At 41.3% G+C, this 72,089-nt stretch overlaps 1 protein-coding gene across 4 annotated transcripts; it reads right to left on the bottom strand.

Annotated features, from left to right (window-relative positions):
* Nucleotides 1-39,014: 39,014 nt before the first annotated feature.
* On the bottom strand, nt 39,015-60,114 carry Cnr1 (cannabinoid receptor 1). 4 transcript variants are annotated; one of them, XM_015994204.3, is made up of 2 exons: nt 59,975-60,114; nt 39,015-40,577 (listed from the first exon to the last, which is right to left on the bottom strand). In XM_015994204.3, the coding sequence occupies exon 2, from the start codon at nt 40,513-40,515 to the stop codon at nt 39,094-39,096; it is 1,422 nt and encodes a 473-aa protein (XP_015849690.1). In that variant the 5' UTR covers nt 40,516-40,577; nt 59,975-60,114; the 3' UTR covers nt 39,015-39,093. The 4 variants fall into 4 exon arrangements, with proteins under 4 accessions (XP_015849690.1, XP_006975366.1, XP_015849688.1 ...); XM_006975304.4 differs by lacking the exon at nt 59,975-60,114 and adding an exon at nt 58,957-59,369; XM_015994202.3 differs by lacking the exon at nt 59,975-60,114 and adding an exon at nt 57,453-58,224.
* Between the last annotated feature and the right edge of the window lie 11,975 nt (nt 60,115-72,089).

Below are 72,089 nucleotides of genomic sequence, written 5' to 3'. Positions count from 1 at the left end.
CTGTCTTTGATTTTCAGCTCCTAGAGCCTATGTCCAATCTCAAACACATGTGTGCAGAGGCTTACCCTCCTAACTACCACCTTGGCTTTGGTTATCTCCTTTCACAATGTAGGATTCTTCTTTCTTGTGTCTTGATCTCAGGTGTCATAGCTCATGCTGCTGACCACTGTCTTCTTGGCATTTAATCTGCTTGCTGACCTGTTACCCTCACTGCCAGGCCTTTAACTAAGACATTTACCTCAGTCAGCAATGGAGCCCTCAGGCAAGCTAGGAAAGCCAGAGAATTGATACCTTCCTTCCCCACCCCCACAATTTGGGGTGAACCAAGGCACTCCCCAAGAAATTTCAGAAGAGGGTTTGGTAGAAAATACCAAAATTCACCCATGATTAGATAACTTGGACGTAATCTATTAAGCTCCAGTTACCCACAGTGACAATTTGTTTGATACCACACGGTCTAAAGCCTCATTACATTTGCTCGTCTCTGTCTTCATGGCTACCACTTCCTGGGATCACTGCCTAAATAAATACTAGATGCATATTTGACTCAAGGGCTGCTTCTGATGCATAGGTGTCATCGACTAAAGCAAATCATGATTATAACTATGACCTAGAAATGTATCCCCTGAGTATGCATACAGCAAAAAATGCAAACAAATATATGTGAAACAGCATATATACAAATAATGCTTAATGCTAGAAATAACTAAATGTCTATCAGCCAGGAAAATGAATAATGATATATTCAGACAATGGGTGCTAACATCAAACTAAATGAACTGCCATTAAACAGCACAATATGAGTAAACCTTGCAAACACTATCTTGAGGGGAAAAACAATATTCAGGGGTCCACACAATTTTTAACACAGTGATTATTTTTAGCAGTGTTAGTGCTATATTTTAGAAAGGACACTAAAATGTAACTCAGAGTATAAAGTATATAATAAGTGGGAAATTGAATATATTGTTCTATAATTTGAGTAAAATAAAGAAATGGTTATGTGGAGTTTCTGTCTCATGTATATTATTAAATAGCTAGATGACTATGTTTGTGAACACATCTATTATTTTATAATATTAAATGAAGCTTAAAATGCACAATATTCTCTTACTGTTGATATGCTTTATATTAATATTAGTGGCTTTTTTCTAGACATTTGCTTAATTAGAAACATACAGTGCTATTCATGTTAAGTATGTGACTCTCATTTTAATTCATACAATTAAAAATGATATGGCATAATTTTTTCAGATTTAACAAGCGGAAATTAATAAATGAATGGTTCGCATTTTAAGTCATCAACATATCAAAAAGCAACCAGGGCAATTGCAGGTAGCTTTGGGTTGAGATAATTGTTTTGCTGCTCCAAATTGAATGCTTTGGGGTCAACAATTTCTTCAGTAGCCACATTAACATATTTTAATACCTGTTGAACCTAGAGACTCACTAATATGCTTAGTAAATGGAATTTCTATTTACAGTCATTAGCATATTCATCCTTCATAATAAGCTTCAGACTCTGAAAGCATTAACTAAAATCCCTTTGCAGTAGCAAAACCCAAGAGTATCTAAGATTATGTTCAATAACGCAAGGAAGAACATATACTTCCCTTTTCAAGAGAATGTTCTCCCTTTACTCTTGGCCTTCTACTGGGCCTAGGTAAGAGAGAATGCAATATGGAATCAAAAAACAAAGATTTGCACTCTGGATCCACTCCTTGGTAGTGAGCCTATCTTGATCTGTTATGTTAACCTCTGCCTCAACTACAATGGGAAAATCAGAATAATAGTACAGGTTGTTGGCTGTTGGGACATTTATATCAATGCCATGTTCTTGGATCTACGCCTGACACAAAGTTAGGTACTTTGATTTATCCAGGTAGTACTCACTGAGCACCTATTACATGACACAGACTACGTAGGTACTGGATATGTCATTCAATAAAAGAGACGTCTGCTCTAGTGGAGTTCACAAAGAGACAACCAACAAAGATAACAAGCAATTAACTTACACAGCCAATTAGATGATAGCTATGGGGAAAAGGTGAACTCAGAGGGGATGAGGGTTACTACAAGTGTCTGCAGAGGCCAAGCAGTTTGTAGCAAATTTTATTTGCTACAGGTTGACATGAAAAGGTGAAGTCTGAACATATTGAAGGAGGCCAGGCAAAGAGCATTCCAGGCAGGAAAGTTCAGAGTCAGGCATGCCATCAGGCATGCCATGTCTTCATGGAACAGAAAGATGTCAGAGTGACGGCGCAGATTGTGTGAACTTTGAGATAGCAAGGGCAAGGAATTCTGATCTTGCAGGGCTCTGTGGTAGTTTGAAAGAAAATGGCCCCCATAGGGAGTGGCACCATTAGGAGGTATGGCTTTGTTGGAGCGGGTGTGGCCTTGTTGGAGAAAATGTTTCTGTTGTGGAATATTAGTTTAAGATGTATTGCCGGGCAGTGGTGGCACATGTCTTTAATCCCAGCACTCGGGAGGCAGAGCCAGGTGGATCTCTGTGAGCTCGAGGCCAGCCGGGTCTACAGAGCAAGGTCCAGGATAGGCATCAAAACTACACAGAGAAACCCTGTCTTGAAAAAACAAAAACAAAAAACAAAACAAAAACAAGATGTGCTACATTCATTTATGCTGCGGAATATTTGTTTAGTGATGCAAAGATGTGTTGCATTCTTTTATGTTGCATTTGTTTAACTCTTTAAAGCTGTGTTACTTTGCCTGCCTAATATACATGATAGGTCTAATAAAGAGCTGAACAGCCAATAGCTAGGCAGCCAATAGCTAGGGACAGGTAGGGCTGCCAGCCAGAGAGACTAACAAGGAGAAAAAGAGGGAGGAGTGAGGAGCAAGAAAAGGAGGAAAGGAGGAAGCCAGGGGCCAGCAACACAGCCACACAACTAGCCACAGAGTAAGAAGGAAAGAAAGATATATAGAATAAAGAAAGGTAAAAAGCCCAGAGGTAAAACATAGAAGAGAAACAGAATATTTTAAGTTAAGTTAGAAATGCTGCCTAGAAACAAGCCAAGCTAAGGCTGGGCATTCATAAATAAGACTAAGTCTCCATGTGTTTATTTGGAAGCTGGGTGTTGGGCCCCCTAAGAGTAAGAAAAAAACAATTACATGTGTCCCTGGGGATGGGCTTTGAGGTCTCCTATGCTCAAGCTATGCTTGGTGTGGCACACATTTCTGCTGCCTATGGATCAAGATGTAGAACTCTCAGCTACCTCTCCAGCACCATGTCTGCTTGCAAGCTGCCATGTTTCCCACCATGAGGATAATGGACCAAATCTCTGAAACTGTAAGCCTTCCCCAATTAAATGTGTTCCTTCATAAGAGTTGCCTTGGTCATAGTGTCTCTTCACAGCAATAAAAACCCTAAGACAGGTACTGTAGGCTGTTATAAGAATATTAGCTATTACTGAGTGAAATAATAATTAATTGCTATTATTAATTATTATTACTATGCTATGTATATTAACTGAAATAATTTTATCCCAGGGCTTTAGTACACAAATGGCACTAAAAATATTATAAGATTGATATAAGTCCCATTATGCTCAAGGTGCCAAGACTTGCTGGGAACCAACAGCATGAATTTGTTATTCCTGAGTAGGCATTCTGCCCCCAGTGGAGGCAGTGTTGAAGAAAGCCTAAATGTATGTCCCAGTGCAGAATCAGCACTGTTACTTAGGGGTGGAAACAATGATGGTTGATGTTAGCTGAATTTTTCTCTCCAGAATTTCAATTTCAGAGTATGAAGACCAGTCACCAAGATCAGCACCACCCTTATCCCAAGCAATAAGCCAAGGAGGAAGACTTCCATGTCTCACTGAGCTACTGCCCCAAGCTAACTGAGGGTAGGCATAAGAAGACAACTCTAATGGCAAAGAAGTAGCATCGTGTGGGAAAAGGAAAAAGAATTTCCTTTTGCTTTATCTCTGTGTGCTCTGCATGCCTTTCCAGTCTTGCAAAGTCAGAGTCCCGGTATATCTATGGCGTGCAGCATGCATGGGCTGTGTGTGCATATGCAGTCTGGTGCATGTCTGTGTGCCAGTGCATATGTGTGAATTTTAAGCAATGCTATCTCTTGGAAGATATGATGTATATAGTCAGTTATAAATGAAACATATTAACAATGGTCTGAGCAAATTATAGGAATACATTAACCAAAGATTTCACTGGGTTCTCCAGAGGGCATGGAAAAATTTAATTGCCTTTCTCCTTGCCTGCACCTGGCTTCTAGAGAATAACATCAGCTGCCATTTGAATACGAAACAGTTCTCATTTCACCATTCTCCAGGTAACCGGCCAGTCTCCACTGCTGAATTGATTTTGTTCCAAGTTTTCTGTGCATACTAAATAGGATGTGGTGACTCATTGTCTCCCAAGCTTTTTAAGGTTCACAGACAAACTAGATGCTTCAGTGCCAGTCACTGCAATGTGATCCAGTTCCTTGCCTCACTGTGCAGGAGGCTGCATTCCCTCTCTGTGCCTTAGAGGCCAAGCATCTAGAAGCTACCCTTCCTGTTTAGATTTGCCTGGCTACATCCTGTCCTTCTTCAGGAAGTGGAGGAAATGCCAAATGTGTATGGATGCAAGCACCAAGGTGATCTTGTTTTAGTCACTTGGAAATAATTTACAACCTATAAATTATTTAAAAGCAATCTAGCCAGAGTTCTCAGCCTCTCCAATCAAATTTTAGTAATTGCTGCTATAAGAAGCTTGGGTGTTGTTTTTCGACTTCTCTGTCAACTCTGTAGTGTTCCTCAATGCTTTCTGCTTCAAGCTCCTGCTTGAGTCCCTGCCATGGCTTTCCTCGGCGATACCTATACCTAGTACTTACACCTGGAAGTATAAGCTAAATAAATCCTCTCCTCTCATATTTGCTTTGGTCATGGAATTTGTCATAGTAACCTACTGAAATTGGAACAGTGATATGTAAGAGTCAAAGCACCATACTTTCTATATGAAATTAATGTCTGCCCTTCCAGCAGCGCTCCACTGAGGACCACCTATCATTATTTCACCCTCTTCATCATTTACTGAGCTGATTTCTCCCGAGCTGTGATTACTGAGTCCCAACTGTGTGTTAGGGGTTCTTCCTTTTAGTTCTAAGAACAACTTCCTCTGGGTAGACACAATAGAACGAGGAAACTATTGGCTGAAAGAAATGTAAGTATCAGGTTGAAGGTCCAAGATTTGAACCTATATTTTCTGTCTAGAGCCTCACTGTACTCTTTCCCTTGGCATTCATGCCAGAGTTCCTTATTTTCAGAATAACCTATATCTACACTGTCTCTAATTGCTTTTTCAAGATCTTTAGGCTTCATTTAAAGACATTATCATAGCCATAAGTGTCTCCAGTCCCACCTGGTCCCATGGTCCCACAGCAGCTTAGTTCCAAGTAAACACACAGAGGCTTATATTACTTACAAACTGTATGGTCTATGGGTCAGGCTTCTTCCTAGCTAGCTCTTAAAATTTAACCCATTTCTATTAATCTACATGTTGCCATGTGGCCGTGGTGTTACCAGTCTGCTGGCATCTTGTGGCTTTTTGGGTAGCGGCTGGTGTCTCCTCTCATTCTCTTTTCTTTTCCTGAATCCTCAGTTAGAATGTTGCACCTAACCTTATTCTTCCTCACCATTGGCCAAACAGCTTTATTTATCAACCAATCAGAGCAACACATATTCATAGCATACAGAAAAATATCCCACAGCATGTTATCCTATCTCAAACACACACACACACACACACACACCACACGAGGGGGTCTCTGCAGGTGTCGGGCAGGGTAATGTACTGTGGAGAGTTGAGAATGAAAATTGGTTCAGATTGAGTTTGTCAACCTGGATCAAACCTTCTAGAGAGTCTGATGCCAGGTGGCTTATTCCCAACAAATTTAAACATAGTATAATTTAGAAAAGCTTCCTGGTGTAATACATTCCCTGGTGTACAAGGAAGCATAATTATATTGAAACTCAACTCAGAGTATATGTCATTTCTTCCAAGAGGTGGGTTCTAGAGACAGGCTGCCTGTACTAGCTTAAGGGCCTAGGGAAGGATCTGGTATAGTCTTGGGTCATACTGATCATATAGAGGTCATTTGGGCTATTAGCCACCTCTGGTCCTGGTTGTGAGAGTTTGGAGGAACCTCTGGCTATACAGATAATGCAAATGTTACTTGGACTATAAGGTACCTCCAGCCCTGGTTGTGGGAGCTTGGGGGAGCCTCTGACTGTATAAATAATGTAAGGTCATTAGATTACTAGCCATTCCCAGTCCAGGTTGTAGGAGCTTGATATGGCCTGGCTGAACAGATAGATCACCAGGCTATTAATTACCTCTAATTCCTAGATTTCTTGACGAAAGAACAAGTTTTACATCAATTCTTTTGAAAGAACAATCCTGTGTGCTCAACTGTTTTTCCTAGAGATCTGTGGGGACAAGGACCTTTGTGCTGTGTTCTGGACAGTTGTATAGATTACAGTGTTTATGAGAGAGGCCATTTGATCCAATTAGATCTTAAAGAATGGATCTTTTCCTTCACATCATTTCATGACTAAATGTACCCCATGGCAGGAGGCAAGAGAAATACTTCCTCTGTTTCATAAGCCAGAGTTTTGGAGCTTTAGCAATGTTGAAGAACAAAAGCCAAGCTGGAGGCATTTATGCCTGTGGGAAGTTGACACCAAAGAGGGAGCCCAGAGAAGCCAAAATAGAGTTTTTCACCGACTGTAACAGTTTTGCAAAGCTCTCTTCATATTGAAATTATTTACTTATTAAATGATAGTAAGGTCTGTATGTGACTGTGTTTATAACGTGTATTTGTGTGTTAGCCAGCTTTCCTATAGCTATTACAAATACCAGGTATGGCTGGGTGGTGGTAGCTCACACCTTTAATCCCAGCACTTGGGAAGCAGAGATATAGACGGATCTCTGTGAGTTCAAGGCCAGCCTGGTCTACAGAGCAAGATCCAGGACAGGCACCAAAACTACACGGAGAAACTCTGTCTCAAAACAACAACAACAAAACAAAACAAAAACAAACAAACAAACAAATACCAGGTGTGATAAACTTATAAAAACAAAGTTTGTTTTGGTTCATGGTTTCAAAGTTTTCAGTCCATGACCTAAGTTCCACTCATTCTGGGCCCATGTAATACTACACACCATGTTGTAGGTATGTGTAGAACTAAACTCCTCATCCAATGGCTGGAATAGAGAAGTGAAGGAAGAAGAGAGGGCTGGAAACTTCCTCCATGACCAGAAACCCTCCCATTTGGCTCTTAAACTTTCCCTCATCTTCTAAAAGCACCAAGAGAGAAACCAAGCCTTAATGCAGAGGCCTTTGAGGGGTGACCTGTGAGAGAGGGGAGAGAGGGAAGAGAGAGAGAGGGAGAGAGAGAGAACATGCCCCTCCCAGAAAGTGAAATTTATGCAAGTCCAGTAAATTTGGGCAAAATCTAGTTAGGTCTTTATTTCTAATATTTTCTTAATTTACCTACTACACTTGATGGCTAGAGCAAGAGAAATTTATTTCTCACTGTTCTAAGGGCTACAAAGTCCAATGTTATTTGAATCTTAAGTGGTCTTTTAATAATAATAAAAAAAACCCCAGAGCCAGATATCAGGGTGAAAGCTGAAAGATTATTGAAGCAGAGCAAGCCACAGCCCACCTCACCTCACCAACTCCTCAGCTGATCCTGTTTCCACCAATCCTCAGACTGAAAGCCTCTGAGTCTTCACCCGAAAGGATCTCAGCTGAACTGCTTTAGTTCCTGTTTCCTCATGCCTTATATACCTTTCTCCACCCTGCAATCATTTCCTGGGATTAAAGACTTGTTTGTTTCCCAGTACTGGGATTAAAGGTATGTGCCACCACCGCCTGGCTCTGTTTCCAGTGTGATCTTGATCTCACAGAGATCCAGATGGATCTCTGCCTCCCAAGTGATAGGATTAAAGGTGTGTGGCACCACTGTTTGGCCTCTATGTCTAATCTAATGGCTGGCTCTGTCCTCTGATCCTCAGGCAAGCTTCATTAGGGTACACAATATATCACCATAGCCCAAGATTATAGCACTGGTATGGTCAGGTTCTGATAAGGACCTTCTTGGTTTATAGATGGGTATCTTCCTGTTGTATCCTCATATGGTAGGAAGAGAGAAAGAGAGCCAGATACAGATCTCTTATGTTTTTAAAAGCACAAATTCAATCATGAGGGCTCCATATTCATTGTCAAATTACCTCCCAAATTTGGAGATTTGAATCTTTTCTTTATTAAGAAAATGTTTTTCATTCATTTTACACACTAATCAAAGATCCCCCTCTTCCCTCCTTCCACCCCCTCCAGCCTCCCCCTACCCACCTACCCTCCACCCACCCACCCCCCACACACAAAGGCAAGGGCCTCAAGGAGGCACAACCAGTAGAGGCAAGTCCAATCCCTCCCCACTACCTCAAGGCTGTGTGAGGTGTCCCATCATAGGTAGTGGACTCCAAAAAGCTGGCTCATGCACCAGGGATGGATTCTGATCCTACCACCAGGGGGCTTCCCAAGAAGATCAAGCTACACAACTGTCTTTCCATGAAGAGGGCCTAGCACAGTCCCATGCAGGCTCCAGAGCCATTGATCCAACTTTCATGAGTTCCCACTAGTTTGGTTTGGTCATCTCTGCAGGTTTCCCCATCATGATCCTGATGCACTTGCTCACAGAATCCCTCTTGTCTCTCTTTGACTGGACTTTCTGGAGCTCGGCCTGGTGTTTGGCTGTTAATCTCTGCAGGAGAATTGAATCTTGGAGGAGAACAAGCATTGACCCCGTGACTCTTTCTCCCCAGCTGTGTGCTTTCCATCTTCTGCTGGCTCAGAAAAATGAGACCCTCCTCCCTCAGGCTTTGGCTGATCTTGATTCCTGTGTGGGAGACACGCTCCCTTTCCTCCCCAGCACTGTTTTCTAACTTTGTGTTAACGTGACTTTCCTATCTTTCTGATGCCTTTGATTTAGTATCAAAAAGTCTGTGGATCCCCAGTGAGGCAGCTCATTTGATAAAGGTGCCTGCCACCAAGCCTGATGACCTGAGCTCCATCTTTGTGGAGGAGAGAGCTGTTTCCAAGTCATCCTATTACTCCCACATTTATGTCATGGAATGCTCTTGCCTCTCCCCCACATGAACACCAAAATAAACAATACAATAAAGTTATAAAGGACAAGTTTTAATTTTTTTAAAAAAGCTCTTGGGTATCTGTGGATCCAAGGAACGACTGAAGAAAACAAGGGCATTCTTTAAGGGCTTGTTCTTCAGACACTACAAGCTCTTTTCATGCTCTTCTCTTCTACTTCAAAGCAGAAAATACCAGGAGTAAAGAGTGATCAGCACCATTCATACATGATTCTTTCTGTCAGGAAAACAGACTATGCACAGAATTTAGTTTTCTGAAGATGGAGTTGTATGATTCTTGTGGGGATGGGGACAGGTAGGAATGAGGAGACTGTAACCATTTCTATCAGTAGCAACTTACTGACTTCCCTCCAGGGTTTGCTCTCATTCATCAAAGCTCATTAGTTCTATAATGAAGGAGGAGGGATATTGAGCCAGAGTTTGCTTTGCACTGTTGTAGGATTCTTGCTTGTAAGTTAACATCAAACTTCATCTTGTCTGCAGTTTCTGAACATCCTGAGACTATGGTGGTTTGAATGAGAATGGCCTCTAGATGCTTGAATGCCTGGTCCCCAACTGGTGGAACTATTTGGGAAGGATTAGAAGGTGTGGCTTGTTGGGGGAAGTATGTCACTTGAGGTGGGCTTTGAGGTTTTTAAAGCCCACACCACTCCCAGTTAATTCTTTATCTATCTCTCTTTCTCTGTGTGTCTCCTGATTGTGGATAAGGGTGTGAGCATTCAGCAACTACTCCAGTGCCATGCCTGCCTGCCTGATGCCATGCTCTCTACCATGATGGTCATAGACTCTAACCCTCTGAAACTGTAAGCAAGTCCCCAATAAACTCTTCTATAAGTTGTCTTAGCTATGGTGTCTTTTCACAGCAATTGAAAAATAACTAAGACAGAGATTAGAAGCATTCACCTTCTAACTCTTTAGTTCTCTTCCCATAATGTGGCTTTTCAGTTCCCTTTCCAGGCACTATTTAAAGAAGACAGTACCACCTCCTTTGGCAGTAGAGACTAGAGTGACACAGGTTCGGACTTTTTCTTCCAACTCCATCACTGGGCATGGCTAGAATGTAGAAGGGAAATAAGATTATTGCCATCTTGGGAACACCTTATCACTGGAGACCAATTTTCATGTGGTTGTGGCTAGAATTATAGAATAAAGCTTCTGTAAGGGAACGAGGCATGGGTGCTGAATGTCCATAAGCCCAGTACTCAGCAGCTGATGCAAGAGGAGTGTTGTGGGCTCCGTGCTAGCCTGAATGACACCATTAGCTCCAGACTAATCTTCGTTTCATAGAAACGAATCTATTTTCTAATGAATCAATCAATCAATCGATCGATCGATCACCCAGTCATATAAGGCTTACTGAATCTTGGAAGAAAATAGTCACCCAATGGCTCTGTCTCCCCAGCTGTGTGCTTGCCATGGCTGTAGAGAGTGCAAATTGAATGTTAGCCATTTTGGAATTTCTGATTTCTCTTTTGTTCTTTGCTGTTCTCACCTCTGTTGTATTTTTTCTTCCTGGTCCTCTGGAGGATATGAAAGCTGAAGTCTCAAGGCAGAGGGCTGTGGAAGGCCGCCAAGTTGTGCTGCCCATCTGCACTATTCGCTGTCTTGCCAGGGCCTTTCGGAGTCTGTTACCTGATTTCTCTACAGACTCCATTTTTTATAGTCCCCGCCTACATTTTCAGTTTGAAGATCAGCCTGCAGCCAGGATAAATTTCTAATGCTTATTTTTATTCATTATTTATCCCAGAGAGCTTCTACAAGCCAGCCCACCGTAAGGAGGTACCAAACCCCAGAACAGTCCCCTGCAGTGGTCTACCTGCCCCTGCTACCTGCCACATGTGGTGGATTGAGTTTCCATCAGTGTTAGCTGCTGAGCTCAGAGGCCTGCCAGGGTGAACGCAAAGTGAAGCCGTTCTCCATCACTCCAGCCATGTGTCCTGATGCAGAAACCAGCAGGGCTTAGCCATAAAAGAGCTTTTCCCTCAAATGTGAAGGTTAGGGTACAACATGTGAGCCAGTGTATGTTACCACAACCTGCAGCAATTGGTGTAATCCTTTCAGAAGTCCAGATTATCTGTTTCTATCTGAGCTGCTGATACTTGTGAGACTCCTTGCTCTACAAACCACAACTTGTTTTCTTATCCACATTCAATGTTAGGTTTTTATTTCTTTGATTCTATTTTTTATGACATATATATGCCAAATTTTGTTGTTCTTGGGCCAAGGAAGAGTAGTTCCTATCCAAATCCTACTGCTCATATTAAACACGCTCTCTCTGTCTCTCTGTCTTTCTCTCTCTCTCTCTCTCTCTCTCTCTCTCTCTCTCTCTCTCTCTCTCTCTCTCTCTCTCACACACACACACACACACACACACTCATACACACACACACACACACACACACACACACACACACACACACGCACACGCACGCACGCGCGCGCGCGCATATTCATACACAGGTTGGGAGAAGGGGGTAGAATATTATGCAATCATCCAATTCTTAAGAGGCAAATTTGCCTTGTGCATGTGGCCCCTTCTGGGATGACTATGGATTCTTTCCAGGGTCTTTCAAAATCCAGATTGCAGGAGTCTATAGATGTTTTCCTTTGGAGCCTTCCCAAGTGACCAGCAGCCCAGGGACATTAACCAGATTTCCTGTCCTTCTGGTAAATTGATCAGAATTCCTACCACTTCCGCTCAGGTTGCAGACAGGAGGCAGACAACATTCCACATGAAGAACAGCTGTTAGCCAGTTCTCTGACCTTCATTGGCCCTGACTGGTCCCATAGCAATAGCCATAAAAATGCATTATACAGAACTCATGTGTCCATTTGTTATTCTCCCAGAGGCAACCTGCAGACTCTTTGAACCAAGAAGCAATCATTTTTCTCATATTAATAAATTTACACAGTGACTTTCTTATGCACACATTACTATATAGAATTTATGTCTTCTTAATTTGTGATCATTTGACCTGCAATCAGAATTTCAATAAGGGGTGGTTCTGTAGTATTCTTTGTCCAGGAATCTCTCTGTTCTTCATAATAGCAATCGACAGAGGGACACTGCTGTGTTTAATAATACAGTTGTATCCTCTGTTGTAACAAAATGTTCAGTTCTTTACTATTTATTGTCAATATAATTTGCTTCATATAATACAAATTAATGAGGAAGAAAATTCATTTTTTATAAGTCACTAATTTAGGGACCTCCAAGCTTATTAATCATGGTTCTTACGGCCCAGCTCTCCAGCTCCCACGCACTCCACTGACCCACCATTTTCCTCCTGACTGCACCATTAGAATTTCAGGATTTGTTTTGATTCCTTAGCCTACCGTAAGTTGTAGCTGGCTTATCCATTTCCTCACTTTCACAGTTTTCTACACGCTGCTCTCCCATATGACCCACATCATGTGAGACCCACACATGCTGCCTCTTATTGCTCATTTCTCAAGCAGCTCCCTCTCACTTTTCATCCAATCTCTCAAAAATTATACCGGTCTTTTTCTTTCTTTCCTACCTTTGAATTTAGCTCAATGACCTCAAGGGAGATCCCTTTTCAAGCTGAAGTTATCTGTAAGCATACACACAGACAAAAATGATAGCTTCTGCTACTGCAAGATTATTAACTGCTCGTACAACTTCATTATATGATTTTTGATATGTTTTGACAGTTGCTTGTAAAATTCATATTTTTCCTCAAGTTCTCCAGCAGAATTTCTAACGCATCACAGGTCTTCTCCTTTATTGACCCGCAGGCAAAACCCAATTATCAACTGTGAAATAGCCAGTTCGCCAGCAGAAGCAGACTTTGTCTTTCATGGGGACTTCCGACAGGGTGGTGCTCACAGGCATGTGACCTGTGCAGGCTCTGTTTATGAAGGCTGGAAGCTTGATTTAATACTCTGTGGTTATGATTCCATTTTAACAAAATAGTTATTTCTTTTTATGTGCATGAATTTTTGTCTTTAGAGATGCGTGTACACCCTATACATGCCTAGTGCCATCAGATCCCCAGGAACTGGACTTTCAGACAGTTGGGAGCCACCATGTGGGTGCTGGGAACTAACCCAGGGTCCTCTGGAAGAGTAGCAGGTGCTCTTAACCACTGAGCCATTGCTCCAGCCACTGGTGTTATGGTTCTTGATAAATTTCTTTAAATAAAGGGGTCCCACTTTTTCATTTAACAGCAGGTGTTGTACGTGTGACTATCCTCCAAGCGAAGCAGCAATCAGCCTGGGAGTTTAAGTGTGCCTTTGCAAAAGGATTACCCTAGCTGGGTTTGTTGACTGTTTACACCCACTCATGGAGGGGTGGGAGGGTCCTAATGCCCTCACCTGGGTATCCAGCTGCTCCCTACTACCTGTTGTATGCAACTCCACCTTCATGGCACATGGCCTCAGAAAAGGGCTGGAGTATAAACCGAGGAAGATTAGGGGAGGGACTCCACCTATGCAGCTACCTGTGAGTAACCCCTCAACTAAGCCCTATAAGGAAGCCCAATAAACTCACTGGCTCTCCAGGGTGCCTCTGTTTGCCACTGGAACCTTCGGGGGAGGAGTAGAAGTTAATGTGTGTCCTCCTGGGAAGAAATATTAGTAACACTAAACTTCACAAGCTAGGTGCATCAGGTTTTCTACAAAAGGAACATACTCTGAGAGCATTGATATACTTATTTACAATATTTATTAAATTATTAGTAGTAATCTAATGATAAATAATTATTTATTCATTAAAAATATTTATAATATTATTTATATTAAACACAATGGGCCCCAAAGGAGTCACTGGGCCCTGGGTGTGTCTTAACATGTGTTAGTTTCTCTCTCAGTAAGAACTATCTACCACCCTGTCACCCTCTCTCTCTCTCTCTCTCTCTCTCACACACACACACACACACACACACACACACACACACACTCTAAGGAAATCTCCTTGAAGTCTCCCAGGCGTCTTTGTGGCTTTTACCCAAATCCATTGTTCTCGACCATCTTAGATCCCAGTGGTTCTTCTCTAAGGTTCCTCTGTTTGGATCCAGTCTTCCCTATTTCTACCTTCAAAGAATTCACCCTGATCAAGTAAATGGCAGAGACACTGACGCTACTGGCCAAGAACCTCTGGACATGGATCTGAGCTTAAATACTCAGCCCAGCTTAATAGTGACTAAAACAACCTAGAAAGGAGCTCACAGGAGAAAGAAACATGATTCTAAGAAAAGTGTTAAAGGCTGAGAAGACACTCACAAAGGCAAAACACATAAACCAAATTGGCTCTAAGAAAGAGGCACATGGTCATTGCTATGAACAAATATTCAAGAAAGTTATACCTGAGAGAGGAGACAGAAAAGGCCTCCCAGTGAGGATAAGGTGGCTTGACATGTCAACAGTCATCTGCTCCTCATAGGCTCTTTTGTTTTCCTTTTAAACTTTATTATTTTTTTTAATTTGAGGGAAGAAAAAAAACACACGTATACACACACACACACACACACACACACACACACCCCACACCAGACCCAAAGGGAATACAAGACTGAACTACACAGTGAAGGTGGCCATTCAGAATAAAAGCTGTGGTGTTCCCCTCTGGATTTTATACTTTCACTATCAAATATATTTTAGGCACATTTTTAGGTTCACTGCAAAGGAGAAGCTGGAGCTGTAGGAAAACAAATCTGAAACAAGGAACAAACCACCCAGGCTCTATCTTTCTCCTTCATAATATCCATAAACCACCACCACAGCAACAAAGACAGCCCCCTGCCACTCAGGTTGCTCTGATGTGTGTCACTTCTAGATCAAGGTCACTGTCTTTTTCTTTCAGGCATCGCTGTTCGTTACAGAATCGAGGAGTTGGTTTGTGTTTCCAAATAGTAGAACAATTTATGGCCCTCATTTTTAATGCTCCGGTGTTCTGCCTTGATGACATTATCAATGTAGATTCAATACAATTTGGAGAGTAATGAGCTTAGGGCAGACTGCTTGGACCCAAATCCCATTTTACTGCGATTTGGACATGTGCCTAAACTTACTGGTGTCTCAGTTGCTCGTCTATGGAAGGGCTGATGTGGTTGGCAATGCAAAAATCCAGCTCTCACTTCAAAAGCAATAAGAGATACTTCATAATGGAGCCGAATATGAGTGGCCAAGGCCCAGGGACACAGATTTAGGTTACCTCAAACACCGTGTCCCATTGCAGTGAGTTTCATGAGGCTTTTATAGTAACAAAACAAAGAAAGCCATAAACCAAGATGATATAGAAATAATAAGGCTTCCCAGTGAGAAATCACTCCATGCACTAAGAAAGGAAAAGAGAAGTCTCTTTGTTAAAAAAAAAAAAAAAGCATGCTAATGCCCAAAGAAGAGCCAGCCTGGAATAGAAGATTTTTACCAACTTATATACACCTTATGTAAGGCTTATGCATTTTACATACGCTGACATCGTTAAATCTTTTTTTAAGAGGTCCCAGTCCCAGGTTATGGTTTTTTTGTTTGTTTGTTTGTTTTTGTTGTTGTTGTTGTTGTTTAATTTTGGCTTTTTTTTTGTCTGTTTTTTCAAGCAAGGTTTCTCTGTGTAGCTCTGCTAGACTTGAACTCACAGAGATCCGCCTGCCTCTGCCTCCCGAGTGCTGGGATTAAAGGGGTGCACTGCTACCACCTGGCTCCAGGTTATACTTTAAACAATTGAAACAGAGCAAAGATGAAACTGAAAGCCTGGCCACTTAGGCAGATGGAAGATTTACACAGCAAGGAAACAGCCGGAATTCTTTTAAGTACACCAATGTTGCTCTTTTCATATGGTTATTACCCGGGGTCTTCTTACCCATCTCACAGAATGACGTTTTTCTCAAGAAGAGAACTGAGGGCTTTAGGGCAGCCGAGGACTTAACCTTGATTGTGATCTTGTGCTGCCCCTTGAGCATGTTAGACACATGTTCTTTGGGGACGGGCCTAATAGTTGGTGAATCCTGGTAAATAAGTACTTATGTGATAGGACAATAATTTGCCTTATCAATAACAGGTCTGGCTAGGGTACTACTTATTTTGGGGGGTATTTTGGAAGCAGCAATCTCTTAGCTAAATTCTATTTTGTGATTAATGTCTCCTAAGCAAATCCATTAGTAAACCATTTATAACGTCAAATTTATTACTTTGAGGTTGTCTGTATCAAAGACACCTTAAAAATACAGAAGTGGAACCATTAGGTAGGCAAGTTACAGCAAAAAGGGAAGCCTGTGCTATAGACCTCAGATGTTTTCTGACGTCATTCTTAGCCTTTGGAGTGGTAGAAGCCAGGGCTCTGTTTGTATGTTTCAAAAAGATATGAGTACAGGAATGTTAGGTCAAATGCTCAGGTAGGCAATAAGTGAATATTTAAGAAACCCAAGATAATTTGGCTCTCAACCTGTATGTAACATTTCAGCCCTCTCTAGTCCCATTCTATCAGCCCTGTAGAACTTGAATGGTTTCATTTGGGAACTTCAGTACACAGGATTGAATTCATTCAGATACACAAGACACTGAGGTTTACTGAGCATTTGACCTAACATCCCTGTACTTATTTCTTTCTGAAACATACAAACAGAGCCCTGGCTTTCACCACTCCAAAGGCTAAGAATGACGTCAGAAAACATCTGAGGTCTACAGTGCTGAATACCCAGTAAACACTGTGAAAGCTTGCCTTGTGTGGCGAGGCGCTGCTTCGTGAAGCTCTAGCCGCGGTTCCTGCTGCAGACTGTTTTGTGACACCCGGGGCTCCCATGGCAGAAGCAAAGCCTGATCAGAACAGTCCACATAGGACCCAGTCAGTGTCACGTTCCCAGCAAAGCTGGCACATTTGTGCTTATTTCCTGAGGAGATTCATCAGGAAGACTGCAGCTGGCTTCCAGTCCAGAAGAGACGACCGAAAAATGACGTGCCGCAGCCTGTGCCATTTGCACGTGTTGATGAAGCCAGTGGAGTGAGAAATGGGGCAGCTAGACAAGGGTGACACATCCAGTGCACAAGAAAGAATAAAACACATGACATATGGATGAAAACCTTTCCAGGAGGTCAGTGGAAACAAGCAATGAAAATCCCAACATCATTTCTGGGACTACAGAAATTTTTCTCTCCCCATCTTTGAAATACCTACAAAACCACAAAATAAGACTAACCACACTGTGAAATATTTAGAATCATTTTAGTTTAATCTGCTAGCACAATGCTAGACCTTGGCATTTCCCATTGCTTGTAGTTTCTTTGTGGAAGGAATTAATCCCATTAGGTGGCAGCTGTCCTTGATCCAAAATAACATTCACTCTCTCTTCTTTGTTTCAGATGCAAACCAGAAACATTTGTGACTTGCTTTCATAGTACCTAAAGCACTTGAGTTCTTAATTGATTATTTTTTTTAGAACAGCTAAGCTTGCCATTGGAGAATTCTTTGAATTTTCAAACAAAGCCCAATGCCACAGAAATCCTGCAGAGTCCCAGAATATAAGCAATATTATGTCCTGAAGAAAGCACTGATTTCAGGAGCAGCCATGCTAACATTCATCAACAATGTCCTTCACTGCCCCCAATAGACACATATCAACGGCCTCCTGCTAGACAAGATTGTCATGGTCGGTAGCCTGTTTGCTCTCTCCCCACACATCTCACACTCTCCGGCTATACTTATGGAGCAGAACCACAGAGTCTCCAAGGAAGCATCCAAAATGTCAGAAAGGAACGGCTCTGTGTAGGGGAGCTAAAGGAGAAGAAAAACAACCTTTATGCCCCAAGCTGGTATCCGTAACAGCATCTGGAAAGACAGATGAGAAAACGTCATGGAGGTGATGATTCAGTGTCAAGACCTCAGAGTCACCTTTGCTCCTTCAACAATTCATACTGTCTACAGCCAAATTATCAACAGCAGGTTAAAAGGAACAGTTTCTAGTCCTCACATCTCCTCAGACTACAGCTGGGTAGTTCTTTTTACCTTTCTGTTATGGCAGCCTAGAAGGAGGAAGGGACAACAGAAATACAACATACTAGGAGGTTATACTTAACCCAGCTTTCTATGACATTAATGGACTACATCGCAGATATTAAACTATATGCCCAATACTCCCTTGTTTCTAGCAATCAACTGTGACAAATGTCATTGTCAGCCAGGGGATAATTTTAAAAATTCCATTTTGACGCAAACCTCTTCTACTACTGATAGAAATTCCAAAAACAAACAAACAAAAATCCAAATGCTTCTGCACAGATTTCCCTAAGCAAGAAGAGGACAAAGTCTCCCTATGAGCAAGATGTGTGGAAGCTAGTACCAGAGGATATCTATGCCTCTGATGGCCTGTGTATAAATATTTTCATTGTTCTATTATTTAAATCTGAGGCCAGTGATATTCTCAACTGGCTTTGGGGGAGTTCTTTTGGTAGAGTGGGGTGGATTCTTCAATCTCATGTGAAAATGTAACATTTGATGTAGGGTATATGTCTAGCTTTGTAATCTATGCTCTACCTGCACATCCCTGGTACTGAGAGACTGTCTGATCCCCCTCATGTATGGAAGGCTGAAGGCAGGACTCTTCAGGATCTATTAAAAAGCCTGTTTCTTGGTCTCTCTCAAAGCTGCAAGATGATGAAAATTTCCAGAGCTTGTATCCACTGTCAGGTAACATGAAACTGTACCTAATCAAAAAAAGAAGTCGGTTTTTAAAAATGCCAAGATCCAAAGAACCAGGGGGATTCAGTAAGGAGAAAGTTTTAAAGGAAAGGGAGGTAAGCTATGTGAACTGATTTGGGATTCTGTGTTATGTTTTGCGGTTTTCACCCATGGTTCCCAATGCATCACTCCTTCCCAAGGCAGGCCATAGAAACCAGAATTTTTCTCCCTCTAAGCAGGTCACAGAAACCCTGATCTCTCCATGCTACCACCTCAGAGCTACTGATCATAAAGCAATTCTTCCCCTTCCCTTGTCTGAGGGTAGATGACTGACCTCGACTTGGGAAGATCTGACACACATCTGCAAGGCAGGAACTCTGCACAGTAAGGCCAAGGAAAATGTGATAAGGCCTTGGTGAGGTTCCCTACCCAGTCTATTAACACAATAATAAGCATTTTTGGTTCTTTCAAGTTTTATTCTGGTTACCTATACTTAAATTATGTCCATGAAATGACGTTTCTATAAAAAAAAAAACAAAAAAGTACAGGTATAGCAATCTTCAGCTGTCATAAGGGATATGTGGAAGACAGGACACTCATACTGGGCAGGGAAGCTCTGTATCCTTTCCTACATTCCTCATCCTACACATCTTTTCATCTGCATCCTCTGTAACCATCTTTAAAGCCAGTGAATATAAGCAAGCATTTCCCTGAGTTTTGTTCTATGGAAGAAAATTGACCAAACCCCTGGGGAAGACAGTGGGAGCTTCAGTTTATAGATGATGGATCAGAAACACAAGTAAAAAGCAGGTATCTAAAGTGAGTGGAGGCAGTCGTGAGACTGGAGCCTTAAACTGAGGGATCTCACATCATCTCCAAGCACATAATGCCAGAATCCAATTAAAATTAAGGAACATCCAGATGGTTTCCACCACAGGACTGATGGCTTGCTTGCTGTGTGAGGAAAACTACCACCACACATACACACACATTTAGCATTAGATTTTTATGGTGTGTGAGTAGAAGAAAAACAGTTTGCTTTCCAACTCAGATTCTGCTCTTCAGCTTTGCTATTTAGGGTACCTGTCACCTTTGAGGGACTGAGTGTGTTGTAAGCAGTTGATTCAAAGCAGGTAATATAATTCCCTTCTACACGTGGATTATGATAATGGCACACTGATTCCTTTGAGGGACTACTACATTTGAAGACAGCTTTACCCTAAGGTATAAAAACATGGATCATAGACAAAGACATATTTTTAGACAGAAAATAAGCATAATTTTATGAAGGGCCTAGACCTATGAGTTAGACCTTTGGATTATTTCCTTGCAATTTAAATTTAACCTATTGCTGTGAACTAAATATGTCCCCTAACCTGTGTGTTGAAAATTGATCCCAATGTAGCCACGCTGGGAGGTAGGAACTCTGTGGAAGTGTTTAAGTCACAAAGGGGAAGGTTTGCTGTCTTCTGCATTTCTGTCACACGAGGACCAGAAGTGTCTTCTCTTTTGCCCTTCCTTTTTAAGAAGGGTCAAAGTTGATAGCAATACCTTGATCTTGGACCTCTCAGAGCCCACAGCTGTGAGAAAATAGACTTCTGTCTGTCCTTCACAAATGACACAGAGTGGTATTCTGTTCTGGCAGCACAAAGTGGGCCACGGTATCCATCCGTCCTTCTCATCTCATCTAGTGAGCAGGAGGAAGAAGAGCATTGGAAAGGGCGGGAGGGAAGCACCAAGACTGAGTGAAAAAGGAGGTCTCTACTGTCATTAGAGCAAGGGCAATGGTTTGGAGAGAAAGAAGGAAGCTAGGGAAGAAATGACAGTGTTAGTCACCTTGGGAGCTGCAGATAGTCATACAATATGGAGGGTGGACAATGGAGAATGGTGGAGCAAGGTGAGATGCAAGAGAATATTTTAGATCCTGAGCCATAGCACAGCAAGTCAATGGTCTTACCTCGAGAACCTACCTCCCAGTGTTCACCTTAACTCTTTCTGCACAGTAGTGGGCTAAATCAAAAGAGCCATGTTTGTTTGTTTGTTTGTTTGTAACTATGCAAGTAACATGTCAATCAGCACCTGAGCCTTTACCTGCAGTCATCTGTACAACTTCTAGGTGAATCTTTCAAGCAACTATTAAATGGACCAAATGAGAAGGCATATGAAAGTATTCTTAAAATCTTAAGGGAGACTTCCAACAACGCAGCAGATTAAGAGGACGGAGATGTCCCTCACTCCATTACAGACACAGGTACAAGGGGAAATGCTTCTCTACAAGTTGCTTGGTACTAAGCTATGGTTTGGAAGTTCCTCTCCAAAGGTCCGTGTGTTTATTTTTCAGTGTATGGAGCTATTGGTGGATGATGAAACTTTTAACAAAGGTCTGATCACCAGGTGTGGTGGTACACATCTTTAATCTCAGCACTAGGAGGCAGGGGCAAATGAATCTTTGTGAGTTTGACACCATCCACTTCAAATATCAAGTAAGCAATATGAAAAAAATTAAATCATGAAATTTGCATTAGAAGCTGTTTTTGTACTATTAAAGATCTTAAAATCTGTAGTGGAAACACATTTGAAATAACCCTAAAACAATTTTTGTTGTTTGTTTCTTTCTCTTCCCATCCAGGGAAATGAGGATCTCCAGGGGAAAACAGGCTGTGTGGAAGAGGAGTTTGCAAATTACAAAGTTACAAATCACATGAGGAAAGGAGCCACCATAAAGGAGAGTCGAGACATAGGAACAAAGGAAAACTAGCTGCCCAAATCTTGAAAGTAAAGAATTTGAGATAGGGTAGATTTTTAAAAAGAATTAAATAGAACCTCTGGAAACGAAAAGGGCAGCAGCAAGTAACATAAAAAAATACTAAAGAATGTAAGTTTTAGTGTGGTAAGAGTTTACCTGTTTTATTTTGTAGAACGATGATAAATATTCTGAGAATAATGGAGTCCATGCAATATTTACAAATGTCCTCTCTGAGAATCCGCACAAGATTCTGAAGATATCAGAGTCTGTTAAGATCTATTCAGCTCCTGACCTCCTGGAGCTTTCATCCTAGAGAATGAAATTCCAAAAGTCTTAGTAATGAAGGGTCTCAGGTGAATCAGGGTGTGAAGAGAGTTCACATGGGGGAGTGGTTAAGCCTATCTTTTGGGCTTGCCTGGGCAGAAGCCAGCCAGAAAACTTTGTAGAACTATTTGACATGAGTTTTGAAAGAAGGATGCCACTTTTAGATCCATAAAAATGAGAAAGACATTAAGTAGAAGACACTCAGTAAGCAAAATGCCACAAAGCTCAACAGCAAGGGGTAATCGTGAAGGAAGAGGAGCTGGGATGGACTGTGAACATCCTGTGGGATTCAAAAGGATGTAAAAAGGACACGTGGTGATACAGGCTCAGGACCCCAGGGGGCAGGCTGCCTGCTTTAAATCTTGGGTCTGTAACCTATCAATAACGAAGCCTGTTTCAAGTCACTTAATCTCCCTGAATTTTAGTTTCTTCTGTTGTAAAAGAAGGAGGAAAAACTACAAAATTTTCAGGCCTGGTGTGAGTCCATGAAGGAGTTCCTAGAACCTTTGAGAACCATGGCACTAGGCTCTTACTTCTTGACATTTAACAGGAGATCTTCATTGAAGCAAAGAAACACCCTGACAGGTCTAAATGGAGCCATTGAAAATCACGTGGCTCCAGGTATATTTATTATGCCTTCAGCTTTTCATGTATTTTTTTTTCCTGAGACTAATTTAGGTTTAAAATACTTGTTCCTTAAATTGCATCTTGGTAAAATCTTAAGAAAGAAATCAATAGCTAATTATAGAGTGTGTTTGATTTCCCTCTTTGTTACCCTCAGGGAAATAAAATACGATCCTGCTGTAGCTTGCAAGGGACTCCACAATCATCCAAAGAACATGGAAAGGATCTCAAGCTAGAACCAAGAATGAGGGTCAGCCAGGCACACAGCCTCGCTCTGCCCAGCCCCGGTCCTGTGGTCCTGTAGATGGCAGCCATTGCCCGGCTGTTTCTGTACTTCTTAGAAGCACAGAATTGGTGAGTCAGAGTGCACCTCTGGGGCTTTTGTGCTTTAGTTGGACACACAAATCGGGACAATACAACCTGCAGTTTTCTATTTTGAGCCTCCTCCAGAGTAATACTCAACTATATATTGAAGAAATCAGTTAATGGCAATCCATCCCACAGTGTCCCAAATGATCAGCCTGCCTTTGCCGGTTTAAAGCCTGGCCACACCAGGGCAGAGGGACATTTCTGTGTTACAACTTGCTAAGAGATGACTTGGTGATGCCCTACTGGTCTGCTCTCTGGAACTGTTCACCTTAAAGAGTGAAACATAGAGCCGCTGACCTAATCAAAATGTCATGACTGCTCTAGATAAAGGCAACATCTTTGAGACAGAGGTTGGTCTAATTTCATACCCGAAGTTTGTTTGTAAGATGATTTGAGAGGAAATTTCCCCATAGCTATCTTGTTATCAGAGAAAGGAGGTTTCCAGGCCACCACATACTGTGTTTATAGAATGTCATTAACAATGTTACTTTAACTAGGCCTAGTCAGCAGCTGCAGAGGACAGGAAGAGACACATTTGTATACTATTTCCTTCTCCCTCAATGGCTCCTTACCAGTCCTGGGAAGAACAGCAACGTAGATGAAGATTGATTCCTTCAGGAAGGGTGGCATGCTTTTACATTTCTACATTTGGATAGGGTGAGAAAACACTTGGTATAAAATATTAGCACTCTGTACTGAGGGCTGCAGGCACTTGGGTAGGTAGGTAGAGAAGAAGAGACAAGTTAAGTACCAAAATCACTTAAATATATAGAGAAGAGCCACCTAATTGGAAACATTTGGATGTAGTCCTGAAGAAGTGGAGGTATTGTGCTTTTCTTTAGATGGGGAGCAAGAAAGCATGTGACCAGAATATTATAACTAAATATTTTAATAAAAGTCATAAGCACACTGAGGGTCTCTTTTAGAACCAAACAACAAGGAAATGCCCCTCATCAAACTTCCTCTCAGAAGCTGAGGGTTCCACAGGTCTAGGCATTTCCTTTAGTGTTTGTCCAAGGTCAGACCATGTGTGGGAGAAGAAGAGTAAGGACTAGTTGCCATAGAGCTGAGGATGCCTCCTGACAATAGCAAACATCATTAAGGTTTAAAGTCTTTCAGCATAGGATACTGGCTATTGAGGAAACAAGATAAAAAGAAAGACATGAGTAATTTGGATACTTTGTGTATATTTATGTGTGAGTGTGTGGGGGGGGTCTGTGTGCATGTGTGTGTGTGTATGTGTATGTGAGTGTGTGTGTATGGGTCTGTGTGTATGGGTCTCTGTGTGTGTGTGTGTGTGTGTGTGTGTGTGTGTCTGTGTGTCTGTGTGTCTGTGTGTGTGTGTAGGTGCACAAATAGCTCACTGTGTGTATGGAAGTCAGAGAACAACCTTGGGCATCAGTCCTTACCTTCCACATTGTTTGAGATAAGGTCTTTTCTGAGCTATGTAGCCCACAATATTCCAGGGATTCTCCCATCTCTGCATCCCAAACTGCTATGGGAGCATTAAGACAGTGCTACCATGTCTGGTGTTTACATGGGTTAGTGGGTATTTAACTCAGATCCTCATGCATGCACAGTAAGCGTTTTTACCCATTGAGCCATCTCTCCAGCCCCAAGGAATGAATATGTAGTTTTTATACTTCAAATGATTGACTCATGTTGTTGTCCATGACTGCAGCATCAGATAGGTACAAACAAAGACAAAAGCTGAAGGTAAAGGGAAGTAATTCAGTCAAGGTCACAGAGTGGTAGAACTGAGTCTTGAACTTCGACACTTGGATTCCAGAGTGTGATATCCACAGAGGCTAAGGATCAAACAGATGGTCTCATACATGCCAGGTAAGCCTTCTACCGCTAGGAAATACTCTTACCCTAAAGCATGCACCATTAATCAGCCAAATCCCTGAAAACGTAATTGCCTCTGAGCCAGTTTGGATTTATAGACTAAAAGATGCTCCAGGCTTTTGCGTTTATCCTCTGTGGTGGTTTACATGAGAATAGCTCCCATAGGTGCAGACATTTGAGTAGTTGGTCCCCAATGGGTAGGACTGTTTGGGAAGGATTAGAAGTTGTGGCCTTGTTGGGGAAGTATGTCACTGGGGGTTGGCTTTGGGGTTCCAAAAGACTTGAGCCATTCCCAGTGTCTCTCACTCTGTCTCATTGTTGTATCTCAAGATGGAGCTCTTAACTACTGCTCCAGTGCCATGCCTGCCTGCCTGCCACCATGCTCCCCACAATGATGGTGATGGACTCACCTTCTGAAACCATAAACCTAAACAAACTCTTTCTTCGGTAAGTTGCTTTGATTATGGTGTCTTATCACAGTGATAGAAAAGTGAGCATGCCAGCCTCATTAGTCTACAAATTTGGGATGATGTAACAAAGCTTAGAGAAGTGTTGATGCATTGATTTAATGTGAAAGAATGTCATTGAAATGTTTCTCTTCTTGACAGTCAACTCATCATCACTGTGCATTAGAATGTCTAGAATCTTTTGATTTCTACATCTATGGTATATTTATACATGCCTGTAAAGCCAAGGAAGTTTTGAGTGATTCCACTATCTACATTTGTAAATGGCAGTGGCTATAGGTACATAGAGAAGGTGATGGGTACTGCATGATGAATTTTTAAAAATCAATTTGTGTGTGAATGATTTTTGGCCTCTTGGGTCTATTAATGAAAACAAGAAATTGAAGGTTCTGCCATTGCAACAGTAGATACTGGAAAGGAGAAGATCGTGCCAATAGATCAGAGTCATGGAAAGCACAGAGAAAAAGCATTTAAATTAGTGAACTAACACATTGTTGGAAAATGATTTTCAAATAGAAAAAAACATTTTTATATACAATAAAACTGACAAAGATTTTAAAAGAACATAGAATTTCTTACTCTGGAACACATTGAACTCACCTTTAACCATTGTTTTATTTTGAAAAATACCTTGCAGCAAATTATACTTAGAATTTGAATGCCTAAGTGCATTAGACATACAATTCCATCGATGTAACCAGAAGTTCAGAGAAACTGGACTGCAGTGGTGACGGCAGCAACACACCTTCTCACAAATGTGATCAAGATGTGCACAGCAGGTTTAACAGATCCTGCATCTGTTCAGAAGCAGAGGCTGGCAACAAATCATGCCCCACACCGTACAACACATTAGGTAAGAATATGACGTACATGTGCAGTCAGAAATTATATATTCTTCCCTGTACATTCCAAAACAATTCTACATTTAAATCTGTCCAATGACACACTAACAACTGAAAAAGAAACTTTCCTATTTCATATTCAGACAGGCTAAAAGAGTCTATAGACCTCTTATTATCCTTTCATTGTCCAAAGCCTTCCAACTGCTTCCAAAATAAGCTTCGTCCTCCGAATCCTCTATCCTATAATAATACCTGTAAGTTCCCCATCTGTCATGATATCCTATCCTTATTGTCTGATGAGCTTCAATTTCGCAAGTTAGACTCAATCAATGAGCCAAAATGGACTATGATTGTTCAGTTGTTTCTCTCCCTCCTCATGGGGAGGTGGCAGCAGTGCTTTTCAGCCAGGAGCAAGAAGCTTCTGCATTATGCTAGTATAATATATAAATGGGGCTTTTGTGCATACAATGTCATGTTTGAAGTTGGGGAAGATCTGTCCTGAGAACAGCATGTGGGTACTATGATTGAGTAAAGAATCTTGAGTAAAGAAATGTTTTGAAATGTCCAGCATATGGTAAGTGATGTAAAAGTGTTAAAAATACTAAGCTAGGACTGGAGAGATAGGCTAGCAATTAAGAGCATCTAACCACTCAATCATGAGGATCAGAGTTGGAATCTCAACATCCACATTAAGTGGCTCACTACTACCTATAACTCCAGGGGATCTGACATCCTCTGCATGCAGGTGCATATTCTCCAGCACACACACACACACACACACACACACACACACACACACATACACACACACAAACATAATTCTTAAAAATCTAAATGTGTGCGCGCGCACACACACACATATATATTTAACTGAAGCCACTATTTCAAAAATGCTAAGGTAGAAATGACAGATATGTTCAATGTGCCAAAGTGTGTTTACCATCTGCTAAAGGATCTTGATGGCATGAATGAATCTCTAGCTGAATAAATCGTCACTTCTTTTCTCATAATTAATTCATGCTAGCAAGATCCTTTAGTAAATGTATAAATCAACAATCAAATTCTAGTTGATTGTGCCAGCCACTACCAAGGAAGCAAATAAAACATTCTGCTCTTTGCTGTGCTCTGGCCTCCCTGAAACATCAAGTGCAACATAGCAAGAAGCAATTTTATCAAAATATTTAAGAGCTGAGAATCATTACATAATCCTCTTCTATTGGAAGAGTTGTATGTTTAATTTCTTCAATGTATTTTGTACTGATTGTCAAAGATAGATCCAAAGCAAGATTGAGATGGAAACATGAGTTACTTGGAGAACTTTCTAGCAAAATCTTAAATCCATCAGGATTCCCACCCCCATTTTCAGTGTTTTCAATTATTTACCTATGTGTGGTATTTGGGGGAAAATACTACCTATTGCAAAGTATTTGGCATTGTATATGAATTCTGTGCATAGATTGCCTGCTGCTGAGTCACTAGGAGGCTCTGGGGAGAACTAGATGGCTCTGAATTTGATCATAGAAGACAGATCATATTTTAAAGGAATTCTCCCAACAGTACAGCTCCACAACAGAATCTGCTGTTTTTTCTTCCAAGCTTTTCAGTTGCTGGTGCTCTGAGGGTGTAGGGGTGGATAAAAACTCAAGAGAATGGGATCACTTGAAAGGACTGTGTCCCACTGCAGACCGATGGGGAAACATCTATCCAGCATTTCTTGACTGCTCTTTCATTTTCTAAACTCCTCAGAATAAAACTCCATCCAATTCCTTACACTGGAACACCACAGATTTACAGTTCAGTGGAGGAAGGAATCCCATTTCATCATAATGCCAACTAGAGGAATTACTGTGGTCTTCTATGTGGTGCAGGAAAAATGTACAGCCTAGATAAGGGACAACTACGCAGTCTGGCCTTGAACCCAGCCTTCCTTCTGCACCACTGTAGCCTCCTGGAGTCTCTGCCACTTTATAAAGAGGCCACTGGAGATGGCAGCCATCAACTACGCTGAGCTAAGGGGTTTTGTGTTCTTGGCATCCCACAGGGACAGAGAAACCCTTGCTAACTGGAGGTAAAAGCCCTTCCAACTTGTTTCTGCCTCATTGATAGTCTTGTTATTTAGGAGTTAATTGTGCAGTCTGCAGCGTGTCTCTGTTCCAGGAGCTTGCTGCCCGCTCTCCATCCATTTGCCAGCCTGTTATCTCTCTCAGCAAATGGAGGTCAATGAGTGAAATCATCAGACTGTAGGCAGCCTCTTCTCCACCAGTTAGCCCCAGCAGCAAGGTCTCTGATCAGGACAGAGTCTTTCACATTTGGCCACCAAGGACCTGAAAATCTGGAAATTATTCAAGAACTTCATTATTTACCTCTTTTCCACCCACCGTTACCTACAATACCAGAGTCTCTTACAGCCAGAGCATGGCTGCAAATTTGTAGATGGATCTTATGCCTGAAGAGATGAACATACTCAGCTTGTCATATAGCCACAGCGAAGAATTATGGACTTTAGAATACAACAATAAAGGCAACCCTGTGTAAGGTCAGGTGGGATGAGTGTTTGACGCTGCAGAAACATCTCACTCTGGATAATAAGGATTCATCTTAAAGTTTCCTGTATGTTAGACTTATAAACACTTGGTTACATTCGAATCAGCCAGAGGAGTGGCTGCTCCTCAGAGAATACTATGCTGTGAGCTTTTATGCAGGGCAATGTGTTTATGTGAGGAAATAATTCCTTCATCATCTATCTTTTTTATAATTTCAATTTTAATACAACGAGTAGTCTAAAACCCCTGTATAGACACTTCCATTAAGATGAGGGAACTCATTCTCCCAGGAGGACATTATAAACTATAGGGCTGTTTTTATCTTTAAAGCTGAGAATTGCTTTATAATAAATTGAATAAAGGCTTTCAGTAGAACACACCTGATTAAGTTCTACAATTCTCTAATGTTCCATATATAGGAGAAAATTAAGTGGACCAACTTGAAGTAGCTACTTGAAGCTATGTTAAATCCATTCATTACTGCATTTATTTGTATTTTTATAAAGAGGCCTATCTGCTCTGTTTAAAGATTTTAAGTCTAGTATCTTTGCAAATATTTTAATCACTTGCCCACAGAATTTTTTATCTTGATTCAAAAAGTCAAAGTAACTCCTTCAGTCACAGATTACTCTCTTTAGTTCATACCTCATGTTCATGTTCAGTGCTCTCTCCCGTTCCTAAACAAAAGCTCACACTTTTCCATTTTCAGAGATTGCTCTGTCTTTACTGTCACTTGGGAGGATGACTTCAGAGTCCCAGGACAAAAACACTGTATTATGAAAAATAAACTAGAGGGTATTTTGTTTTAAGCATAGCAAATTGCCTTTGCTTACTGTTTGAGTTTTCTTAGCCCACTGCTTGATTCCAAGTATTTGAGCCCTTGACACAAGGCAAGAGCTAGACCTTCAGATTGATTTATACCACTTACTGTTAGAAGTGATAGTCACCAAAACAAGTCCTTTGGTCCACATCTCTTCTCTATCATTAACCCCACCTTCACACCTCAAATGAAAGTCATATTTTGGTTAATGACTACTCCCCTCAGATATGCCTAAGCACCCTCCAGAGGAAACCTGGAAACTCTTTTGATGGTTCTTCAGTTTTGAAAAGCCCAAGTGTGTGCCTATGTTGGTTAATAACCTACAAAACAGCTCAAGGGTAGTACAATGAGAGGTGGAAGTCTATGGAAGTTGGTCACAATGGTGGACACCCCATCATAGCACTGCTCCAAAGCACACAGTATAGTCTGCTAATGTGTACAGAAAGCTTCTCGAAGCTTCCTGTTCCACTTTCTCCCGAGACAGCATTGTTAAAGAATTTGCTTTCATAATCTGTTTTTAAGAATCAATATTTCTTTTCTTATTTCCCTCTGCTAATATAATGTGATTTGAACCAAGAATGGTTGTGTTTTGGGAAAATATCCACTTGCCCTTCCTCCACACTGAAGACTGTTTTCCCTTCCACTGGACACAGACATGGTTGCCAGAGCTGTCACAATCTGGGAGAAGCAGATTCTCATGTGTCCCGTCTTTGGGGAGAGCAACTTAGCTGTGATCTCCACTGAACTCGATTTGCTTCAATAGCCAAATGTCCCAATTACTCTCAGCTCTCTCAGAAGGTTGTTTTTGGGAGATGGTAGGATTCTGCAGTTAAGTGAGACCTATTCCAAATATTTACATCTTCTATTTAAAGAATACCAATGAAATATGAAGGTTGTCCCAATGTAAAAAAAAATAAAAATAGTAATATTAATATTAAGGGTGTTTCTTGTTAAGTATTCTTGCTCTAATTCCTTCTCAGGGGAGGGAACACACACTTGAAAATATCCATATTGAGTGGCCAGGTTACTGTTGCTCATAGTCACCCATATTAGATGAGCAATCAGAGGTGAGATTGTATGGCTAAGGGGGCTGTGTCTGTCTGGAATAATCAATGATTGTGACTATGGCACAAACCAGAAAAAACTGTCAGGTTTATAAATTCAAGTAATAAAATCTGTTATAATAAAAGACAAATTTCTCATCCCTTAAAATTGCACATGATTTGCATAAACAGATTTTTGTGAATGTATATACTTATGAATGATGAAAACTTCATTAAAATATGAAATATGTTATTAATTTGGGAAAGAAAATCATGATATTTTAAAGAGTTTTTTTTCCCTTCAAAGGATAATTCAAATATATGTTAACTTTCTTTCCTCTCTTTGCAAGCCAGACTCCAAATTGAAAAGCAGTATTTTATGAAATAATTTACATTTGAGTCAGGTATAGAGTTGGTTTGGAGTCCTTATCTATTTGTTTCCTGAAGGATTTCCCTTCGGGCAAACCAGGCAGAAGCAACAACAATAATCTTATTTACAAGGAGGGCAGAGGGCAGAGGGGTGGAGGCCTCAAGGGCTGGAGCTCAATAAGGTCCCTGTCATCCTGAGACCAAAGGGTTGCCCCAGCCCAGGTGAATAATGACCAAGAACACTTGGTGACTGGTGACTATACGGTTAGGGAAGCTAATGGATGTCCGTCTCTTCCAAGTGAATAATGTTCTTCTTGCAGTGAGGACAGCAATGTCATCAAAAGGGGAAATATGTGGCTAGCTAACAAGAAATGCAGAGAGGGAGGCCCCACTGCCGCTCCTGGGCTCTGCTTTGCCTTGCAGGAAGGGAACTTCTCTATGCGTGTGTGGTGCTTTGTAAGAATGCCTTTGAATTAGCATAACTACCAAGATCTGGTAAGCTCTGACATTGTGGCCTGATACCTCGAATCTGCTGAAACAGATGTAAACTGCAGCACAGGTCCACCAAGAACAATGAATCCTCTCAGCACGAGGCCCCTGATGCAGTGTCCTGACTAAAGGGACTACATGTCACTGGACACATTATACTAGCTTACGTCTCTTGCTTCTGTCCCTATCCAACCATTATTTCACTTCCTGTCATTCCCTAGCATGCCCATATACATTTTCCCCTTCCAAGGCTAGTTCCTGCTCATTCTTCAGTACTCAAGCATCTACTCCTGATGCCCTCTTTATTTTATCATTAACTGTGCTGCATTGAGGTGGTCTGATTAAAGCGCTCGCATTTTTACCAGATATCAAATAATTTGATGATTTACCATGGTAGGTATTAAACATTGCTTGGATTAAATAGGATAAATGTGCAGTTCATTCAATGTAAACTGACTGGATCATCACTCAGTAATCTGGTAAGCCAAGAGCACATTCAAGCTATGCCACTTATTAGTTGCTTGACCTTAGGCAGGTAACTGTCTGTCAAATAGGAATAATAATATTTCACAGGGTGACTGAGAGGATTGAATGAGATAATGCATGTTATAATTAATGAGCTCAATTCTAACCACTGTTATCAGTGCCAGGTACAAGGTGGGTTCAGAAATTGCTTATGTGGTTATCACAATTCTAATAAGTTACATTTCATTGACTAATGTAGAATATGTTTTCTAGATACCCTGTGTATAGCTTAAAAATGAAAGTTTAGTTTATTTCTTTAAGTGAACTGAAGTTAAAACATTCCTATAGTAAGGAAAGGCTAGAAATACAGCTAGTATAGGTGGGATCAGGCTGTGCCCGCAGGGCAGTAAGTTAAGCTACTCTGTCTCCTAATGGAGGTGAGCCAGGTTCATGTTAGGTTGGCAATGGAGGGCACAAATATAATTTATTTGACATCCAGAATAAGTTTAATACAGTTTGTAAATTGTTGTTTGAAAGATGAAGATCCCCCTAATATCTGTTTAGACTCATTCACCATGATGTATCTCCTATTCCTTTGCAAGTAGGTGTATATAAGTGATCCAAAACTTAGAGCCCGAAGACATAGGTCTCCACTCAAGAAATGCAACTTCCTACCTATATGCATTACTGGACTCTTTAAACCTACAAATGTACAGAAAAATACAGAACTGGAACTTTGATGATTTTACTTCCTAGGACCGATAGTTAATCTTGATTGTGAATTAGACGGGATTCAGAATCAGGTGAGAGCAAACCTCTGGACATTTGTATGTGGGGATTTCTAGAACCAGTTCACCAGGGTTGGGAGAGCTCCTCTAAACATGAGTGGTACCACACCATGGTCCAAAGTATGGACTGAATGAGGAGGCAGCAAGCTGAAGACCAGCATTCATCACTCTTTGCCTCCTGACTGTGGATGCCATGCGGCCAGCTGCCACCATGATTTCCCCTCGATGATGGATGACACGCTCAAACTGTGAGGCAAAAAAAAAAAAAAAAAAAAAAAAAAAAAAAAAAAAAAAAAAAAAAAAAACCCTCTCCTTTCTTCATTTTCTTTTGTGAGGCTTTTGGTTACAGTGACGAGGAGAGTAACTTTCTGGTGCACTGGCCGTGCTGGTATGTACAGGAATTTTTCATCTTTGACTCTGCCTGTGAGATGTGAGAATTTTAATAAATACATATGTGTGGTTTTAAGTAAAAAAAAATGAATATGTGATAGAAACACTGCTGTAAACAAATATGGACTTCATGATCAGAGAAACCTCGATTCTAACCTTGGCTCTGTGATCCCACTAGGCTTTCTTTTGAAGCAGCCGTATACACTTCACAGGGGTGACATGAAGATGACGTAATATGTGGAAGTGAAGTCACAATATCTGTCATTCTAGACGCAACAGCTGTTTCATTTCTGATCATTAGCTAAAGAGCTGGTGTAAACCTGTGTAGTTGTGTATGCCTGTAATCCCAGCACTTTGGAGGCTGAGATGGGAGGATCATAAGTTTGAATCCAGCCTGGACTATGAAGCAAGAGCCTGTTTCAAAAGCAGTGAGAAGAGTGAGGAAGACAGGAGGGAAAGGAAGAGAGAGGGAGATATATAAAAGTTAACTGAATATGATAACACAAAAGAATTCCAGCATGGATTAGTTCTAATGGATCACATTGGTGTTTCTGTTTTAACATAATTTTAAACATATATTTCAATATAGGGAGCAACACATGTTGATGGAGGACCAACCTGTTGGGGTTTGAAAATACTCTCTGAAAACACTAGAATAAGCTTTTCCTTTGAAGTCCTAACAACATTTCATATCTAAGAATAGATGTACTTTTGTTAGGGCATTAAGTTTTTGCAGTACAAAAAAGGCAGAGTAATTAATTTAGGTTAGTTATTATAAACACAGATACCTGATTTCAAATATTCACTAATTCATTATTTCAAAAGCTTTCTCAAAATTGACTCATGCTTTTGTTTCAAAGTGTTAAACTTCCTTCTAATGCTTTTTTTAAAATACTAATCAAATAGAAATTCAGTTTTTGCAAACTATTGAAAGGCATGTATTTCTTATGTGGCTCAAGGTATATGTCCATGCATTCTTTAAGATTTATGTTTTAGTATGTATGTTAAGTTTTAACTTATATATTGCAATTGTTTGTTCTAATAAATTACATAATCACTAGAATCCTGGATTAAACAGTGCTTCAAGATGTACAGTGGCTATCTCTGCCTTACTGTGCAATGGTAGAATTTTTGCTTTACCTTTCCTGTGTTTAAAGATGAATAAATTAATCCAGTACACCCTCATTTTCAAATATATTCATGGCTTCTTCTGGGGGAACACATGAGTTTTTCAGCAATCCTCTTAAAATATGCGCCTCCAATACTAGATGTAAAGCAATAATTGACTAGACTGCTACTCACAACCCCAGGGAGGCTACCTAGAAAACAGGGCCCTAAGAAAGACACAGGGATCACCCAATGACAGAGAAATGGATAAGATCTACATGAACAACACGGATATGAGTGGGGGTAATGAAGGGCAAGGGTCGAGGGAATGAGAGCCTGTGGGAGCAGGAGATCCCAGCTGGATCAAGAACAGAGAGGGAGAACAAGGAATAAAAGACCATGATAAATGAAGACCCCATGGGAATAGGAAGAAGCAAAGTGCTAGAGAGGTCCACAGAAATCCACAAAGATCCCTCCACAATAGACTACTGGCAATGGTTGAGAGATAGCCAGAACTGACCTACTCTGGTGATAGGATGGCCAAACACCTTAATTGTCGTGCTAGAAACCCCATCCAATGACTGAGGGAACTGGATGCAGAGATCCACAGCCAGGCCCCAGGTGGAGCTCCAGGAATCCAATTGGGTTTGTATGAGCAAGAATTGTTGAGACCAAGGTTGGAAAAAACACAGGGACAAATAGCCAAACAAATGGAAACACATGAACTATGAACCAATAGCTGAGGAGCCCCCAACTGGATTAGGCCCTCTGGATAAGTGTGACAGTTGATTAGCTTGATCTGTTTGGGAGGCATCCAGGCAGTGGGACCGCGTCCTGTCCTCAGTGCATGAGCTGACTGTTTGGAACTTGGGGCTTATGCAGGGACACTTGGCTCAGCCTGGGAGGAGGGGACTGGACCTGCCTGGACTGAATCTACCAGGTTGAACTCAATCCTTAGGGGAGTCTTTGCCATGGAGGAGATGGGAATGGGGGGTGGGCTGGGGGGAAGGTGGGGGCGGGGGCAGGAGGGGGGAGAACAAGGGAATCCGTGGCTGATATGTAAAATTAAATTAAATTATAAAATAAAAAATAAATTGTCTGATGCTCTGAAAAAAAATATGTGCCTCCAATGCTTTATCATTACACCGTGATACAAGGCAGAATTCAGAGGTCTTTCATGTTTTTCATGATAATCTAGAATTTTTATTTGATTCCAGGTAATTTTAGACAATAGACATGATGAACTGTTTTCTCTTGAATAAATAACAATTAAATTCCATCAATGAAATAAAATATACTGTAGGCTTAATACATTGTAAATATTACAGAAGTACTACTTTGCTATAATAATTTAATGACTGAAGCTACATTTAATAACAATCTTACCAGTACTTGTATACAAAATATTATATAGATTACTGACAAAGACATCACAGCAGTCTCAATGATGCTATCAGCTTAACAAACATCTAACAGTACAATATTCTTTAAGAGGAAAAGGATGTTCCATTTACAGAGACAATAGGGAGATATATTTTCCACTTGAAACACTGGAAGTGAGAATCAAGATAATCTGGTATCTCGGTTCATATTATCACAAGAAAAGATTTCCTCTCTAGGAGACTCTGATCTCTAGGACCCCTAGAGTTCAATAAGTTTACACAAAGAATGCTTTTTAAGATACCACAGCAATTGAAAGAAACTCTGTCTGAAAATCACTGGTCTGTAAACCACTGCTTCAACATCTGACTCATTTGTAAAACCTATGTACATACATTCAGTCCAAATCAGTAGATAGAATGTTTCATGTATATTACAATAGGTGTGTTAACATTTTATCAGAAGGCCAGTGCAAAGCAACTGTGAATGGCCATTTAGGAGATTTTAAAGTATCATACAAATATACAGTTAAGAGTATGAGAGATCTAATTTTGTGCATGATGTTAGTGATCTTGGTTATGAATATGGAATGGCAGAAATAAGTGAACTGAACAGTAACCAGAGATCTAGTTCTCATCTGGTGGTTGGGCCCATTTCCTGCAGAGTGTGTTTAGGCAGCAAAAATTCCCTGGCATTTGATACCAGCCAACTCTGACAGTAAGTATCAGGGAGCTTGGGAGTCATCTGTCACAGACATATGTCTAATTGCCCACATCCACCCTCCTTTTACATATATTTAATACATAGTGAAACATTTTGGGCCCTGGGGTATAGCTTTCTCTGTTTAAATGATATTGTTAGACTAGGACTCGGTCTTTATTCTGAAGAAGTCATGCAGCTGGGGACTTGGTCCTTTTTGAAGATGAGAAACGGTAGAAGAAAGCATGTTCAGGACAGATGTCGGAGGAAAGTAGATAACCCTGATGCCAGAGCATGTAAGTGATTAAATTGAAATGAATGTATCTAATTAAGGGGCTGGTTAATGAATGATAGTAATGAATGTAATTCTAATGACCATATTCACCGGGGAGAATGTTTTGGTCACTAGGGTTAGGAAATGGTATAGGAAGTGCCAAAGTGGATCCAACTAATTTGAAGCATTTTTAAATGAAGGTAGTTTAATGCACACGTGATGATATTTCACAGATATTTCTTAGAGTGTCAATAAGCACCAAGTTTAGTGCTATCAGCCCCATTGTCCCTTAGCTTATTATATATGAGTTAGGTCTTGAAAGTTCAATACACTATAAAATCTACCACTAAGATGGCATTTACACTAATACAGTTTTAAAAATGAATCTTGGATTTTTTTTTATACCTATACTCAGAATTTCCTACCAGGTCTTTGTAGTTGTGAGAAGAGGTGGTACTGCCTGGTCACTAGAGACATGAAGATTGGTATTCAGGTTGCTGTAGGACAAGTCTGGTGATTTCTAGCCCCTGGTGATATTCTGTCAATGCCCTTCTCTATGGAGTTACTAATCCCCCTGAGTCCTGAGTTCTCATCTGTGCACAGAGAAGGAAAGCCAGAGACTCAGCAGGCAAATACATCCCAGCTTGGCCCTCAGGCCACATCCATCTTACCACTGATTGCAAGAAGGGGCACTGCCCCTTCAGGCTGGGAACCCTACACACTAGAAATCCCAGGTAGATGCTATGCTAGCTTTCTGCTGCATGCTATGCAGTTTCAGGACTGGTGAGAAGCTGTAGGAAGAAGAGGAGAGACTCCAAGCAGAACTTATCAGGAGCAAGCAGCTTTTAAAAAGCAATACCTCTCCCTCCTGGAAAAGGGCCCAATTCTGAGCACCATGGCAAAGGAGCCAGTCAGAAGCTAGCCATCCTCATCTTTATGCTTGGGCACGTCCTCATACCAGCAGGTGGAGGCACTGTCTGTTGCTTAGCCCAAACTTAGGCGAACAAAGCCAGGCACAGGGCTGCCACCAGGTTTACACCACCCTCTTGTCATACTCGCTGGTCTACACACCCTCTGATATCAAATGGCTGAACCTGGGAACTGGCATGCTCTGTGTAGTGCTCCCTAACCTGGGGTCTCCCTGCCTGCCTGCCTGCATGCATGCATGCATGCATGAAACTTGTTCCTGTTCAGGGCTTTTGAAGGTCTTAGAACCACCTCCCTTAAAATTACTGATTTTCATTCCCATGAATTTGACCACTAACAGGTGCCCACTATCCCCCACACTGGCCTGTTCCCGGGAGAATCCTCTACGTTTCTGCCCCTCTTACTGATTACTCCTTGCCGAATGCTGGCCTTCTGGAACACCTAAAGATCATTAGAACCCAATCACTTAGGTGGGAAGGTTTTTCGGAAAGGTTTTCGTCAGAATTTCTACCGCTACGACTTGATGAAGAACTTGCTTTTAGAAACTGAATTCGTGTGCAAGAGCGCAGCAAGTGGTACCGTTCACACTTGGTGAGTTTTCTCGTGTTGCGACACTGCTGTAACAGTTACAAGATAGAACACACAAACACACGCACGCACACATTTACAATCACACGCACATGGCACAATTTCACTGAATCAGACGATGCTTCTCCTCAGTTAAAAAGAAGAAGACTGTGTTTTGGCCATCCAGGCCTGAAATCTACTTAAGTCTGGAACGTAACAATGCACTACACGTGAACAGCTGCACAGGGAGAACAGTGGACGTTAAGATTGACACATGCTGTCTGAAGAGGTCCAGGGAGAGCTAACAACTGAAGAAAGTCGGCAACGTCAGCCTTAAAAAGTCAGTGTACTTCTTCTTTCCGTTCTGATTATAATCCATTACCCAACTGAACAGCTGTGGTCCAGAAGATAGTAAATGTCCTTCTACGGAAAGTCAGGTCTACCCACAGTTTAAATGTCCATGAATTCTGCTCGATACTTTGGATAGTCTTCAAATTCTTCTTGTTGTTTTAACCAAAAAATAAACCTTTATGGTTATTTCAATATTAACTTTAGATATGGATACTGGAAGAAATACCAAGGTTTCTAAAATGGCATCATGGACCATAATACCATCTAAACAGGGGGCTCCCTGCTACATACCCACTCCCATATGCCATTGTTCTTATGAAGGTCTACCTTCTGGTTTTGCTAAGCTAGACAAAATGACACAGTAAACACTGATACACAACTCACAGGACATAAAACGTTTTACAAAGTATTCCTACTGTAGCACTATACTTATTGTAAAAATGCACTTTTTTATACTATGGGTGGACACATACCACATTATCGTGAAAGTTGTGGTCACAAAGGCATTTCTCACTTCGTGATGTTTTTCTACGGATACTTAGGCTTCAGATTTTGTAGCCAAAGGTTTCCCTTCTATTTCAGAGACTTTGAAGGACTTGAGTAACTGAAGCAACAGGCTTTCTTCACTGTAAACCCCTGGAGAATGGAGTTTAAGTACCTAAACTATTGATATGTCAGCCAACTGATAAGTAAGCACAGTGACTGTCACTGTTTACTAAACATGGTCAACTTAAAAAAAATATATAACCAAGGAGATTACAGACTTCTAAATTTTAAGCTAAAAGAAAGAAAAGAAAAGAATTTCTCTCGCTGTGCAGCCACGAAAGCAGCAGGCTCACAGAGCCTCGGCAGACGTGTCTGTGGACACAGACATGGTCACCTTGGCGATCTTAACGGTGCTCTTGATGCAGCTCTCTGCGGCCCTGTGCATGCTGGCTGTGTTATTGGCGTGCTTGTGCAGGCAGTCCGAGTCCCCCATGCTGTTATCTAGAGGCTGTGCCGTTCCTTCGCACGAAGGGAACATGCTGCGGAAGGCATGTCTCAAGTCCTTGCTCCTCAGAGCATAGATGATGGGATTCACGGTGGAGTTCAGCAGGCAGAGCATACTACAGAAGGCAAACACCGTCTTGATAAGCTTATTCATCTTTCCAAAGACATCGTATACCATGATTGCAAGCAGAGGGCCCCAGCAGATGATCAACACCACCAGGATCAGGACCAGGGTTTTGGCCAGCCTAATGTCCATGCGGGCTTGGTCGGGCCGGGTCACCTGCACCTTGCCATCTTCTGAGGTGTGGATGATGATGCTCTTCTGGGTTCCACGTTGAATCATGCGGACTGCGTGGCTGTGAGCCTTCCAGAGAATGTACATGTATGCATACACAATGAACAGCAACAGCACACTGGTGACTCCAATCCAGAACATCAGGTAGGTTTCATCAATGAGTGGGAAAATGTCGGAGCAAACAGATTGCAGCTTCTTGCAGTTCCAGCCAAGGAGAGGCAGCACAGCAATTACTATTGCAATAGTCCACATCAGGCAAAAAGCCACCACGGCCTTGGGCCTGGTGACGATCCTCTTATAGGCCAGAGGCCTGTGAATGGATATGTACCTGTCAATGGCTGTGAGGAACAGGCTGCCCACGGAAGCTGTGAAGGAGGCTGTGACCCCACCCAGTTTGAACAGAAACACATTGGGGCTGTCTTTACGGTGGAACACATGGAAGTCAACAAAGCTGTAGACAAAAATGACGCTTCCCAGGAGGTCGGCCACCGCCAGACTGCCAATGAAGTGGTAGGAGGGCCGGCATCGGAGACTGCGGGAGTGCAGGATGACGCACAGAACCAGCAGGTTCTCCAGAACGGTGAAGGTGCCCAGTGTGAGGGAGAGCACGGCAATGGCCAGCTGCTGACTGGGGTTCAGAATCATAAAGCACTCCATGTCCATGAAGTTCTCCCCACACTGGATGTTCTCCTCATTCTCCTTGTATGACGAGAGAGACTTGTTGTAGAATTCTGTGATGTTTGCCGTGTCTACCACGGGGACCAACGGGGAGTTGTCTCCTGCAGTCATCTTTTCTTGAAAGGGACTACCCCTGAAGGAAGTCAGAGGGAATTTCTGCGGGAAGTATCCTAATTTGGCTGCCATGTCTCCTTTGATGTCTTCGTACTGAATGTCATTGGAGCCCACGTAGAGGAGGTCTGTGGTGATGGTGCGGAAGGTGGTATCTGCAAGGCCATCTAGGATCGACTTCATAACCTCAGTCTTCAATTAGGCCGGACTCACAGTGACTGAGAAAGAGATGCCAGGAGGGAACCCTAATAGGAGGGAAAACAGAAAAGCTGAGTGGTGAAAAAACCAGGAGGGCAATAAACAGAAGCACTGGGCACCATAGTGAACACAGAGAGGTCCAGCCAACACAATGAGTCATTTCAGAGAAAAGCTCCCCACCCTGCAAAAAATCAAACTAACAAACAAAAATTCCAAAACCTTAGGAGATGGAGAGCCACACATCGGACACATGATTCTCATTTCTTAAAGTCTTTGAACCCAAGTCAGTGAGTCCTGCATGAACCTGTACAGTCAAATAAGCCAAGCTCAATGACATAAACTTTACTGTGCATGTCATGGGAAGTATTGGCTACTAGGCTTCTACTATCAAGTGTACAGCAATCTGCGATGATGTGGCTGGGGACAGCAAGCTCACAGCACATGATCCCTGCCGTGTGATATACCCGAAAGACAGGCGAGACTAAAGAGGCAACCAAAGAATATGACAGCCTAGAATCAAGAGTTGAGCTGTCCGGTTTAACTGTAAAGGAGGACACTGAAGACAGGCAGGGGTAGCTCCAGACAACAGTGGGAAGATGCTCTCCACCAGGCATGTTTCCTCATCCAGGGAAGGGGAGATTGGGACCAAGGCATGGCTGTTATGAACTTATAAAAATGCCTATGCCAATCAAGAAACATCACAAAGATTTGCACAGAGGCTTATAGAATCCCAAGGTTAACATGAGGAAGGTGGTGATAATGAAGGGCACTCCAGGGAAGCACACCTCAGTGTTCTGACAAGAGGGACAATGAGATAGCCCTGGTGGTGTCTAGTGCTTTCCAAGGAGACTGTGTTGGAGATGAGAATGACTAATACAATGCACCCTGCAGCTCAGAAGGTAAGCAGTTTGGTGGTATTCTCAACATAAATAGCAAGAGAACTAACCTCAAGATTTACAAATGTTTAAAAGGTGGTTATTTGCCTCTTTTATTTATAAAAAATTGCTACTAATACAGAATGATACATATGACAATTAAATAACCCTAAATTTCAATATTTTACTTATCAATTGTCATTTGTTTTTTTTTCTATATATAACACATATGAGAAAGCTATTATCTTCTGAAACAAAATTTAAAATCTAAGTCTTTCTGTTAAAATACAGAGAGTCTATTTGTCAGGGTAGTTAACTTATTAATATAATATCTATTCAATAAGTGATAAAGCACCATGGCATACCACACACTGCACCAGACACCTAACAAATCAAGCCCCCAGGGAGTCTGACATCTAGCAGAGGAGATGATCAGCTTCCTCAGCACCTACAGGCAAGGGTGGCTGCCCCTACAGATGGCAGTGCTATGGAACATCATCTCTAGACAGACAAGGAACTTTCCCAAGAAAGGATGCATATGGCGAGTATGAGTATCTGGGATGAGTGTGGGAGGGGACAGGACACAAAGATGAGGATTTTTAAATTAATACCTCGAGTTTAGCAACTTGGGGTAGCATAAAGTGGTGGGTGTGGCCCTCCTTCCACACTCTGCTGTCTCCAAGTCCAAGCCTTACCACTCCTTACCAGGGTCAGATCATAAGCCTTCTGTGTAGCTTCCCTGGTGCTAGCACTGATCATTACCACACACCTGCTGGAGGGATCTTCACAAACATATGAGCATTATACGACTCTCATGTCAACTTCTCTGCCCTAAAGACTAAACACAGACTCAACACAAGCTCCCTTTCAGGCTCGCTCAACCCAGCTGAGCTCCCGTCTTTCTGACAGCCTGCTCTCCCTGAGTACATGTCACCTCCTTCCACCAGCCATCGGCATGCTTCCTGGGTGAGGTTCAACACAAAGCATTCCATGATCCAACCCTTGTCCTTCTAGTCCTGCCTCTCCTCAGCCTGGTCTCCCCAGTTGGGCTGTACCACATAGCGTTTAGTCACACAAACACCACTGCCCCTAATTCTCTTCTGTCCAAACACTCCTCTTCACCTCTGCCTGCTTGAGACCCCTTACCCTCACCAATTTGTTGCTCCTATTTCCCTTAAGTCACTCCTTCCCATGATTAGGTGGAGCCCCATGTTTGAGGCTCCCAGAATAATGAGACAGTTCCATCACAACATTTACCTGGGCTGCTTCTTGCTCCCAAATTCCAGAGAAAGCTCAATGAGGACCACACTGGGGAACTTACCTATCTTAGTATTTAATTTGTAGCTCAATGCATAGCACGCAGAGAGCAGCTTAAAATTGAGTTGTCTGACTGATTTTATTTTCTTCAAATAGCGTCAGAGCAAGCAGCTCTTTTCTACCTAAAATAAGTGAAGGAATCTCACTGTCACAATGGGAAAGACACACACATGTCCCCGGAATCAAGATTTCTTGGCCAATAAACCAATCTATATGTGCTCAACATAGAGCTCTTTTTCTGGTGGAGGTTATCAGTGTTCTAAGTGAGGAAGTCTATGTACAGTCCCCTGGCCTGTATTCCTGAGCTGTGCCTTTGACAGAAACAGCCACCTGGCCTGTACTCATGAGCTGTAACATAGGCAGCTGTGCGTCGAGAAACAAAGGAGAGTGATGAACGGCACCCAGAGGTGGACAGAGAAATGACAGAGAAAGCCCTCAGCACTCTGTGGCAGGTGAGCTGGAGGGCTGCTCACACACTCACCCCATCTGGTCAGCAGTTTTGCTGCTCTGCTGGCACTATGGAGAACACCAAGCAGAAGGCCTAGATCCTCCATGCATTACCTTCCCTATCACTCAAGAAAGTAAACTTTCTCCCTTCATCCAGGCAGTGCTGCGTACTACCCCTGGGCTGTGAAGGAACCAGGCTGCACATGAGAGTCAGTGACCGCCTGGGCAGAGGTAGGAGTTGTAAGGCACGAAGCCGAGGTAATGCTGAATATAGTCAGTCAGCTAAGTCCCACAAATTCTGGACGGTGGCCCAGGGGCAAAAGGCAGTTGCTGAGGCTAGAGGCAGGAAGGATGCAGAAATGAGACCAACACCCAACACCCAAGCGTGGTGCCTGATGCTTCTCAACCCCTTTACTAAAAGAGTATCTCTCCTGAATTCTCAGCCTCAGCCTGGTTGCAAGGAACTCTCAAGTATCCTCAAGTTCCTTGTTCATATCTGTCTATATCTTTTCTGGCATAATTATTTCTTCACTAAGTATGCCTTGTGTGTCCTCTTATGAGTCAACTCGTGTACTTTGCAAACTTGTTTGTTAAACAACTCAATTTACATATGAAAACCATTATCCAGATCAAAGGGACATTGTGGAATTTCCTCATGTCTGTGCTCAGTCCCAAAACCTGGGAGGTGACTCACTGGTCTTGAAATGCACTAACATATTGGCACCCCTTCCTCCTGCCCTTCTCTCTGTCTAAAGGCTCGCACACATTCTGTTCCTAGAGGGCTCTTCTGAGACTGGAGCCAGTGCTGCTTCTGTGCCAACAGGCTTAACAGGCTCCCCTACCTGATTCTTCGGTCAACAGTCTCATGGCATCATTTAAGTATAGGTTTCCATATCTACCTCCATAACTAGAATGCACTTTCCAAGCAGAATGCTGTACTTTACAGCTGCCTCTAGCTATGGACAGCAGGGAACTGGCCTCTAGGAAATGCTCACCTGAACCTAGTAAGATGGCCATGGGCTTTCATTATCTGACATATTTTAAAAGTGATTTAGAATTTATTTCCTTTACTCAACAGAAAAGAAAGGTAGCTCAGTAGCTAATCTTGAGCATCCGAAGGCCCCACCCTCCAGGCATCTTCTCTCAGGCAGCTAGCCCTTCACACTTAGGTAGAGGCTAACGCTGAAAGTTTTCAAATTATGTGTGTGTTGCATATTTAGATTTACAAGGTTCAAATTCAAACACTGCAGAAAGATATACTGTGATACCTTCTTGTTTGTGTCTTAGAAATGCATCTCTCAGAGCTAAAGAGGTTCTTGTTACTCTTCTAGAAGTAGTTTATACACATTCAAGTGTGTGTGCATGTGCATCTGTGCATGTATGTATGCATGTGTGCATTTGTGAGCATGTGTGCTTGCATGTGTGTGCATGTGTGCGTGTGTGTATATTTACCACCTCTTTACTGTTTTAGAAAATGTTTGCATGTACTGTACAGCTTTCCATTTAGATGTGCACACCAATAGAGCCTGGTAGGTGAATGTGACCAGCTCCTATTGACAGGAGGCTTGGGGGTTTTACCATTTTTTGTTACTGCAGATAATGCTGCAATGAATTAATCTCAACCACTTCATTTTTCACATTGTTTGTGCTATTATTAGTAATCTTTCTAGTTATCTTAATGCTTAGCTTAGACTTACTGTGACACCACCTCCTTCTTGGCCTCTATAATCAGGTGTACCTCTTAAGTGTCACTAATGCCCCCAACACCACTTTTAAGCATACAGAGAGCTTATTATGGGCAAGAAGCTCTTTGAGCCTTTTACATGTATCAACTCATTTTATTTCTACAATGGCTTATGAGGTAATTTTTGCATGAAAGGCATAGAGAAGGTAAACAATATACCATTAACACATCTAGTAGGTGGTAGAGCTGGGGCTGAGCCTGGGTTGTGGACCTCATTTCAAATGCTGAAAGTAACCAGAGATGCACACTGGATGTTGTGGGTCCAGAGTTTCTGCTTTTAACCATCATGACACACTCTCTAAGCTAAGACAGGGATTGGTTTCCCCTCAGTTTTTCTGCTGAGTCCAACCAGCAAAGCTCTAGTCTACTGAGAGAAAACTGCTATAGGTTTTGGAAAACAGGGTGGATATCAGGCTGCACCAACTCAAGCAGTGGTTCTAAGCCTTAGTGTTTCATCTATGAGCTAGGGATAACAATGATCATAATGATGCCTAAATCATGGAACTGTTTGGAAAATTAACTCAAAATAAATCCTAGTTAGGCCTGGCACTAAAGTAAGTCTTCAATAAACATTACTGTCCTCACTACTCAGTACTGCTGATGGCTCATCACCATACACTACATACTAACTGCATTTCAAGAATATATAATATATACTAATTACTACATTATATACTAATTATATTTCAAGAAAATGCATTATCTTAATTCACTTACAGGCTGCTTATTCAGCTGTATCCTTGTATCAGAACATAAGTATGAGGCAGAGAGAAGACACAAACATGCTGAGGAGGAGGTCTAACAGCATGTCAACTGTATTTAGCCACCTGAGGAACTTTACCTATGTTCTATAAATGAATACAATGGCTTCCAGGCACTTGTTTCTTACCTGACTCCCCAGGCAAGAAGGAGGCCACTAGATATTTAGTAGGTTGTCCAGACCATAAATGGGAACCCATGTTCCAAGGACTCCAGGATCTCTGCTGTAACATTGTGTCTGTTTTAAGGTTTAACAGGAACTGGATTGAAGTTATTTTACATCTTATATTCAATTTGTATCTACTCTTTAAAATGTAAGTGAAGGCATTACAATAGTAATTAATGATCACTATGTCCTCTCCCAGACCCTCCAAGTAAGTCTGTCTATTGGCATGGCCTCAAGGATTGAAACTGTAGTCAGCACTGGAGAAAAATCAAGATTTTTCAGGGATGGACAAGGTACCAGAACTCAAAAATGCCCTGAGATTTACTGTATTTATGATCATTACATATGACCACAATGCCTATGGTAATGCAGCCAAACACTTTCATTTTAACAACAGTGTGTCAAATCTAAGCCAGAGACTGGTGGTTACAAGCTGTCATATCTGTTTAATGTAAGTCAGAGAAGAGTTTAAAATAAATGGACTTCGTGAATTTTACAATGTCACAACACTACTGTGTGTGGGCTCTTGTAGACACTAATGAGAAGCACTGCTTTTGTTTGTTTGTTTGTTTGTTTGCATCCTTGGAAGTCTTTCCTTTATTTCTACATTTGGATTATTGCAGTAATTTCCACCTTATTACTTTTGCATGGAGAGTTTTCTTTGAGAGTTCATTAGTAATATAGCTTAGGCATTGGGGGGTGAAGCTGCCGTTAATTTTGTTTTTGTTTGCTAATGGGAAAATCATAATTGGAAATTCTAACAAGATGTGTAGATGTGCCTATTAAAGAAGCAGTTGGGGCTTATTACAGTTATAGTGGAAGAATGATTGAATGACAGCTAAAGTTTCCTAACAACTTAATATAGAAACCATGCCTTTATAGTAACAATAATAAAAATGTTTAAATGCATTGAATCCATTCTTTTAGGAAACCCTCCTTCCATTCTTGTTGGTGCCGTCTGTTCTTGTCCCCTCTCTTTGTGCACACACCTGCGCCTCTACTCCCTCCTCCCTCAGGAAAAAAATGCACATTATCAACAAGCTGACTACTGTAGCAGAGAAAGAATTTTATGAGGATGGTAATGGCACAGTCTTTTAAAAATATTTACACAGGGTCCATATCCTTCTTTCTATAGCCACTGAGCACATAAAACACCCATGTGTGAGGTTGGCTGTGGGGGCTTATGCTTGTATTCCTGGTACTCAGGTGGACGAAACAGGTGGGTCGTGAATCCAACCTAGGCTACCACAGCAGGGCCCTGTCACTGAACTGAAACAGCAAAACTCCTAAACAACAACAACAAAAGCTAGCCATGTTTCTGATTAGATGGAGTGTGGAATAAGCTTGAAAGCAAGACCTTAAGTGCTGCCTAGTCTGTCTGTATTATTTAATACCAGTTACTTTGAGGAACTGCTTGGGGTTTTTGCTTGTTTGTTTTTATTAAGCATATGAATGCTTTTGCCTGCACGTATACATGTACACCAAGTACATGACGGGTAACTATGGGAGTTAGAAAAGGGCTTTGGATCCACTGGAACTGGAGTTACAGGAAGCAGTGAGCCACCATGTGGGTGTGGGGAACTGAACTCAGGTCCTCTTGCAAGAGCAGGATTTGCTCTTAACCACTGAGCCACCTCTCCAGCCCCTGTTTATTTCATTTAAGAGGGGTATTTCAATAATTTAGGTGTCTATTGATGCTGTATATGGATTAAAATTCTTGTAGAATCTCCGGGATAAAAGGTAACAGGCTGGTATTTGCAAACTGCAGGATGTATGTCTACTAATGTAGAAATCATCAGAATGATGGTATGGACATCATTATAGATTATACCAGCACACTACTAACATTCCATAATACTAATACCAATGCTTAAAAGAGATGGTGACAAGCTCACAAAGTCTGAACTGACAGGGTCTGGACCAAGCATGGGAGTTCGGGGTCCTTGCTTAGTCTTGCTGTTTCCCTACATCTTTTTCTGCTGTCCTGCTTGGATGGCCTCACAAAAGCATTTTACGGAGGGTTCACAAAAACAGAGGCCCCAATGGAAAGATTTGCTATTTTTCCACTCACTTCTGGGAACAAGTGTAGTTTTTACTGATTTGCTCATGAAAAACATCTTGATAATCCATTTCTCTGAAGTTAGCAGGGAAATTTTTTAGTTGGCTACTATAACTATATTATGTCTCAGTCATGGCTGGCCTCACTAACCAGAGCAGCAGCATAACCCCATGAACAATGTTTTGCTGCCAGCTGAGCAGGTAACGTGTCTTTCCTAGGCTTACCTACTACCCACCGCATGGTCATCCTTTCCATCATCTTCTATAGCTAAGCAAATAAGGAGTTGACTTAATTATGCTGATAATTCAGGCAAGAATAGATAATATTTCTCCCTTGTATTAATGTCAGTTTCTTTTCATATATGAAAAATGAAAATCCAAATATTTCATTTCATTATATATATATATATATATATATATATATATATATATATATATATATATAAAATCCATTACTCTGGTAATGCCTGACTTGCTCTCAAAGCTTCAGCTTTTCATATATTTTGTAAAAGAAAAATGGAACTTATTAAACATACCATTTTCCCTGGTTTATTCTTTACTTACAAAGGTATTCTTTTTTTTTCTTTAAAAATATATCAATTAGTAAGAACTAGAGACATTAAGATACTTACAAGGTTATATTTTCTTGCAAGTCTAATGTGAAATATGCCCTATTATTTAACACTTAAAGGCTTGTTAAAATTTAATTGCAGGACTCAAGAAAATGATGCCTTGAAGTTACATGGGCTTAAGCACTATAAGATGTCAACGATACAAGAAAAGCCTTTCACAAAGGTGAACAAGTAATACAGTGGAATGGCTTGTTGACTTGGGCGACAACACCCATTTACCATTTAATTCTATTCTGTGGCTTGGATGTTTGTTCCTACTAAGTGCTTTGACCTTTTCTGTGTAAGAGATATATTCTCTACAGTCTGGAAAGAGTGTGGTTATGGAAGCAGCCTTCTCCTAAAAAAGACTACACAGTTTCAATTCAATAAAAGCTTCATAGAGTTGTCTTTATCCTGTACATGAGGTTTTCTCATTAAAAGTAGAAAGCAATATATTATTCTAGACCACAAAATCTGTAGAACCCAGTTAATGGCTCTTATCTTTACACTTCATTATCAACATCTTCACAGCAATGGTTTAAAATACTCTACATGATGTCAATTGTGTAGAATAGCTTTCACTTTTTCTTCCTTTCATCTACAGATGAAGGGGTGTTTTCACTTTGAATCCATGAGCATATAAATTAAGTTTAAAGAAAAGCCAAATATGTTCTTTGGCTTCAAATCTTAGATTTGGATGAATAAATGCATATTAAAGAAAATCTGAATTTCCCTATATTCTTGCCTCAGTGCCTCAGACTCCTATGAATGACACAGTGTTTTTCCTTAGTGGAACAAATAAATTACAATCCCCATTCTGCATAAGAACAATTGAGGCTGAGAAAGGCAAAAGCTCTGCCTAAGGCCTCCAACAGCAAATGTTTTGGGGAAGGTAATGTGGAACTTTAATCCCTATTTTCATAACTCAGATTCCCTGCTTTTCATTCTGTGGTCCAGGAGACACATAAGACACCCTTTCATTTTTTAGAGAAAGAGAGAGTTGGGTTGGGCAAGAGACATCATAAGCAGTACATGATAATGTTACTCAGTGAATAATTAAAATCTGAAGGGACAGACAATCCAATGACGGCAGAAAGGTTGCCCCAACCACCTGCAAAGCATCCTTGTCTCATGTTCTTCAGAGACAGGCATAACAAACAGCTACATGCTATAATTCCTGATTCTTGGTCAATGCTTTGATTGAAATGACTGTCAGCAAATAAATAAAATCTAAGTTACCTTTGACACTTGTTTTTAATTAGGTATGACAGGATGTGTGTATGTGTGTGTGTGTGTGTGTGTGTGTGTGTTGTTTGTGCCTCATTAGTCAGTTTACAAGGGTTGTTGATGGTAATGGCACCTTTCTATACTACGACTGAGATATGAAGAGGCCACCTTCATGTCTGGCACCTTTCTCACACCTTCTCACTTTAGAACAAGACATGATGGCTGTTAGTAAACAAGAGCTCGAAGCAGCCACTCCCTACACAGAGAAATGCAACGGAATTTTCTTGAACACAGAATAAATCCCTAAGGCTATTTCCCAAGTTTTGAGCTGAATCAACATAGACAAATTATGTAAACTTTATGCTCCAGCAAAATGAATGATTGTTAGACTCCTCACATGTGTCAGTATCAGCCGCATGACTGTAGAACATGGTTGATGGATGCTATATGCCTTCACATGCCTCATTCAGCACATTTCTATTGGCCATGTACTCTGTGCCTAGCACAGACATTATACTCAAAGTCATGAACATTCTCTGCGATATATCACTCTGCAATGTTTCACACTTGTATGATAGCTGTGGATTGAGTAAGTAAATCAAAGGATACAATACTTTAACCTAACCCACCCATTGAATAAAGCCTATGTATGTGCCTACCCTTTCCTTCAGTTAAAATACTGGGATATGAGTTATAAGAGTATGGGCTGTGCCTTGAGAATTTCTCCCAGAAGAAACTGTGGGCAATACTGAGCCATCCTGTAGTGGTCTCTCCCTGCAGGACCTCTGCCTGTCTCAGTATCTGGTACAGAGCAGGCTAGGGAATGGATGCCACTGTGCGTTGGCAACACTGTAAATCTAACTTAATAGAATGGCTTTCAAGGGTAAATAGTTGTCCTCAAAATAAAGTTAATTGGCCATTAGGAGATTAAATCTTAGTCTTGGTCCCATACAAATGTCTATCCAAAAAGATGTAAAATATCAAAATAACAATCTACCCTAGTGATTCTTCTCTCAGAATCAGACAGTAAGTTGTGGAGTTGAATGCAGAAGTCATGGGCAATGATTGGGTGCCCACTTTTCACTCTGACTCTTGTTCTCTCTGAGTTAAGATGAATTATAACAATTAACCATGTGACAGAGATCCTTGTAATATGCACAACCTTGAATGGATCCTAATACATGTTTCCAATACACCTTTAAAGACATATAAAGTAATAGACATTTTCCTTTCCCAGGTGAATGCTAAGCACTGATCTTTCTCAAATGATCTGTCAAGAGAAGTTATGTGAAAATTCAGCCACCAGACAGAGTGGCTTTGAAAAGCCCTTAGGAATCAAATTGTTTTTCTGTTCACTGGACACAGCTCTTGCTTTGGTTGAGCAACTTCTCCTGCTACAATATTTCATGAATTTACTGCTGAATTAATTAAAATACAAAGAAAAAATACATCACTAAGTTTAAAATTTGTTATTACTCCTGCCTACAAAAATTAAGTTCTTAATTACTTTTCTGAGGTAAGACATTGAGAAATTTCAACATATTAATAAAAAGTAATTGTGAAAATTTGGAAATTCGACTCAAGAAAGTACTTAAGAATTAGTAAGAAAAGTTTTACTGAAAAAAAAAAATGTCTATGCCCAGTGATACTGAAATAAAAAATGGGAGGTCTCAGGAGTGCAACATCAATTCTAATAACAAACTCATTTCTATTTTGTGAAGTATTTAGCTTTCTAGCTTGCAAACATGAAATTATCAACACAGATCATAACTAATTCTGAGATGAAAATGAATGGAAACTATTTTCTTATTATTGGGGCCAATATAAAATATTTCATAAGAGAAGCAAATATTAGTTCAAATAATAATATTCATTGAGAATTAGGAGAATTTCTAAGTAATTCAATTCCCTTCCTATTATTCTCTCACTGGAATAATTTTAAATGAATTGCATTGTTACTTAAGTCCAGGATTTCCTTTAAACATTATTTTTAAAACTACGAACTTAAGTATTAGGTACTTAAGTTTAAACATTCAGAAAATGTTCAGTGTGTACTACCAACATAAGATATAATGCTTTTAAGATGATGCTTTTAAGATGCAGATAAGTACCTCCACATGGATGTGGAAGTACAAGGTTTCAGTGGCAATGCAAAATACACAATGTACTTGTGATTTAGAAGCATGCAAATAGATGAAAGTGCAGAATCTTTATCATTATACACACTCAAGGTCAAACTCATTCTGGGTTTTGTGTGACACAATTACAAGATTCTGGACTGGGCTAGAACTAAGTGTTTGCAAAGAATAATATGAAAATAAAGAACTAGGTTGGTAAGACAGGTGCAAATGAGCAGAAAGCTCACCCAACTGCCCACCTTAAGGACAGTCTGAGAAGTTGCCTCGTGGTCTCTATGGGCAACCTATTTAGCACACAGGTCAGTGGGTATTCTCCCAGGCAGCGGCAGCAGCAGCAGCAGCAGCAGCATCCTCTGGGAACTATGGACGAATGCAAACCCCAAGTTGGGGTCTATTAAGTTTGAAATGGTAGAGTTGGGCACATCTGTGCTGTAAACAAGACTTCCAGGAAGTATTTCTGGAATCTAGGAACCACTGGTTAGAGTTATGAAACCTATGAGAAAGACTAAATGGAGCAGGGGGAGCGTCATCCTTTAAGAAGACTGGAGTTGAAGTGAGAAGACAGAATATTTGTAAGTACAGGCTTTGAGATGAGGAAGCAGGGTGAGTGGAGAACTTGCTCAAGGTGAAATAGCCTCCTACAGCAAAGCACAAAGGCCAGGGCACCACTCCTGTCCAACTGGAACATGGGAGCAGCAGTCTAGCCTGCAAAGGAGAGTAGGTTTGGGGACCCTCTCAAGGTTTTGACTACAATTTGGGATTCCTCTAGTCTTTTTCTGGAAATGTCCTGTTATGTATTTTATCCAATAAAGGAAAATGACTTCAAGATGTAATGCCTATGGACCCAGTAGATGAACATAAATTAAGAAACTCTTTATCATTTTCTCCTAGTTCTATTTACCAACCTTATGGTCAAGTTTTTACAGGACTGCTACACATTTCTTTAAACAACATTGAGAAGAAATGGTTCATTGCTGAGCATAAAAGAATTCTTTAAAAGTCAAAGAAATTAACACCTCAGCTTATTTTCTTAAGTTGGAAACATTTGTTTCTGTTCTTTACTCCCAAGCCATAAAGTAATGTATCACAAGGAATGAACATGGAGACTTTGCCCAGGCAGAGACTCTCTGTAGACTGGCTGCTTGCATCTGATAGCAATACAATCTACAGCTGGTGTCTTTTTTAAGTACCCAGGAACTATAAACACATAGAAATATATCCAAAAATATTCAAATGTATAACTCAGAGCAACCGTTTCCCAGTTATTACCATGAAAATGAATCCCAGGTTACTTTATCATCATTCCCTCTTGGCTTTATGAGAAGTTAATTGTTACTTCTAAATGTAGTTGAGTATTTCCAAAGCTCAACTCCCTCAGAAGCAGGAGTACAGACTTCTTTGAAATTTTTTTTCATTTCAGTCATGTGTTAAACTACCCAGCTTTCCTTCATACCCCTTCATGTGTACCTGTTCCTCACTTGTGAGCAGAATAAAGAAAACATACAAATTCCAGCTAGTGACCTATTGAAATTAGTTGAAATTTTAACCAGCCAAAACAGTCACACAGCATTCAACTGAGTGTCTCTTATAAGATAAATCTGATAATAGAGGAAGCTGAATGAAAAGCAAATATGAACGGCAAAGGCATGCTACTTTAATTTTTAGAATATTGATTTACTTGCTATAGAAATCAGTATGATAAAATTACCAAATACAAATGTCCAAAAGGAGAAGGAATTCTTTAATACACAATTTTTCATTTGTATTTTTTAAGCACTGAGATTTATCAGCAGTTTGAACTCAGTGTTCCTTAGAACTCAACTATCAAGACTCAGAGTGACTACGATTTTCTTGTTTAAAAGTATGAATCAAAATAATGGGTAACGAAATGGAGAAGAGCAGAGAGGAACCTTCCCATTGAAGCATAAACTTTGAAAAACTAGATATCCTAATTACGTTGCATTTTAATTACATTTAAATATCCATAACCAGTTTGTGAGAGCATTTGTCAGTATATTAACCACCACAACAGATTGCCTGGCGCAGCTCTCAGAGATGCCTCTGCTTTTCTTTAAAAAGCAATAGCATGGAATTTGTTAGTAGGAAAAAATAGATATTACATTATCAAATATAGGAAATTATACTGCATCTTCTCTCCCAAAGTTAAAAAATGTTGACTAAATGCTACTCATAGTTGATGAAGTAGTAAGGAATCAGTCAAAAGTATTAAATCTATTCACCTTTCATAACTGTAAACAACTAAGAATACAAGCAAGAGTAAGAACATGACATTAAATAATAAGATTATACTGTTAAGGAAAAAAGTATCAGTTGGGTTAGAAAAGGGGGAGATTAAAAATCACTCTATCAATCATCCCCTCCAAAAATTGCAAAATCCATTTCATGAAACTCATTCAAAAGTACAAAATACAATGAAAGTAGCCCAAGGAGACAAAAACAGACACTTGTCTGAAAGGCAAGAGTACTCTTTTAAAGAGTTCCTAGTTCGAGGCCAGCCTGGGCTACCAAGTGAGCTCCAGGAAAGGCGCAAAACTATGCAGAGAAACCCTGTCTCGAAAAACCAAAAAAAAAAAAAAAAAAAAAAAGAGTTCCTATACATTCATTCAAAAACAAATGACCACAAGGCAAAGAAAGCAAGACTTCAAAAGTATTCTTAAAGGGCAGGTGTTAAAAATCTCTCCAGCTGAGACCAGAAGTCATGCCACTGCCAGGACAAATATCAGGCCCATTTGCTCATGTTTGGGGAACAGTTATTTCAAAAAGAAAACACACACACACACACACACACACACACACACACACACACACTCAACTACTATAGTCCTCAAGAATTTTGTAGTCACTGTTAAGGAAGTAGCCTGTCCAAATGAAGCTTTCCAATCAAAGTCTGTCCCAACTTATCTATTTAGGAAGCACTCAAACAGGAAAAGCATCCATGACAGTGAGATCAAGAACATATATATACACACAATTAGCTTTCCTAGAGAAAATTCTGTAGTGGAATGTACTTCATTCTGCCATGATACCCTGTTCAGTGAAGAAACGTAACCCAAGAAAGCTTTTAGTAGATATTTTCTGCTCCAAATTACAGGTAATCACACTGATCCACTTAAGGAATGGCTTTGACCTATTATCACCCATCTCTCATAAATACACCTATTATCCATGTAGCAAGCCCAAGGAACATTCATATAACAATAAGCAATTGGATAATGGTAAGAGGTGATGGACACTACTAAAATTAACCCTCCACTTCTGCTCTCACATATTTCCTATGATTTTAACAACCTTGTAATAACATCATAATGTTTGATATATGAAGCAAATGAGGTTATTTTAACATGCATTTTGTGATTTTTGTTGCCAATTGGTATATTCAAAACTACTCATTATCAAGACTGGCAAAAAGCTGTCATAAACCCATTGGTGTTTGTGATGAAACTGTAATCAAATGTGTTGATGCTCATCTTGGTGTATTTACAAGATTCTTAGAACACATAACACTAGAGCAGATCTCCACCTACCCTGAAAAACAAAACAGCCTTGTTTTGATTCAAGGTGAATACTTCCTTTTGCTTGGAGTCTTCTGGGTCCATCTGTACAGTTGCTTAGAACTTGGACATTTTCCCAAAATTGCAGTATTCATTTAAAATCAGAATGGTATTCTCAAATATCTCAACAGGCAACGTACCTAAATTTTTATTTTATCTATAATAGACATGAAAAAGTTTGTTCATGCATATGTACAAAAATGTGTCTACACATTCATTTTTAAAAAAATTATGCAGTATAGAGCTTGAGTGCATTGATATTCTGGATGACATTTATCACTTCTTTTAGTCCAGGAAATATTTTAGAATCTGAAATGAACTTTGTAAGATGAATCTAATCTAACCTAAGAACATACAGCTAAGTGAATTAAATAGTTATTAAGGAATTAGCAATTCAGTGGCGAAGTGTTGAAGTCTCAGCCCACACAAAAGACAATCTGTACAGTTATAACATGAAGTCAGCATTTTTTTTTATAAAAACAATTGGGAAAAAACTGGAGATTTGGGAAGAGGGTACAAAATAGGAAGTTCAAATACATAAATAATGTTTTCGTTCCCTCCTGTTCTTCTTGTTACTTACCAGCCAGTAAAAGAAAAATCAGCACAACTAAATGCCTCTGCAAATACAGGCGTGCAGTCTGTGACTTGGCCTGGTAGCTCTTCAAAAAACGTTCACTCCAGGTTTACAGTTATATATATATATATATATATATATATATATATATATATATATATAAAATTTAAACCCAAAGGCTGATTTCACAGATAGAAATGATGGCTACAAAAACAGAATAGACAGGCCTGAACCTGGGAAGACACAACATCCTTTGAAACGCTGGGGACCCAAGCTCTGAATTGTGCTCCTTATGCAACTAAACTAACATGATTATTCCCAAGAATAACAGGCCACATCCTAAAGGAGAGACTCCATCTCACTAACCAAATTCCAGAAGCTAGCACCAATTACACTTTACTAATTATGTGTCACTGGGTATATCTAAATTCAATTTGCTACTTCTTTTCCTTGCAAATTCCTGACTAGCTAGTTATGGGAAATTACTTATTAGGCTAACTGTTTGCTGAGAAGAAGCATTTGGTAAGTGTCATGAACTCTAAACTGCTAGTATAAGCTCTATTTCATAATCCTTGCTTCTAATACAGAAATTCAACTCTGATTTCCAAGACCAATATACAAAGCAACCAAGGAGCCTGTCTAAATATTCTGGTGGTTAATGCTAATTCTGACTCAAAGCAAAGGAGAATGCCATAGATTGTTTTGAAGAGTTTCACAGGCTTTGCCTTCGTAATTAATAAGCTGACACAGCATACTAAACACTTATCAACACAATCAATGGGGCTGCTTTTTTCTTGGGAAAACAGATAAAATGGTTCATGGAGTTTTCCTTCAGAATTGTCTGTAATACACAAATATGTCACAAATATCGTGGTTCTTTTGGAGAATTTCATCCCCAGCAGTTTCATCTGGGTAACATTTAACAATTTCACTATTTTAACATTTTGAAATGCCAAAAAGAACACACTGATCCTGCAGCTAGGCTTATTAGAGAAGAGCAGTCTCCCAGGCAAGGCAGAAAGGAACACGGTCCGCTGGGAGATGGGTAACAGAAAAAAGCAGAGAACACTAGAGAGCAAACAAAGCCGAGCCCCGCTCCACTGTGAGGTCTGATTTTCACCAGAATTAAAAACTTTACACACACACACACACACACACACACACACACACACACACACACACACACAATTAAGTAACATCACCTATAGCTTAATTAAAGTTCTAGTAACAACATCCCCTCCTATACACAGTCACTGATGTCATTAAAATTTAGAGGCAGAGATATCAGGTTTGCCTTCTTAACAAGGAGCATGCAAGCATAGTAATTTGAAAAGGTCAGAAGTGAGCATTCCCACCATGTGGCATTACTGCACCCTCATGTAGGATCAGGAACACAATGAGATCTCCCCCGTTAGACACTTGATACATACATACCTCAGCCACGGTGTTCCTTGCTTGGAATGGGGGACATCTTTTGAAGCAATCAAAGAGACTGTTCACAGTAAGTTCTCCTAATGACCTAAAATGATTAGTTTTTAAAAGCCCTATCAACATCCAGCCTCTCTCCCAGCTACAGCAACTGCCAGTGTGCCTACCAACCACAGCCTGCAGTATGTGCTGCTTAGCATTCTGGAGGTGCCTGGATTCTGTTCCTGTGTGGACGTAATCAGAGAATTATTTCTCTCAGTTAAGAAACTATCCATGGTCTTTCATTTTGATAAAATTGCTCGTAACTGAGTTAGAGAAGGTGGGGGATGGAGAGGAAGGGGAGGCAGAGAAAAATCAATCAGTAGACCTATCTCCCTTTCAAATTGTCAAAAGCTGGGGTTGAAAAGCAACACTTTAAATCAGACAGTCCTGTGGGAACCTCGAAGGTCGGTTGCTCCCACTTCCTCGATTTTCTGCCAGATGGACTTATGTCAGGAGTGACCCCACAGACAATCAGTGCCCACTGAGCATCCTCTGAGCATGTGCATTTCCCCATTGTTCCAAGGAATTAACTTGGTAATAAAAATGAGAAGTTATGGGACCCAGAGAGGTATCTTTCAACATCTTTAAGACCAGTAAATCTGCTCTGATTTCTTATTGGATTAAATACCCAAGGAGGATTAATATGCCAAGAAATAAACAAAGGCAGGAATAGCTAATAGCTCATATTTGGAAGAAAATTTAAAAGATGGGAAACAGAATGCTTTATAAATAGGTTACTAAATTGTTCTCATCTCTTTAAAACCTTTGAGAGATAAACCATGTACTACAATTAGAAACATGCATGTTGCTTTAAACTTTGAAATGACCAGTTTTTCACATCTATCATACAAACATTTGCATTCAGGAGATGCTCCATGTATACTTGTAAGCCTTACCAATAAATGTCGTTTTTAAATGAAGCATCAACTTTGTTCACCTGACGCCAGCTCTTAGTTACACGGTCCTGTAACATTCAGTTACTATGCATACTAGTTTTTCCTTAAAGAGAAATGGCTACTGTCGCTGTCGTTCTGTATCAGAAGTTCATTATTTGGCATAGGTTTCTTTACATGACACTGAATATTTTGGTTGAGTCGTTTCCCAGATTTTGGTGCAGAGACGTGTATTCCTCTGGAAGACTTAGTTTCTGACACGGTTAAAAGACATCAAGCATCAACTCAAGCGCCTGTTTTTCAAGCACGCACAATGACACATTTTCTACAAACACACATCAGTGGATACAGAGCTAGATGCACATTCAGTATATTGTAAATGGTAGAAGCCTCCAGAAGTAGCTCAGACCACAGTTAACAAGCTGGGACTATACAGCTAAGTAAACACCACCGACGCACGATTTGCTCTCCTGCAACACGAACTCCGCGTAGGACACCTGGGGACCATTGGCCAGTACCGAGGGGGGCGGGAGGCGGAAAAAGCTATTCCCAAATGCCACTGTGCCAGGTCTTACCCTTCGCATCCCCCGGTCCACGGGCCAGAAGCTCCCTCGGCACCTGTCGCCCAGCCAAGGGGCTGGCTCTGCTACAAGGAAATTTGCCCCCAGACTCCACAGAGAGCTCTGCAGACAGTCCAGGCTCCCGCCTGAGCCAGGGGAAGGCTCTGGCGCCAGGGGAGCCCGAAAGAGGCGGAGGCGGAAAAGAAGTGGAGAAGGTAGAGGCAGAGAGCGAGCTGGGGAGGCGGCGCGGGGCGCGGCGGGGCGGGGTGGAGCGGGGCGTGCCTGCGGCGATCGGTCAGTAAGTCAGTCGGTCTGCGCGCCCGCGTCCCCGGCCTCCAGCACCCGTGCGCCACAGCCCCCGGGACTGTCGCCCCTGGGCTCTGGCAGGCCGGGTTCGTTCCCTGGCTCTCCCTGGCGTCCCGTTGACCGCGCTGGCCGGCGTGGGGCCGCCCGCCTGGGCCAGCCCGAGCGCCCGTCGCCGCGCCCTGCTCGCGGTCCCTGCCTCTCCCTCCGCTTGCGCGCTGTCTCTGGCTCGCTCTCGCTCCAGTCCCATTTATGAAGCGTGGTCCCATCACGTGTTAATGAGCCTTTGTCCTGCCCTGGCAGCGGCGGCAGCAGAGACTCCGCCAAGGGATCTGCGCGGGGAGGGACCGGCGCACGGCGCCCGCGGCTCCAAACTTTGCTGCGCGGTCCCCGCCGCGGCGCTGGCCCGGGGGCCAGAGAGGGCCGGCCCTCAGCGCGCGGCGCCCACTGTGTCATCCTCATTCTTGGCCACCGCCGCGTCCCGGGGACCCCGCGGCCTGACCCTGTTCTGCTCCCTGGCGCCCTCCCACCCTGGCGGGGCCAAAGGGGACGCGTGCCTCACTGCCCGCGACCTCGGGGCCGTTAATCACGCGCGCTGCTCAGCGCCAGCACCTCGCGGGAGGTCACGCACCCGGGCAGCCGGGACCGGGAACCAAGGCAGCAGGCACGCCGTCCGGGTGCGGTCTTCTCCCGACCCTCCCTTACGCGCCGCCCCCGCTCCCTCAGCTACCTGGCCACGGCCACCGGTCCTCCGCCCTCGGGGCGCACGACGTCGCCCGGGTGCCTCCCGCGCTGGCCCGCGCGACCACTTGGGCGCGCCCAGCCACCAGGGGTGGCCGCACACGCTCGGCTCCGTGGGCGGCCGGCGCCCCCTCCCCAGCCCTGGCTCTCCCCGCACCTCCTGCACGCGGGGAGACGCCGCCGCGGCGGGCGGGGGCTTTGCTAGGGCGGGCGCCTGGGGACCGGCGGTGCGCCCTGCCGCCGCCGCAGGAATTAGGGGACATGCTCGTTAATTGGTTCCACTGTCCGCCGCCGTCTGCCTCCTGTGTGCACGGATCAAACCTTAATTGGTCTTTACATTTATCACGGCGAATTGCAACCCTATACACGAGCGTCAGCCCGCAGCTTCAGCCGAGAGGGCCATTCTCCGCTGGGTCCCCGGGGCCCAGCCGGTTGTGGCTGTGGCTGAATTGCGTTTTAGACCTCTTTCTCTCCCGAGATTTGGGTCCACTCGACCCCTCAAGATTTCCACCTGATGGAGCCATATCATATCAGCTCCAGGGTCCCCGCTGTGGACACAACGCTCAGTTTCAGGGTGGCGAGGTAGCTACTTGGCATTCATTTTAAGACGCCTTGCTCAGATTCGAGGACGTCTAGCCCAAACAGTATCCTACAAGGCCTCCTTTTTACCAGTTTTCCCTGACATCCTACCCCAGCTCAGAGCCAAAAGCAGTCATAACCATGTGTCTGGGCCCTTATTTTGAATCCGGTGACAAAGATCTCAGAGGCTCAGCCTCGAGGAAGAAGGAGCATTGAGGGAGAGGAAGCTGCAGAACCCGGGAGGAGAGTCAGGCTCTGAGAAGGAGAGTCTGAAATCTTCCTACCTACAGGTCTAGCTGAAGAAAGGCTTTCCTGCAGAGCTCCAGCTGTCTGAATATCCCTGAGACTGCTTTCCACTAGAGAGAGTACTATCCATTTCTATGTCAGGAGATGGCCTTTTATGATGGAGTCCACAGCTGAAGCAATCAAGTTGTAGGTAAATATAAACAAAGATCTGACAGACCAGTCCATAGGGAGAGAGATGATTAGGAGAGATGGTTGCGTGGTTGTGGGATATATCTGCTGAGCCTAAGCCAGGTACAGGTTCCACACTCTGCCTCCTCCAACCCATCTCCAGCATAAGGACCGCTCCTGAAGATTTAGAGGAGAAGGAGGCTTCTGCCCTTTCTTTCAGGGTTTGTGGCTGTTATTATTTTGCCCTCACCTTAGATTCCCAACAGAGCAAGCATTTTCAAAAATGTGCCTTTCTTGGGACCTCCCGGTCTCTGGATAAGTCTCAACACTACCTGCCAGCACTGATGGCTGGTAATTAAAGACGGGAGTCAAGCAGTTCTTGCTCTCAGTGTGGTCAAGCTGGGGAGCTGGGCTCCTCAGTCATGTCAGACAGCATGCTTTCTTGTGGGCGTCGGTGCTATCCATGCGCTTGGGTGACTCAGCACCGTTGTTCGGCATCCTCCAGGTACCCGACACAGACATACCCTGGTAGTATATGGTGTATCTGTGTTGGGTACCTCTTCCTAATACTGAGTCTCCACCCCTTTGCTGGTCAGTATCAAATCTGGAGGAAGAAGTCATTTACAACCTGTAGGAGGTTCTCTGTGGAACTTTTCTGTCAACACCAGCTTTTTCCTCCTAAGACAGAGCACTTTAATTCCTAATAAGGATGCTGATGCTTATTCGTGCTCAAAATCACCCCAAATCTCTTCGATTAATGGTGTATTTTTTCACTGAATCCTATGAAACATGAGCAAAAAAAAATATCTATGACTAGGAGTTGTTTGTTCATTGACTGGCTGGAATGATCTGTGGACTGAAACTATCAGCATTAATCTAATCAGGGAGAGATTCCAGTCGCTATTACTGTTCAGCTAGTTTTTCTGTGGTTCAGAATGGGGGCCTGGAGTCTGACAGCTGGAGAAGCATCATCGACTTTATTTAGGGTTCACAGATAACACTCAATAATGGAGCCAAATTTTGACTGTGAACTGGTGTTCTATCATCACCAAGGAATGCTTTGTTAAAACCAAGAGAATTATGTTGTTTGCAAAGTGCCCTTCTTGTGGGTATGCATATATGTTTTTCAAGTTCTGTCTGTCCCAAATCCAGGGAGTGTCTGGGCCTGTCTCATCAGCCAGGCAACCAGCTGCTGTACCTTTCCTTCTGAGCGGGGGAGCTAGAAGAGAGGCAGGCAGCTGACAGTGGAAAGGCCAGGCATCCTCTGACGCCTTGGACTTCACTTTGCAAAGATCAATTTGTATGGGAGAAAATGATTGACATCCCACATGTGGCTGAGTGCATCCTGTACTCCCAGAGGAGACTGTGGGGCTGGCAAAGGCAAGCTGTCAGTATCCCTGCTAGGGATACTATGGTGAGGACACATGTACATATAACACAAAGCATGAATGACTCTTGATCACTATAACCCAAGGTTGAATTAGAATCTGTGTCCTTCTGAGGAAAGACCCCTTAACAGGCTTCACTAGTTCCTTCAGGCTTTCTGCTTTTTCAGATCTTTATTCTTTTAAAATTATAACAGGGCTATGATGAGCCAATTTGCTGCTGTTCTGTGTAATTTGGGTTATTCATTCAGTGGGATGTAGAAGATGAGAACACAGTTAAAGTGGCATATTTCTACTTCAAAGAAAGATCTAAATTTTAGACAGTCAATATGCTCCTAGTTACACTAGACACAGACCATTAAAGGAGCAATGGCTTTTCTCTGAGATGGCCGTTGATCCCAAAGAGGCTGCACATCAAGGTTTCCCTTTTAACTTGTCCTGGTTCATCAGACTCTCCCACTCCCAAAGTGATAGACAGTGGTTCCCTTATTTCGGAACCGGCAAAGCAAAACACCACTCTCTTTTAAAGTTTGGAGTTTGGGGTTCAAGTTTGGCCCCCACGTAAATTTGTTATGTGCAGGGTGATGTTCATTCCACAGCTAGAATGCTGGACAATAAAAGATATCTGGGGAATGATCTGGCTACACGATTTCATTCTAATTTGGAGAGTTGCTTTAGAATTTCAACAGCTGCTCCTGTCTCTCCTTTTTTATTGAGGTGTCTCTGCCTTGCTTGGTGGCCTGCAGCCCTGCAGCCCAGGCTCTAGCAGCTGCAGTGTGAGGTCTGAAATGCCTGCTTGTGACACGTTCCACCAGTGATGCAGCAGCCCGAAGAACCACCCACATCACTTCTGCATGCATCTCAGAACCACAAGCTGCCGATGACACAGGAGGCTGGCTCTCTGTCATTCCACCATCAGAAAGTCAACTTCCTGAAACCGGCTTCAAGTGGAGAAACTAGTCGCCAGGGTAAGAAATGAAGGGAAGAAGGCATTTGGAAGGAAGGATGAAGGATTCTTTGACCTCGGGGATACTCTGTTGTATTCGATACAAAGGCGATAACTGTAGCTTCTCCGTGATCTTTCCATACAGCTAAACACATGTTTGTTAGGGCTTTTCTTCTTTTCTTTTCGTCTTCTCACCTGCTTTCATTAACTTGCCAGCTGAGCAGTGGCAAGGAAAGCCAAGAAATGACAAGAAGGAATTTTTCCTTTGTTGATGTGCTCTGTTCTGTTTTGTTTTTGTCACTAAGCAGAGGGTCAGTAATGAGGAGATGCAGCATCCTTACATTGAAGTCACGTGAGAAGCATGCTCTAACAGAATAAACAAGCAGATAGTGTAAAAAATAGCAACAAGGAACCAGGTGAATACAGCTTTTGTTCACCCCAGCTCTATAATTAAAAAGGCTAAAAACATATGTCTAAAGATCTTCTTTATTTCTAAAAATGGGACAAGAATGTCTAAATATTTCGTTATTTTTAAAAATGGGATTAGCAGCAGTATAATAATGTCAAAACAGCAAACAATAGAAAGCTAGTAATAAAGACAGGCACTTCTTAGTCATCTGTAGTTCTCCTTGAATAGACTGTCTTCCTGGCTGTCTTGGTTACTTTTCTATTGCTATGATAAGACACCATGAGCAAGGCAACTTTGCCAAAAAGAAAGAGTTTATTTGAGTCTACAGTTTCATAGTCATGACAGTCGTGGCAGGAAGTGTGACTTCAGGCAGCCAGGCAGAGCACCGAGCAGTAGCTGAGAGCTCACATCTTGAAACACAACCATGAGACAGAAAGAGAGACCATGGGACTGGTTTGAGCTTTTGAAACCTCAAAGCCAGTCACCAGTGACACACTTCCTCCAACAAGGCCACACCTCCTAATCCTTCCCAAAGAGTTCTACGAAATGGGGACCAAGTATTCAAACAAAGCAACCTAGGGAGGCTGTTCTCTTTCAAACCACCACACTTGTATTCTTTATGTTTTTTGTTTTGTTTTGTTTTTACAACTTCCAGTAGGAACTTAGAAAAGAAAAGGAAATTTGCTCTATTGAGCAAAAGAGAGTAAATGCAATAATAGATCTAAACTCCCCACCTGGCACCTGGAACTTGGGCTCTCAGTAAATAATAGTAGCCTTCACTTCTCCAACAACTTATGCTATGCTTCCACTGCATTGGTAGGAAGTATGTGGAGGGGATCACAATGGCATGGCTGAAGGCTTTACATCCTCAAATGTAAGGTGGAAAGCTGTAGATGAATGAATCACTGGCATACAGTGGTGGCTTGGGCTCAGCTGTGACCCACAGTGGCTTGGCCTCAGCTATAACCCCATCACTTCTCCCCTGTTCTGAAGAGACTATGCTTTGCACTATGACCTGGGGGTGCTGATACCTTAAGAAACCCCCATTATCTGTAGTTCATAAGATTTTCCTTCAAATGAGGCTGCCAGCAAAATTGAAAATTGGTAAAAGCCAATGGGGTGTGTGTTGGGGGATATTTGCACACTGTGTAAAGATATGTTGCAGTGATCAGCATACTAAAAAGCAGCCAATAGCTAGGCAGGAGGTATAGGCAGGACTTCCAGGGAGCGAAAGGAAGAGGAAGAGGAATCTAGGTGCACAGGACACAGGCTAGCCAGAGAGGAAACAGGAGGTACAAGATGGAAGAGAGGTAATGCCATGTGACAGAACTTAGATTAATATAAATGGGTTAATTTAAGTTATAAGAGTTAGTTAGTAACAAGCCTAAGCTATAGGCTGAAATCTCATAAATAATAAGAAGTCTCCATGTCATTATTTGGGAGCTGATTAGGAGGACAGAAAAAGACTAGCTACATATAGTGCCCAACCTCTGGGCATGCATTTCCAAATAGGGCCTGAGAATTCTCTAAAAACAAACAAACAAACAAACAAAAAACCAAAAATGGACACAGCTTCCTAGTAAGCCAGTGCTTGAAGCTTACAGAGGCACAGCTGCTGTACAGTCAGTACTTGAGCAGCCAGTGATAAGCAGAAACAGCACAGGCTCAGCAAATTCACACAGCTGGGACAAGCAAATGCTGTTCCCAGCTGGTGCATTCAGAGAAGGTTGCAGGTACACAGTAAAGCAGTCCAGACTGAGAAAACCTTTAAACAGATACAGTTTTTAAAAATGGGCATAGAGAATCATAGAACAAAATAAATAGTTTAAAAATAAAGTCTTTAAAGAAACACTAAAGTAAAATAAAAATAGACGCCACATAAAAATGGGAAATACACAGGGTGTCTAGATCCTGTATGGTATGTTGTTGATTTTTAATTTTTTAAGTGCTAATGTACAAAAAGCAATAGTTGCTGGGAGACATTGGATTATGGAAACTGCTAGATTAAACCAACCTATATATTTTTAAGATTGTCTTAACATCAAAATGAAGATGAGAAAATATGTTGCACTGGGGTAGAGGTTATTATGCCTTTGTTTCCACAGGAAACAAAAGTTATGTTTCTCTTCAAAATTAATAAAAATCAGATTTGATTGGAAAATACCTCTTGAAAATCTTGGCTACAGACATGAAAAAAATGAGAAATACTGCAGAACAGATGATTTATATGCTGATCCCTCTACTATGGGAACAGTTCTGAGAATGGATGAAACATGATAAATCTTGACTTATTATTACATGCCATCCCTCCATGTGTCACGATAGAGGTTTGGTTACACAATCCAAACAAACTATAAAGTTAACAGATGTGTTTTACCTGTCCAACATAGAATAAAAAAATCAATCTTTAGCTGACTTGTGCACACTGCACATCCCAGACTTGTAGTTGGAAGTTTTCCTGTGTCCTGCCCGGTCCGCAGCCGCTCAGACCCAAGCAAACACACAGAGGCTTATATTAATTAAAACTGCTCATCCATTAGCTCAGGCTCACTACTAACTAGCTCTTGTACTTAAACTCAGCCCTTTTATGTTAATCTATATGTCGCCACATGTTCTGTGGCTTTACCTGTGTGCCATTACATGGTGCTCCCTGGATGGTGGGCTGGCATCTCTTGATTCAGCCTTCCTCTTCCCAGAATTCTCCTTGTCTGCTTATCCCGCCTATACTTCCTGCCTGGCTACTGGCCAATCAGCATTTTACTTATCTATCAATCAGAGCAACACATTCACAGCATACAGAGTGACATCACCCAGCACTTCCCCTTTTCTTTCTATTTAAAAGGAAGGTTTTAACTTCAACATAGTAAAATTACATATAACAAAACAGTTATTATCAAGCAAGAATTACAGTTATAATATCTAGTCTATTTTTATTTGGCAAAATTAAAGAAAATATTTTATCATCTATCCTATATTTGTGAGTCTAAAATTTATAAATATAGATGAATTTCTAAAATGATCCTATTAAATAAAAACCATAGAGCAAAATATAGGGGTGAAAGCCTTAGATTAGGGAAATAGGGAAAACCACCAGCCAACCTTACCTCACCAACTCTGCAGCTTCCAAAGAGAGTTACTTCCTGTCTACCCACGCCTTTATTGCCTTGCTGTTCTGCCCTCTCATTGGCTATCTTAGCTCAGCTACCTCACTTCCTGTTCCTACACAGTTCTGTCACTTTCTGTCTGTCTGTCCAGAACTCCAGGTCTCTATGGATGGTACTGGGATTAAAGGCCTGTGTCACCATGATTGGCTCTGTTCCCTAGTGTGGCCGTGAACACACAGAGATCCTGCCTGCTAAGGGATTAAAGGCATGTGCTGTCTGACTTCTTAATTTACTTAAAATGGCTGGCCTTTCCCCCAGATCTCCAGGCAAGCTTTATTTATTAATGCACAAATAAAATATCACCATGTTTTCCCTTTTTTGTCTAATAAAAATAAAAAAATTTAAAAAACTTGTAACTAATATAAGAAAAACTACATACAATAAGTACAATAACTATATATAATATATACAAGCAATAAACACATCATCAATATCTAGTCCATTTGCACTGACAAATTCAGAGAAAAGATTCCATTATCTATCCTATTTTGGTGAGTCCAAAATGTACCTAATTTATTTTCTATCTTAACTTATATTACCAACACAAAATTATCTTATGATGTCTTTCAAATTTACATACTTAACACCTCTTAGTGTGTTTCTTTTCTGAATTTCTTAACAAGGAAAATTGTTATTACAACTATCTAATCTTTAACTCTCTCAGAGACCCAAGAAGGAAATATTACCTAGTAAAACAGGAAGTGCAAACAAGCAACTTCTAAAAAATGAGTTATGACAGAAACAGCCAGCTCTGAGAACCAAGCTCACAGCTGACTCTAGGAAGCAGAGGGTCTATGCTTCCATCCAGCAGCATATAGCCCAGAAACTTTTTTTTTAATAGCAAAAGTTATATCGACCATGCACCATTGCACAGCTTTCAGAAACCTCTTTGTAACTCAATAGGAATCTACCATGCTGTAGCTCGAGCCCACATGCCACGAACTCACCACAGCCAGGAGACATATTATTGCACCTAGGCCAGCCATTAGCAACATGAACTAGGAATGTGCACTTAGCTACATTTATAATCTCTTCTTAAGCTATCGCAGATTTTAGGTGGAAACTCTTGCCCCACGTTGGGTGCCATTTATAGTTGAAAGTTTTCCTGTGTCCTGCCTGGTCCGCAGCCGCTCAGATCCAAGTAAACACACAGAGGCTTATATTAATTAAAACTGCTCATCCATTAGCTCAAGTTAACTACTGACTAGCTCTTACACTTAAACTCAGCCCTTTTATGTTAATTTATATGTCTCCACGTGTTCTGTGGTTTCACCTGTGTGCCATTGCATGCTGCTCCCTGGATGGTAGGCTGGTATCTCCTGACTCAGCCTTCCTCTTCCCAGAATTCTCCTTGTCTGCTTACCCCACCTATACTTTCTGCATGGCTACTGACCAATCAGAATTTTACTTATCAATCAATCAGAGCAACACATTCACAGCATACAGAATGACATCACCCATCACATACTGTGTTAATATGGATATATATATGTTAACTATAATGGTGGTCATGCATGCCTTTAATCCCAGCACTAAGGAGGCAGAGGTAGACAAATCTCTGTGATTTTGAGGCCAGCCTGGTCTACAGAGTGAGTTCCAGGACAATCAGGGCTATTACATAGAGAAACATTGTCTCAAGAAACCAAAAAGAAAAAAAATATGTGTTTTCAAAAAGAAAAGAAAAAGAAAAAGGACCAGACACCAATAAAGACAAGTAGCCCAGATGATCCAGCCTCTCAGAATGCCTCTGTTAAGTTTCTTCAAAATTCTGTATCCAGAACAACTTCAAAGCTGCTAGCTGAGATGCTCCAGCCTCACAGACTACTGCAGCCAAGCCAAGACTTCAGATAAGCTTTACACTTTCCAATCACATAGAAACTAAACAAAAAAAAAATCACACAGCTAGTTCTCCCAGGACTTGGCCATTATCTCAATTTTCTCAGGGTCCTCTAAAGATGCTGTCACCCTCAGACAACAGGAAGCAGTCTAAAGAACACTACACCCACATTCCCAAAAGGTGAGGTGGGTGGTTTTTGGCCATTCAGTGGGTTATAGATGTTTGTCATTATTTAGGGGATTTGGTTACAAGTTGTTATTGCTCATGGTCAGGAAAAAAGCTAAACAAAGGAGATTAGATTCAAGGATCTCTTTCTGAAAAAAAAAAAGGGATAAAAATGATGGGATAAAGGGTGGATTGTTGAGTCTACTTTTGAGCAACCACTAGTCTCAAATATTTAATATTGGCATGGATTTTTATATATTGATGCAAATTTTAGGTTATTTTTGTTACATTGCATATATATTTCTACTCTTGTTTAAGGTATTGTACCTATGCAGCTCATTTAAAAATGTAATGGGAAGTTATAGTTCTTGAAAGCTATTTAAGATAATAAAGAAAGACAGGTTAGTAGTTAGTCAGCTATAGCAATCAAACCTATAGTCATGTTAGGTATGTTTTCAAGGTCAAACAGGCAATTTTAGATAAAATGGTCTTCAAACAATTCAAAGACCTACAGAATATGCCATTTAAGATGTTTTAATAATCTAAGGCTTTTCATAACAATGAGACACATCTATTCTTGGCAGTACCAATTTACTTCAAAAAAGGATGATGGGCATCAAAGAACCTCCATATGGAGTTTGCTTTTACTGTGGCAAAGATATCCAATGGGCAAGAAGCTATCCTTGCATAGACTGCTGACAGAATGCTGTCTAAATTGGACAAGTAGGACACAAAAGAAGACAACTGCCAAACTTTGCCCAGACAAGGCTGGACAGTCCTTCAAAATTTCCTCCTTCACAGAAAGGTCTGTCAGATATTCTAGGCCTGTAGGCTGAAGATGGATGCCCCAACATTTCAGATGAACCTTGGGTAACTAGCCAGGCAGCCAGATGTCTCTGTCATTTCTTAGTTTTGGAAGTTGCTTGCTCTGTACTTCTGTTTAATCCTGTAATATTATATAATTCTCAGATCTCTGATGGGGTTGAAGATGAAATAGTTATACTTACAGTTGTCCTGTTACCAAATTCAGAAAGGAAACTTACATAAGAAATGTAAAGTTTATAAGTTTGAAAATCATAAAAACTTAAAAACATTTTAAGAACTAAAAAGATATTTTTAGGATGACAATATAAGTTATAATAGAAAGTAGTTTAGGTATAAAACTTTGGACTCACTAAGTTAGGAGAGACAATACAGTACTTTCTCCAAATTTGCCAAATACAAATGGACTGGACATTGTGAATGTAATTCTTACCTGATAATTGTTCTTATTGTATAGTTTTACTATGTTAGAGTTAAAACTTTTCCTTTTTATTTAGACAAAAAGGGGGAAAATTTGTGATATATTTGTACACTGTGTGAAGATACTGCTGTGATTGGTATAATAAAAAGCTGAATAGTCAATAGCTAGGCAGGCGGCATAGGCGGGATTTCTGGTGAAAGAAAGGAAGAGGAAGAGAAATATAATCACACAGGGGAAGCTAGCCAGACACAGAGAGGAAACAGGAGGTACAAGATGGAAGAGAGATAAAGCCACCTGATAGAACATAGATTAATATAAATGGGCTATTTTAAGTTGTAAGAGCTAGTTAGGGAAAGCCATGCTTTCGTAATTAATAAGAAGTCTCTGTGTAGTGAGTCTTTCTCTGTCTTGCCAGCCAGCTCCCAAATAATGACACAGAGGCTTAAAAATAATGAAATCCCAGCCTTTAGCTTAGGCTTGTCTCAACTAGCTCTTATAACTTAAATTAACCCATATTTGCTAATCTATGTTCCACCACATGGCATTACTTCTCTTCCATCTTGGCTTTTTCTTCATTTATGTAACCAAGATTTTCAGAAGGTTTCCCCCAATCAAATTTGATCTTTATCAACTTTGAAGAGAACCATAACTTTTTGTTTCCTGTGGAAACAAATGCATAACCTCTCCCCCAACACAACACATTTCCTGATTTCCATTTGAAGCCAAGACATTTCTAAAGTATACAGGCTGGTTTAGCTCTTCAGTCCTTTCCATAATCCAATGTCTTTAAGCATTCAAAAATTTCAAAGTCAACAAAACACCATACAGGATCCAGACACCATATATATCTTTACTCTTTCTTTAAAGTCTTTATTATTTTTAAACTATTTTTTCTATGACTATTTATACCCATTTTCTTTGGCATCTAAGCACATTTTAAAATATATTGCATCTTCTTAGAGGTCTTCTCCGCCTGGACCTGGCTTTACAAAGTGCCTATAGCATCCGTGTTCTCTGACCACATGAGTCAAATCTTAACCTGCCATGTCAGCTGCCACTTGGCTCAGCTTAACACATGGCAATGGTGGCTGGCTCCAACCCGTCAATAGCCATGCTTCTGTATGCTGAGCCTTGGCTTGCCTGAGAGATTGCAGGACTAGAAACCATTTCACACTCCTTGTCCAGAACTTTCTTAGCTTTTCTGTCTTTCTCTCTCCTGCCAATCAGCTCCCAAATAATGACACAGAGACATTATTAATTATGAAAACTTGGCCTGTAACTTTGGCTTGTCTCAACTAGCTCTTATAACTTAAATTAACCCGTATTTTTCAATCTGTGTTCTGCCGTGTGGCATTACCTCTCTTCCATCTTGCACCTCCTGTTTCCTCTCCATGTCTGGCTGGCGACTCTGCCTTTATGTTTCCAGAATTCTCTCTGTCCCCAGAAGTCCTGCCTAATCTATTCCTGCCTAGCTATTGGCCATTCAGCTCTTTATTATACCATTCACAGCAATTCATTTTCATACGTTATACAGATATCCCACATCTTCATGTCATTAGTTGGGAGCTGGCTGGCAGTACAAAAAAAGATTCATTCCAGGTATATGATTGGTCTGTGGGTTCATTGCTTTGCCTAGTATATTAGCCATTTAAAAAAACAAGTACAGCTCAGGTCTTATTGAAGAACTAAATATATCAAATGGTTTTCTACCTTTTTGTTTAAAGAATGATAGATTTATACAGAGGTATGTGAGATTCTTTTACCCTCTGCTCTGTGCTGATGGCTCAGGCTCTTGCTTATCGTGGCTAGACTTCTCTTTTCTAGGAGGCAGAACTAACACTAATCTGGCCTACTACTCCTATAGTCATTGGGAGTATCAAATAATATAATAACTTGGGAATCATTGGAAAAGAATACTGGAAAATTTTTAACTGTTAATTGATTTCTTCGTAGATCAAATTA

Source organism: Peromyscus maniculatus, chromosome 2, assembly GCF_049852395.1.
Source record: "Peromyscus maniculatus bairdii isolate BWxNUB_F1_BW_parent chromosome 2, HU_Pman_BW_mat_3.1, whole genome shotgun sequence".
In the NCBI taxonomy this organism is placed as follows: domain Eukaryota; kingdom Metazoa; phylum Chordata; class Mammalia; order Rodentia; family Cricetidae; genus Peromyscus; species Peromyscus maniculatus.
This window is presented reverse-complemented; position numbering and strand designations above follow the sequence as displayed.

Coding starts and splice junctions, on each gene's coding strand:
- Cnr1 (XM_015994204.3), bottom strand. CDS start 40,515: ATGAAGTCGATCCTAGATGGCCTTGCAGATACCACCTTCCGCACCATC.